Source organism: Oncorhynchus kisutch, unplaced genomic scaffold (genome assembly GCF_002021735.2).
Source record: "Oncorhynchus kisutch isolate 150728-3 unplaced genomic scaffold, Okis_V2 scaffold3733, whole genome shotgun sequence".
In the NCBI taxonomy this organism is placed as follows: domain Eukaryota; kingdom Metazoa; phylum Chordata; class Actinopteri; order Salmoniformes; family Salmonidae; genus Oncorhynchus; species Oncorhynchus kisutch.
In genome coordinates, this window is record NW_022265678.1 from 192 (window position 1) to 63,363 (window position 63,172).

The following is a 63,172-nucleotide window of genomic DNA, read 5'->3' on the forward strand; positions in this document are numbered from 1 at the left end:
TACACTACGTACCTCTAAACCTACTACTACCTTACACTACGTACGCTAACCCTAACACTAACCCTACTACTACCTTACACTACGTACCTCTAAACCTACTACTAACTTACCGTACGTACCTCTAACCCTAACACTAACCCTACTACTACCTTACACTACGTACCTCGACCCTACTACTACCTTACATACGTCCTCTAACCCTACTACTACCTTACACTACGTACCTCTAACCCTACTACTGCCTTACACTACGTACCTCTAATACTCTACTACTACCTTACACTACGTTCCTCGACCCTACTACTACCTTACACTACGTACCTCTAACCCTACTACTACCTTACACTACGTACCTCTAACCCAACAACTAACCCTACTACTACCTTACACTACATACCTCTAACCCTACTATACCTGAACACTACCATACCCCGACCCTACTCTACCTTACACTACGTACCTCTAACCCTACTACTACCAAACACTATGTACCTCTAACCCTACTACTACCTTACACTACGTACCTCTATCCTAAACTAACCCTCACTATACCTTACCACTACGTACCTCTAACCCTAACACTAACCCTAACTACTACCTTACACTACGTACCTCTAACCCTACTACTACCTTACACTACGTACCTCGCACCCTACATACTACCTTACACTACGTACCTCTACCCCTAACACTAACCCTACTACTACCTTACACTACGTACCTCTAAACCTACTACTACTACCTTACACTACGTACCTCTAACCCTAAAACTACCCTACTTACTACCTTACACTACGACCTCTACCCTACTACTACCTACACTACGTTCCTCTAACCCTACTACTACCTTACACTACGTACCTCTAACCCTACTACTGCCTAACACTATCACGTACCTCTAACCCTACTACTACCTTACACTACGTAACTCCTAATCCTAACACTAACCCTACTACTACCTTACACTACGTACCTCTAACCCTAACACTAACCCTACTACTACCTTACACTACGTACCTCTAACCCTACTACTACCTTACACTAAGTACCTCGCCACCTACTACTACTTACACTACGTACCTCTAACCCTAACACTAACCCTACTACTACCTTACACTACGTACCTCTAAACCTACTACTACTACCTTACACTACGTACCTCTAAACCCTAACACTAACCCTACTACTACCTTACACTACGTAACTCTAACCCTACTACTACCTTACACTACGTCCTCTAACCCTAACCCTACGACTACCTTACTACACGACGTACTCTAACCTACTACTGCCTTACACTACGTACCTCTAACCCTACTACTACACTTACACTACGTTCCTCTAACCCTACTACTACCTTACACTACGTACCTTCAACCCTAACACTAACCCAACTACTACCTACACACCCATACCCCGAACCCTACTACGCCTTACACTACGTATCTCTAACAATAATACTACCTTACACTACGTACCTCTAACCCTACTACTACCTTACACTACGGACCTCTAACCCTACTACTACCTTACACTACGTACCTCTAACCCTAACACTAAACCCTACTACTACCTTACACTACGTGACCTCTAACCCTAACACTAACCCTACTACTACCTTACACTACGTACCTCTAACCCTAACACTAAACCCTACTACTACCTTACACTACGTACCTCTAACCCTACTACTACCTTACACTATGTACCTCTAACCTAACACTAACCATACTACTACCTTACACTACATACCTCTAACCCTAACACTAACCCTACTACTACCTTACACTACGTACCTCTAACCCTATTACTACCTTCCACTACGTACCTCTAGCCCTACTACTACCTTACACTACGTACCTCTAACCCTAACACTAACCCTACTACTACCTTACACTACGTACCTCTAAACCTACTACTACCTTACACTACGTACCTCTAACCCTAACACTAACCCTACTACTACCTTTACACTACGTACCTCTAACCCTACTACTACCTTACACTACGTTCTCTAACCCTACTACTACCTTACACTACGTACCTCTAACCCTACTACTGCCTTACACTACGTACCTCTACTAACCTACTACTGCCTTACACTACGTCCCTCTAACCCTACTACTACCTTACACTACGTACCTCTAACCCTACTACTGCCTTACACTACGTACCTCTAACCCCTACTACTACCTTACACTACGTACCTTAACCCTAACACTAACCCTACTACTACCTTACACTACGTACGCTCTAACCCTACTACTACCTACACTATGTACCTCTAACCCTACTAATACCTTACACTACGTACCTCTAACCCTAACACTAACCCTACTACTACCTTACACTACATACCTCTAACCCTAACACTAACCCTACTACTACCTTACACTACGTACCTCTAACCCTAACACTAACCCTACTACTACCTTACACTACGTACCTCTAAACCTACTACTACCTTACACTACGTACCTCTAACCCTAACACTAACCCTACTACTACCTTACACTACGTACCTCTAAACCTACTACTACCTTACACTACGTACCTCTAACCCTAACACTAACCCTACTACTACCTTACACTACGTACCTCTAACCCTACTACTACCTTACACTACGTTCCTCTAACCCTACTACTACCTTACACTACGTACCTCTAAACCTACTACTACCTTACACTACGTACCTCTAACCTAACACTAACCCTACTACTACCTTACACTACGTACCTCTAAACCTACTACTACCTTACACTACGTACCTCTAACCCTAACACTAACCCTACTACTACCTTACACTACGTACCTCTAACCCTACTACTACCTTACACTACGTTCCTCTAACCCTACTACTACCTTACACTACGTACCTCTAACCCTACTACTGCCTTACACTACGTACCTCTAATCCTACTACTACCTTACACTACGTTCCTCTAACCCTACTACTACCTTACACTACGTACCTCTAACCCTACTACTACCTTACACTACGTACCTCTAACCCTAACACTAACCCTACTACTACCTTACACTACATACCTCTAACCCTACTACTACCTTACACTAACATACCCCTAACCCTACTACTACCTTACACTACGTACCTCTAACCCTACTACTACCAAACACTATGTACCTCTAACCCTACTACTACCTTACACTACGTACCTCTAATCCTAACACTAACCCTACTACTACCTTACACTACGTACCTCTAACCCTAACACTAACCCTACTACTACCTTACACTACGTACCTCTAACCCTACTACTACCGTACACTACGTACCTCGCACCCTACTACTACCTTACACTACGTACCTCTAACCCTAACACTAACCCTACTACTACCTTACACTACGTACCTCTAACCTACTACTACTACCTTACACTACGTACCTCTAACCCTAACACTAACCCTACTACTACCTTACACTACGTACCTCTAACCCTACTACTACCTTACACTACGTTCCTCTAACCCTACTACTACCTTACACTACGTACCTCTAACCCTACTACTGCCTTACACTACGTACCTCTAACCCTACTACTACCTTACACTACGTTCCTCTAACCCTACTACTACCTTACACTACGTACCTCTAACCCTAACACTAACCCAACTACTACCTTACACTACATACCCCTAACCCTACTACTACCTTACACTACGTATCTCTAACAATAATACTACCTTACACTACGTACCTCTAACCCTACTACTACCTTACACTACGTACCTTTAACCCTACTACTACCTTACACTACGTACCTCTAACCCTAACACTAAACCCTACTACTACCTTACACTACGTACCTCTAAACCTACTACTACCTTACACTACGTACCTCTAACCCTAACACTAACCCTACTACTACCTTACACTACTTACCTCTAACCCTACTACTACCTTACACTACGTTCCTCTAACCCTACTACTACCTTACACTACGTACCTCTAACCCTACTACTGCCTTACACTACGTACCTCTAAACCCTACTACTACCTTACACTACGTTCCTCTAACCCTACTACTACCTTACACTACGTACCTCTAACCCTACTACTACCTTACACTACGTACCTCTAACCCTACTACTACCTTACACTACGTACCTCTAACCCTAACACTAACTCTACTACTACCTTACACTACATACCTCTAACCCTACTACTACCTTACACTACATACCCCTAACCCTACTACTACCTTACACTACGTATCTCTAACAATAATACTACCTTACACTACGTACCTCTAACCCTACTACTACCTTACACTACGTACCTCTAACCTTACTACTACCTTACACTACGTACCTCTAAACCCTACTACTACCAGACACTATGTACCTCTAACCCTACTACTACCTTACACTACGTACCTCTAACCCTACTACTACCAAACACTATGTACCTCTAACCCTACTACTACCTTACACTACGTACCTCTAACCCTAACACTAACCCTACTACTACCTTACACTACGTACCTCTAACCCTAACACTAACCCTACTACTGTCTTACACTACGTACCTCTAACCCTACTACTACTACCTTACACTACGTACCTCTAACCCTACTACTGCCTTACACTACGTACCTCTAACCCTACTACTGCCTTACACTACGTCCCTCTAACCCTACTACTACCTTACACTACGTACCTCTAACCCCTACTACTGCCTTACACTACGTACCCTCTAACCCTACTACTACCTTACACTACGTACCTCTAACCCTAACACTAACCCTACTACTACCTTACACTACGTACCTCTAACCCTACTACTACCTTACACTATGTACCTCTAACCCTACTAATACCTTACACTACGTACCTCTAACCCTAACACTAACCCTACTACTACCTTACACTACATACCTCTAACCCTAACACTAACCCTACTACTACCTTACACTACGTACCTCTAACCCTAACACTAACCCTACTACTACCTTACACTACGTACCTCTAAACCTACTACTACCTTACACTACGTACCTCTAACCCTAACACTAACCCTACTACTACCTTACACTACGTACCTCTAAACCTACTACTACCTTACACTACGTACCTCTAACCCTAACACTAACCCTACTACTACCTTACACTACGTACCTCTAACCCTACTACTACCTTACACTACGTTCCTCTAACCCTACTACTACCTTACACTACGTACCTCTAAACCTACTACTACCTTACACTACGTACCTCTAACCCTAACACTAACCCTACTACTACCTTACACTACGTACCTCTAAACCTACTACTACCTTACACTACGTACCTCTAACCCTAACACTAACCCTACTACTACCTTACACTACGTACCTCTAACCCTACTACTACCTTACACTACGTTCCTCTAACCCTACTACTACCTTACACTACGTACCTCTAACCCTACTACTGCCTTACACTACGTACCTCTAATCCTACTACTACCTTACACTACGTTCCTCTAACCCTACTACTACCTTACACTACGTACCTCTAACCCTACTACTACCTTACACTACGTACCTCTAACCCTAACACTAACCCTACTACTACCTTACACTACATACCTCTAACCCTACTACTACCTTACACTACATACCCCTAACCCTACTACTACCTTACACTACGTACCTCTAACCCTACTACTACCAAACACTATGTACCTCTAACCCTACTACTACCTTACACTACGTACCTCTAATCCTAACACTAACCCTACTACTACCTTACACTACGTACCTCTAACCCTAACACTAACCCTACTACTACCTTACACTACGTACCTCTAACCCTACTACTACCTTACACTACGTACCTCGCACCCTACTACTACCTTACACTACGTACCTCTAACCCTAACACTAACCCTACTACTACCTTACACTACGTACCTCTAAACCTACTACTACTACCTTACACTACGTACCTCTAACCCTAACACTAACCCTACTACTACCTTACACTACGTACCTCTAACCCTACTACTACCTTACACTACGTTCCTCTAACCCTACTACTACCTTACACTACGTACCTCTAACCCTACTACTGCCTTACACTACGTACCTCTAACCCTACTACTACCTTACACTACGTTCCTCTAACCCTACTACTACCTTACACTACGTACCTCTAACCCTAACACTAACCCAACTACTACCTTACACTACATACCCCTAACCCTACTACTACCTTACACTACGTATCTCTAACAATAATACTACCTTACACTACGTACCTCTAACCCTACTACTACCTTACACTACGTACCTTTAACCCTACTACTACCTTACACTACGTACCTCTAACCCTAACACTAACCCTACTACTACCTTACACTACGTACCTCTAAACCTACTACTACCTTACACTACGTACCTCTAACCCTAACACTAACCCTACTACTACCTTACACTACTTACCTCTAACCCTACTACTACCTTACACTACGTTCCTCTAACCCTACTACTACCTTACACTACGTACCTCTAACCCTACTACTGCCTTACACTACGTACCTCTAACCCTACTACTACCTTACACTACGTTCCTCTAACCCTACTACTACCTTACACTACGTACCTCTAACCCTACTACTACCTTACACTACGTACCTCTAACCCTACTACTACCTTACACTACGTACCTCTAACCCTAACACTAACTCTACTACTACCTTACACTACATACCTCTAACCCTACTACTACCTTACACTACATACCCCTAACCCTACTACTACCTTACACTACGTATCTCTAACAATAATACTACCTTACACTACGTACCTCTAACCCTACTACTACCTTACACTACGTACCTCTAACCTTACTACTACCTTACACTACGTACCTCTAACCCTACTACTACCAGACACTATGTACCTCTAACCCTACTACTACCTTACACTACGTACCTCTAACCCTACTACTACCAAACACTATGTACCTCTAACCCTACTACTACCTTACACTACGTACCTCTAACCCTAACACTAACCCTACTACTACCTTACACTACGTACCTCTAACCCTAACACTAACCCTACTACTGTCTTACACTACGTACCTCTAACCCTACTACTACCTTACACTACGTTCCTCTAACCCTACTACTACCTTACACTACGTACCTCTAACCCTACTACTGCCTTACACTATGTACCTCTAACCCTAACACTAACCCTACTACTACCAAACACTATGTACCTCTAACCCTACTACTACCTTACACTACGTACCTCTAACCCTACTACTACCTTACACTACGTACCTCTAACCCTAACACTAACCCTACTACTACCTTACACTACGTACCTCTAACCCTAACACTAACCCTACTACTACCTTACACTACGTACCTCTAATCCTAACACTAACCCTACTACTACCTTACACTATGTACCTCTAACCCTAACACTAACCCTACTACTGCCTTACAATACATACCTCTAACCCTACTACTACCTTACACTACGTACCTCTAACCCTACTACTGCCTTACACTATGCACCTCTAACCCTAACACTAACCCTACTACTACCTTACACTACGTACCTCTAACCCTACTACTACCTTACACTACGTACCTCTAACCCTAACACTAACCCTACTACTACCTTACACTACGTACCTCTAACCCTAACACTAACCCTACTACTACCTTACACTACGTACCTCTAACCCTAACACTAACCCTACTACTACCTTACACTACGTACCTCTAACCCTACTACTACCTTACACTATGTACCTCTAACCCTAACACTAACCCTACTACTACCTTACACTACATACCTCTAACCCTAACACTAACCCTACTACTACCTTACACTACGTACCTCTAACCCTATTACTACCTTCCACTACGTACCTCTAGCCCTACTACTACCTTACACTACGTACCTCTAACCCTAACTCTAACCCTACTACTACCTTACACTACGTACCTCTAAACCTACTACTACCTTACACTACGTACCTCTAACCCTAACACTAACCCTACTACTACCTTACACTACGTACCTCTAACCCTACTACTACCTTACACTACGTTCCTCTAACCCTACTACTACCTTACACTACGTACCTCTAACCCTACTACTGCCTTACACTACGTACCTCTAACCCTACTACTGCCTTACACTACGTACCTCTAACCCTACTACTACCTTACACTACGTACCTCTAACCCTACTACTGCCTTACACTACGTACCTCTAACCCTACTACTACCTTACACTACGTACCTCTAACCCTAACACTAACCCTACTACTACCTTACACTACGTACCTCTAACCCTACTACTACCTTACACTATGTACCTCTAACCCTACTAATACCTTACACTACGTACCTCTAACCCTAACACTAACCCTACTACTACCTTACACTACATACCTCTAACCCTAACACTAACCCTACTACTACCTTACACTACGTACCTCTAACCCTAACACTAACCCTACTACTACCTTACACTACGTACCTCTAAACCTACTACTACCTTACACTACGTACCTCTAACCCTAACACTAACCCTACTACTACCTTACACTACGTACCTCTAAACCTACTACTACCTTACACTACGTACCTCTAACCCTAACACTAACCCTACTACTACCTTACACTACGTACCTCTAACCCTACTACTACCTTACACTACGTTCCTCTAACCCTACTACTACCTTACACTACGTACCTCTAACCCTACTACTACCTTACACTACGTACCTCTAACCCTACTACTACCTTACACTACGTACCTCTAACCCTAACACTAACCCTACTACTACCTTACACTACATACCTCTAACCCTACTACTACCTTACACTACATACCCCTAACCCTACTACTACCTTACACTACGTACCTCTAACCCTAACACTAACCCTACTACTGTCTTACACTACGTACCTCTAACCCTACTACTACCTTACACTACGTTCCTCTAACCCTACTACTACCTTACACTACGTACCTCTAACCCTACTACTGCCTTACACTATGTACCTCTAACCCTAACACTAACCCTACTACTACCAAACACTATGTACCTCTAACCCTACTACTACCTTACACTACGTACCTCTAACCCTACTACTACCTTACACTACGTACCTCTAACCCTAACACTAACCCTACTACTACCTTACACTACGTACCTCTAACCCTAACACTAACCCTACTACTACCTTACACTACGTACCTCTAATCCTAACACTAACCCTACTACTACCTTACACTATGTACCTCTAACCCTAACACTAACCCTACTACTGCCTTACAATACATACCTCTAACCCTACTACTACCTTACACTACGTACCTCTAACCCTACTACTGCCTTACACTATGCACCTCTAACCCTAACACTAACCCTACTACTACCTTACACTACGTACCTCTAACCCTACTACTACCTTACACTACGTACCTCTAACCCTAACACTAACCCTACTACTACCTTACACTACGTACCTCTAACCCTAACACTAACCCTACTACTACCTTACACTACGTACCTCTAACCCTAACACTAACCCTACTACTACCTTACACTACGTACCTCTAACCCTACTACTACCTTACACTATGTACCCTCTAACCCTAACACTAACCCTACTACTACCTTACACTACATACCTCTAACCCTAACACTAACCCTACTACTACCTTACACTACGTACCTCTAACCCTATTACTACCTTCCACTACGTACCTCTAGCCCTACTACTACCTTACACTACGTACCTCTAACCCTAACACTAACCCTACTACTACCTTACACTACGTACCTCTAAACCTACTACTACCTTACACTACGTACCTCTAATCCTAACACTAACCCTACTACTACCTTACACTATGTACCTCTAACCCTAACACTAACCCTACTACTGCCTTACAATACATACCTCTAACCCTACTACTACCTTACACTACGTACCTCTAACCCTACTACTGCCTTACACTATGCACCTCTAACCCTAACACTAACCCTACTACTACCTTACACTACGTACCTCTAACCCTACTACTACCTTACACTACGTACCTCTAACCCTAACACTAACCCTACTACTACCTTACACTACGTACCTCTAACCCTAACACTAACCCTACTACTACCTTACACTACTTACCTCTAACCCTACTACTACCTTACACTACGTACCTCTAACCCTACTACTACCTTACACTACGTACCTCTAACCCTACTACTACCTTACACTACGTACCTCTAACCCTAACACTAACCCTACTACTACCTTACACTACGTACCTCTAACCCTACTACTACCTTACACTACGTACCTCTAACCCTACTACTACCTTACACTACGTACCTCTAACCCTACTACTACCTTACACTACGTACCTCTAACCCTAACACTAACCCTACTACTACCTTACACTACATACCTCTAACCCTACTACTACCTTACACTACATACCTCTAACCCTAACACTAACCCTACTACTACCTTACACTACATACCTCTAACCCTAACACTAACCCTACTACTACCTTACACTACGTTATTTCTCTTTGTCCTTAGTTATTCTGTGTTTATGTGTCTCCATAGTTACGGTGTCTCTCTGTCTCCGTAGCTACGCGGACATCCTTTTTCTGACCGTACCTTCAGGGAACATGCTGGAGTTTAATCTAACCAATGAGAAGCTGATTCTGTTCTCAGCCAAGGCTCCACAGGTCAAACACATCGTGGACTGCTTCATCACTGAGATCAAGAAGGTGAGAAACACAATACTAAATACTAACACACTACTTCATTACTGACGTCAAGAAGGTAGAACCCCAATACTAAATACTAACACACTACTAGAACCACAATACTAAATACTAACACACTACTACTTTATTACTGACCTCAAGAAGGTAGAAACACAATACTAAATACTAACATACTACTTAATTACTGACGTCAAGAAGGTAGAACCACAATACTAAATACTAACACACTACTAGAAACACAATACTAAATACTAACACACTACTAGAACCACAATACTAAATACTGACACACTACTAGAACCACAATACTAAATACTGACACACTACTAGAAACACAATACTAAATACTGACACACTACTAGAACCACAATACTAAATACTAACACACTACTAGAACCACAATACTAAATACTGACACACTACTAGAACCACAATACTAAATACTGACACACTACTAGAACCACAATACTAAATACTAACACACTACTAGAACCACAATACTAAATACTGACACACTACTAGAACCACAATACTAAATACTGACACACTACTAGAACCACAATACTAAATACTAACACACTACTACTTTATTACTGACGTCAAGAAGGTAGAACCACAATACTAAATACTAACACACTACTAGAAACACAATACTAAATACTAACACACTACTAGAACCACAATACTAAATACTAACACACTACTAGAACCACAATACTAAATACTAACACACTACTACTTTATTACTGACGTCAAGAAGGTAGAACCACAATACTAAATACTAACACACTACTAGAACCACAATACTAAATACTAACATGTTGCCATCTATCCAGGGTTTTACAATGTCTGAATATAAACTTACATTTTGTACCATCTTCCTACAGCTTTAGTTCTGTGAGAAATGCAAAAAAAACATTACATTTGGTCATTTTTGCCAAACTGTGTCTTTTGTTAGTAGCCAAGTTATGGATAAACAGTCGTTACCGAGCAACCAGAGCAAGGATGAACAGCCATAAACATGTAGTTAATCAAAGGACATGGGATGTGGCTCTACCATTTAATATCTCTGATAAGTGGATTTGTTGTTTTGTTATCGGAAATATAAATTACCCCCCCCCTCTCCCCTCCCCCCCCTCTCCCACCTCATCCTCCCCTCCTCCCCCTCTCCCTCCTCCTATTCCGCCCTCCCCCTCTCCCCTCCTCCCCCTCTCCCTCCTCATCCTCCCCTCCTCCCCCTCTCCCTCCTCCTATTCTGCCCACCCCCTCTCCCTCCTCCTCTCCCCTCCTCCCCCTCTCCCTCCTCCTATTCCACCCTCCCCCTCTCCCCTCCTCCTCTTCCAGGACTCTGACTATGTGGTAGCAGAGCGTAACTTTGTGACAGACGAGCGTCCTCTGCTCGCATTCCATAAAGGTGACATCATCAGGCTGCAGGTCACGGAAGGACTGGAAAAGGGTGTGCCCCGCCCCCTCCCCCATACACACTGATGACATCACAGCCCTACACACATACGTCCTCTAACTATAACTCTGTGTGTGTGTGTGTGTGTGTGTGTGTTTGTGTGTGTGTGTGTGTGTGTGTGTGTGTGTGTGTGTGTGTGTGTGTGTGTGTGTGTGTGTGTGTGTGTGTGTGTGTGTGTGTGTGTGTGTGTGTGTGTGTGTGTGTGTGTGTGTGTTACAGGATACAGCTACGGCTCTGTTGTGAGGAAGAAGGTGATGTTTCTGGAGGAGATGAAGAGAGACACGCCAGACTTTGGTGAGAAGACGTCTCTCTCTCCTCTTCCTCCACCTCATCTCGCTCTTCTCTTCTCTTCCTCCACCTCATCTCTCTCTCCTCTTCCTCCACCTCATCTCTCTCTCCTCTTCCTTCACCTCATCTATTTATCCTCTTATCTCTCTCCTCTTCCTCCACCTCATCTCTTTCTCCTCAGCCTTCACCTCATCTCTCTCCTCTTCCTCCACCTCATCTCTTTCTCCTCATCCTTCACCTCATCTCTCTCCTCTTCCTTCACCTCATCTCATCTCTCTCCTCCCTCTTCCTTCACCTCATCTCTCTCCTCTTCCTCCACCTCATCTCTCTCCTCTTCCTTCACCTCATCTCTCTCTCCTCTTCCTTCACCTCATCTCATCTCTCTCCCCTCTTCCTTCACCTCATCTCTCTCTCCTCTTCCTCCACCTCATCTCGCTCTTCTCTTCTCTTCCTCCACCTCATCTCTCTCTCCTCTTCCTCCACCTCATCTCTCTCTCCTCTTCCTTCACCTCATCTATTTATCCTCTTATCTCTCTCCTCTTCCTCCACCTCATCTCTTTCTCCTCATCCTTCACCTCATCTCTCTCCTCTTCCTCCACCTCATCTCTTTCTCCTCATCCTTCACCTCATCTCTCTCCTCTTCCTTCACCTCATCTCATCTCTCTCCCCTCTTCCTTCACCTCATCTCTCTCCTCTTCCTCCACCTCATCTCTCTCCTCTTCCTTCACCTCATCTCTCTCCTCTTCCTTCACCTCATCTCTCTCTCCTCTTCCTTCACCTCATCTCTCTCTCCTCTTCATTCACCTCATCTCTCTCCTCTTTCTTCACCTCATCTCTCTCCTCTTTCTTCACCTCATCTCTCTCCTCTTCCTTCAACTCATCTCTCTCTCCTCTTCCTCCATCTCATATCTCTCTCCTCTTCCTTCATCTCATCTCTCTCCCCTCTTCCTCCACCTCATCTCTCTCCCCTCTTCCTTCACCTCATCTCTCTCTCCTCTTCCTTCACCTCATCTCATCTCTCTCCCCTCTTCCTTCACCTCATCTCTCTCTCCTCTTCATTCACCTCATCTCTCTCCTCTTTCTTCACCTCATCTCTCTCCTCTTTCTTCACCTCATCTCTCTCCTCTTCCTTCAACTCATCTCTCTCTCCTCTTCCTCCATCTCATATCTCTCTCCTCTTCCTTCATCTCATCTCTCTCTCCTCTTCATTCACCTCATCTCTCTCTCCTCTTCCTTCACCTCATCTCTCTCCTCTTCCTTCAACTCATCTCTCTCTCCTCTTCCTTCATCTCATCTCTCTCCCTTCTTCCTTCACCTCATCTCTCTCTCCTCTTCCTTCACCTCATCTCTCTCTCCTCTTCATTCACCTCATCTCTCTCCTCTTTCTTCACCTCATCTCTCTCCTCTTTCTTCACCTCATCTCTCTCCTCTTCCTTCAACTCATCTCTCTCTCCTCTTCCTCCATCTCATATCTCTCTCCTCTTCCTTCATCTCATCTCTCTCCCCTCTTCCTCCACCTCATCTCTCTCCCCTCTTCCTCCACCTCATCTCTCTCCTCTTCCACCACTTCATCTCTCTCCCCTCTTCCTCCACCTCATCTCTCTCCCCTCTTCCTCCACCTCATCTCTCTCCTCTTCCACCACTTCATCTCTCTCCCCTCTTCCTCCACCTCATCTCTCTCCCCTCTTCCTCCACTTCATCTCTCTCCTCTTCCTCCACCTCATCTCTCTCCTCTCCTCTTCCTTCACCTCATCTCTCTCCCCTCTTCCTCCACCTCATCTCTCTCCTCTTCCTCCACCTCATCTCTCTCCCCTCTTCCTCCACCTCATCTCTCTCCCCTCTTCCTCCACCTCATCTCTCCATCTTTCTCTCCTGTGTGTGTTTCCCCTGTCTGTTGTTCTACCAGGTTGGAAGTTTGGAGGGGTGTTTGGTCGTGCAGGGGCGTTCCCGACAGATTGTGTCCGTCCCGTTGCTGCCCCTGACTTCCTGTCCCTCCCGGTCGACCGCAGGGCGGAGCTTAAAGGAGGAGCAGGGCAGGTTGCCGTGACATCAGCTATGGCTGTGGCCGTGGCGTCCAGCGCGGCCGCTCACGAGATAGACCCCACCCTGGAGGTACACACTGATACACACACTGTAGTACACCAGATAGACCCCCCCCTGGAGGTGCACACTGATACACACACTGTAGTACACCAGATAGACCCCACCCTGGAGGTACACACTGATACACACACTGTAGTACAGGAGATAGACCCCACCCTGGAGGTACACACTGATACACACACTGTAGTACACCAGATAGACCCCACCCTGGAGGTACACACTGATACACACACTGTAGTACAGGAGAAAGACCCCACCCTGGAGGTACACACTGATACACACACTGTAGTACACCAGATAGACCCCCCCCCCCTGGAGGTACACACTGATACACACACTGTAGTACACCAGATAGACCCCACCCTGGAGGTACACACTGATACACACACTGTAGTACACCAGATAGACCCCACCCTGGAGGTACACACTGATACACACACTGTAGTACACCAGATAGACCCCCCCCAGGAGGTACACACTGATACACACACTGTCGTACACCAGATAGACCCCACCCTAGTACTACTGTACTACTATACTACTATACTACTGCACTAGTATACTACTGTACTACTATACTACTATACTATTGTACTACTATACTACAATACCACTGTACTGCCATACTACTGTACTGGTAAACTACTGTACTACTGTACTAGTATACTAATGTACTGGTGTACTACTATACTACTATACTACTGCACTACTATGCTACTATACTACTGTACTACTGTACTGGAGTACTAGTATATTACTATACTACTGTACTACTGTACTAGTATACTACTGTACTGGTGTACTAGTATACTACTGTACTACTATACTACTATACTACTATTCTACTGCACTACTATACTACTGTACTACTGTACTGGCGTACTAGTATACTACTGTACTACTGTACTACTATATACTATACTACTATACTACTTCACTATTATGCTACTATACTACTCTACTGGTATACTAGTATACTACTGTACTACTGTACTACTATACTACTATACTACTGCACCACTATGCTACTATACTACTGTACTACTGTACTGGTGTACTAGTATACTACTATACTACTAAACTCCTGTACTACTATACTACTATACTACTGCACTACTATGCTACTATACTACTGTACTGGTGTACTAGTATATTACTATACTGCTGTACTACTGTACTAGTATACTGTACCACTGTACCACTGTACTATACATGTTGCTTGGGTTTAGGAGGGGTTTGATGAGGTCCTAGAGGTCGACGAGAGCGTTCTGTACTACTGTATACATGTTGCTGTGGTTTAGGAGGGGTTTGATGAGGTCGTAGAGGTCGACGAGAGCGTTCTGTACTACTGTATACATGTTGCTGTGGTTTAGGAGGGGTTTGATGAGGTCCTAGAGGTCAACGAGAGCGTTCTGTACTACTGTATACATGTTGCTGTGGTTTAGGAGGGGTTTGATGAGGTCCTAGAGGTCGATGAGAGCGTTCTGTACTACTGTATACATGTTGCTGTGGTTTAGGAGGGTTTGATGAGGTCCTAGAGGTCGACGAGAGCGTTCTGTACTACTGTATACATGTTGCTGTGGTCTAGGAGGGGTTTGATGAGGTCCTAGAGGTCGATGAGAGCGTTCTGTACTACTGTATACATGTTGCTGTGGTTTAGGAGGGGTTTGATGAGGTCCTAGAGGTCGACGAGAGCGTTCTGCACTACTGTACTACTGTATACATGTTGCTGTGGTTTAGGAGGGGTTTGATGAGGTCAGCGAGGTCAACGAGAGCGTTCTGTACTACTGTATACATGTTGCTGTGGTTTAGGAGGGGTTTGATGAGGTCCTAGAGGTCAATGAGAGCGTTCTGTACTACTGTATACATGTTGCTGTGGTTTAGGAGGGGTTTGATGAGGTCCTAGAGGTCGATGAGAGCGTTCTGTACTACTGTATACATGTTGCTGTGGTTTAGGAGGGGTTTGATGAGGTCCTAGAGGTCAACGAGAGCGTTCTGTACTACTGTATACATGTTGCTGTGGTTTAGGAGGGGTTTGATGAGGTCCTAGAGGTCGACGAGAGCGTTCTGTACTACTGTATACATGTTGCTGTGGTTTAGGAGGGGTTTGATGAGGTCCTAGAGGTCGACGAGAGCGTTCTGTACTACTGTACTACTGTATACATGTTGCTGTGGTTTAGGAGGGGTTTGATGAGGTCCTAGAGGTCGATGAGAGCGTTCTGTACTACTGTATACATGTTGCTGTGGTTTAGGAGGGGTTTGATGAGGTCCTAGAGGTCGACGAGAGCGTTCTGTACTACTGTACTACTGTATACATGTTGCTGTGGTTTAGGAGGGGTTTGATGAGGTCCTAGAGGTCGACGAGAGCGTTCTGTACTACTGTATACATGTTGCTGTGGTTTAGGAGGGGTTTGATGAGGTCCTAGAGGTCGACGAGAGCGTTCTGTACTACTGTATACATGTTGCTGTGGTTTAGGAGGGGTTTGATGAGGTCCTAGAGGTCGACGAGAGCGTTCTGTACTACTGTATACATGTTGCTGTGGTTTAGGAGGGGTTTGATGAGGTCCTAGAGGTCGACGAGAGCGTTCTGTACTACTGTACTACTGTATACATGTTGCTGTGGTTTAGGAGGGGTTTGATGAGGTCCTAGAGGTCAACGAGAGCGTTCTGTACTACTGTATACATGTTGCTGTGGTTTAGGAGGGGTTTGATGAGGTCCTAGAGGTCGACGAGAGCATTCTGTACTACTGTACTACTGTATACATGTTGCTGTGGTTTAGGAGGGGTTTGATGAGGTCCTAGAGGTCGATGAGAGCGTTCTGTACTACTGTATACATGTTGCTGTGGTTTAGGAGGGTTTTGATGAGGTCCTAGAGGTCAACGAGAGCGTTCTGTACTACTGTATACATGTTGCTGTGGTTTAGGAGGGGTTTGATGAGGTCCTAGAGGTCGACGAGAGCGTTCTGTACTACTGTATACATGTTGCTGTGGTTTAGGAGGGGTTTGATGAGGTCCTAGAGGTCGATGAGAGCGTTCTGTACTACTGTATACATGTTGCTGTGGTTTAGGAGGGGTTTGATGAGGTCCTAGAGGTCGACGAGAGCGTTCTGTACTACTGTACTACTGTATACATGTTGCTGTGGTTTAGGAGGGGTTTGATGAGGTCCTAGAGGTCAACGAGAGCGTTCTGTACTACTGTATACATGTTGCTGTGTTTTAGGAGGGGTTTGATGAGGTCCTAGAGGTCGACGAGAGCGTTCTGTACTACTGTATACATGTTGCTGTGGTTTAGGAGGGGTTTGATGAGGTCCTTGAGGTCAACGAGAGCGTTCTGTACTACTGTATACATGTTGCTGTGGTTTAGGAGGGGTTTGATGGTGTCCTAGAGGTCGATGAGAGCGTTCTGTACTACTGTATACATGTTGCTGTGGTTTAGGAGGGGTTTGATGGTGTCCTAGAGGTCGATGAGAGCGTTCTGTACTACTGTATACATGTTGCTGTGGTTTAGGAGGGGTTTGATGAGGTCCTAGAGGTCGACGAGAGCGTTCTGTACTACTGTATACATGTTGCTGTGGTTTAGGAGGGGTTTGATGAGGTCCTAGAGATCGACGAGAGCATTCTGTACTACTGTATACATGTTGCTGTGGTTTAGGAGTGGTTTGATGAGGTCCCAGAGGTCGACGAGAGCGTTCTGTACTACTGTATACATGTTGCTGTGGTTTAGGAGGGGTTTGATGAGGTCCTAGAGGTCGATGAGAGCGTTCTGTACTACTGTATACATGTTGCTGTGGTTTAGGAGGGGTTTGATGAGGTCCTAGAGGTCAACGAGAGCGTTCTGTACTACTGTATACATGTTGCTGTGGTTTAGGAGGGGTTTGATGAGGTCCTAGAGGTCGACGAGAGCGTTCTGTACTACTGTATACATGTTGCTGTGGTTTAGGAGGGGTTTGATGAGGTCCTAGAGGTCGACGAGAGCGTTCTGTACTACTGTACTACTGTATACATGTTGCTGTGGTTTAGGAGGGGTTTGATGAGGTCCTAGAGGTCGATGAGAGCGTTCTGTACTACTGTATACATGTTGCTGTGGTTTAGGAGGGGTTTTGATGAGGTCCTAGAGGTCGACGAGAGCGTTCTGTACTACTGTACTACTGTATACATGTTGCTGTGGTTTAGGAGGGGTTTGATGAGGTCCTAGAGGTCGACGAGAGCGTTCTGTACTACTGTATACATGTTGCTGTGGTTTAGGAGGGGTTTGATGAGGTCCTAGAGGTCGACGAGAGCGTTCTGTACTACTGTACTACTGTATACATGTTGCTGTGGTTTAGGAGGGGTTTGATGAGTTCCTAGAGGTCGATGAGAGCGTTCTGTACTACTGTATACATGTTGCTGTGGTTTAGGAGGGGTTTGATGAGGTCCTAGAGGTCGACGAGAGCGTTCTGTACTACTGTACTACTGTATACATGTTGCTGTGGTTTAGGAGGGGTTTGATGAGGTCCTAGAGGTCGACGAGAGCGTTCTGTACTACTGTATACATGTTGCTGTGGTTTAGGAGGGGTTTGATGAGGTCCTAGAGGTCGATGAGAGCGTTCTGTACTACTGTATACATGTTGCTGTGGTTTAGGAGGGGTTTGATGAGGTCCTAGAGGTCAACGAGAGCGTTCTGTACTACTGTATACATGTTGCTGTGGTTTAGGAGGGGTTTGATGAGGTCCTAGAGGTCGACGAGAGCGTTCTGTACTACTCTATACATGTTGCTGTGGTTTAGGAGGGGTTTGATGAGGTCCTAGAGGTCGACGAGAGCGTTCTGTACTACTGTACTACTGTATACATGTTGCTGTGGTTTAGGAGGGGTTTGATGAGGTCCTAGAGGTCGATGAGAGCGTTCTGTACTACTGTATACATGTTGCTGTGGTTTAGGAGGGGTTTGATGAGGTCCTAGAGGTCGACGAGAGCGTTCTGTACTACTGTACTACTGTATACATGTTGCTGTGGTTTAGGAGGGGTTTGATGAGGTCCTAGAGGTCGACGAGAGCGTTCTGTACTACTGTATACATGTTGCTGTGGTTTAGGAGGGGTTTGATGAGGTCCTAGAGGTCGATGAGAGCGTTCTGTACTACTGTATACATGTTGCTGTGGTTTAGGAGGGGTTTGATGAGGTCCTAGAGGTCGACGAGAGCGTTCTGTACTACTGTATACATGTTGCTGTGGTTTAGGAGGGGTTTGATGAGGTCCTAGAGGTCAACGAGAGCGTTCTGTACTACTGTATACATGTTGCTGTGGTTTAGGAGGGGTTTGATGAGGTCCTAGAGGTCGACGAGAGCATTCTGTACTACTGTACTACTGTATACATGTTGCTGTGGTTTAGGAGGGGTTTGATGAGGTCCTAGAGGTCGATGAGAGCGTTCTGTACTACTGTATACATGTTGCTGTGGTTTAGGAGGGTTTTGATGAGGTCCTAGAGGTCAACGAGAGCGTTCTGTACTACTGTATACATGTTGCTGTGGTTTAGGAGGGGTTTGATGAGGTCCTAGAGGTCGACGAGAGCGTTCTGTACTACTGTATACATGTTGCTGTGGTTTAGGAGGGGTTTGATGAGGTCCTAGAGGTCGATGAGAGCGTTCTGTACTACTGTATACATGTTGCTGTGGTTTAGGAGGGGTTTGATGAGGTCCTAGAGGTCAACGAGAGCGTTCTGTACTACTGTATACATGTTGCTGTGTTTTAGGAGGGGTTTGATGAGGTCCTAGAGGTCGACGAGAGCGTTCTGTACTACTGTATACATGTTGCTGTGGTTTAGGAGGGGTTTGATGAGGTCCTTGAGGTCAACGAGAGCGTTCTGTACTACTGTATACATGTTGCTGTGGTTTAGGAGGGGTTTGATGGTGTCCTAGAGGTCGATGAGAGCGTTCTGTACTACTGTATACATGTTGCTGTGGTTTAGGAGGGGTTTGATGGTGTCCTAGAGGTCGATGAGAGCGTTCTGTACTACTGTATACATGTTGCTGTGGTTTAGGAGGGGTTTGATGAGGTCCTAGAGGTCGACGAGAGCGTTCTGTACTACTGTATACATGTTGCTGTGGTTTAGGAGGGGTTTGATGAGGTCCTAGAGATCGACGAGAGCATTCTGTACTACTGTATACATGTTGCTGTGGTTTAGGAGTGGTTTGATGAGGTCCCAAAGGTCGACGAGAGCGTTCTGTACTACTGTATACATGTTGCTGTGGTTTAGGAGGGTTTGATGAGGTCCTAGAGGTCGATGAGAGCGTTCTGTACTACTGTATACATGTTGCTGTGGTTTAGGAGGGGTTTGATGAGGTCCTAGAGGTCAACGAGAGCGTTCTGTACTACTGTATACATGTTGCTGTGGTTTAGGAGGGGTTTGATGAGGTCCTAGAGGTCGACGAGAGCGTTCTGTACTACTGTATACATGTTGCTGTGGTTTAGGAGGGGTTTGATGAGGTCCTAGAGGTCGACGAGAGCGTTCTGTACTACTGTACTACTGTATACATGTTGCTGTGGTTTAGGAGGGGTTTGATGAGGTCCTAGAGGTCGACGAGAGCGTTCTGTACTACTGTACTACTGTATACATGTTGCTGTGGTTTAGGAGGGGTTTGATGAGGTCCTAGAGGTCGACGAGAGCGTTCTGTACTACTGTATACATGTTGCTGTGGTTTAGGAGGGGTTTGATGAGGTCCTTGAGGTCAACGAGAGCGTTCTGTACTACTGTATACATGTTGCTGTGGTTTAGGAGGGGTTTGATGGTGTCCTAGAGGTCGATGAGAGCGTTCTGTACTACTGTATACATGTTGCTGTGGTTTAGGAGGGGTTTGATGGTGTCCTAGAGGTCGATGAGAGCGTTCTGTACTACTGTATACATGTTGCTGTGGTTTAGGAGGGGTTTGATGAGGTCCTAGAGGTCGACGAGAGCGTTCTGTACTACTGTATACATGTTGCTGTGGTTTAGGAGGGGTTTGATGAGGTCCTAGAGATCGACGAGAGCGTTCTGTACTACTGTATACATGTTGCTGTGGTTTAGGAGTGGTTTGATGAGGTCCCAGAGGTCGACGAGAGCGTTCTGTACTACTGTATACATGTTGCTGTGGTTTAGGAGGGGTTTGATGAGGTCCTAGAGGTCGATGAGAGCGTTCTGTACTACTGTATACATGTTGCTGTGGTTTAGGAGGGGTTTGATGAGGTCCTAGAGGTATACGAGAGCGTTATGTACTACTGTATACATGTTGCTGTGGTTTAGGAGGGGTTTGATGAGGTCCTAGAGGTCGATGAGAGCGTTCTGCACTACTGTATACATGTTGCTGTGGTTTAGGAGGGGTTTGATGAGGTCCTAGAGGTCAACAGGAGCGTTCTGTACTACTGTATACATGTTGCTGTGGTTTAGGAGGGGTTTGATGAGGTCCTAGAGGTCGATGAGAGCGTTCTGTACTACTGTATACATGTTGCTGTGGTTTAGGAGGGGTTTGATGAGGTCCTAGAGGTCGATGAGAGCGTTCTGTACTACTGTATACATGTTGCTGTGGTTTAGGAGGGGTTTGATGAGGTCCTAGAGGTCGATGAGAGCATTCTGTACTACTGTACTACTGTATACATGTTGCTGTGGTTTAGGAGGGGTTTGATGAGGTCCTAGAGGTCGATGAGAGCATTCTGTACTACTGTACTACTGTATACATGTTGCTGTGGTTTAGGAGGGGTTTGATGAGGTCCTAGAGGTCAACGAGAGCGTTCTGCACTACTGTATACATGTTGCTGTGGTTTAGGAGGGGTTTGATGAGGTCCTAGAGGTCGACGAGAGCGTTCTGTACTACTGTATACATGTTGCTGTGGTTTAGGAGGGGTTTGATGAGGTCCTAGAGGTCGATGAGAGCATTCTGTACTACTGTACTACTGTATACATGTTGCTGTGGTTTAGGAGGGGTTTGATGAGGTCCTAGAGGTCAACGAGAGCGTTCTGCACTACTGTATACATGTTGCTGTGGTTTAGGAGGGGTTTGATGAGGTCCTAGAGGTCGACGAGAGCGTTCTGTACTACTGTATACATGTTGCTGTGGTTTAGGAGGGGTTTGATGAGGTCCTAGAGGTCAACGAGAGCGTTCTGCACTACTGTATACATGTTGCTGTGGTTTAGGAGGGGTTTGATGAGGTCCTAGAGGTCGACGAGAGCGTTCTGTACTACTGTATACATGTTGCTGTGGTTTAGGAGGGGTTTGATGAGGTCCTAGAGGTCGACGAGAGCGTTCTGTACTACTGTATACATGTTGCTGTGGTTTAGGAGGGGTTTGATGAGGTCCTAGAGGTCGACGAGAGCGTTCTGTACTACTGTACTACTGTATACCTGTTGCTGTGGTTTAGGAGGGGTTTGATGAGGTCCTAGAGGTCGATGAGAGCGTTCTGTACTACTGTATACATGTTGCTGTGGTTTAGGAGGGGTTTGATGAGGTCCTAGAGGTCAACGAGAGCGTTCTGTACTACTGTACTACTGTATACATGTTGCTGTGGTTTAGGAGGGGTTTGATGAGGTCCTAGAGGTCGACGAGAGCGTTCTGTACTACTGTATACATGTTGCTGTGGTTTAGGAGGGGTTTGATGAGGTCCTAGAGGTCGATGAGAGTATTCTGTACTACTGTACTACTGTATACATGTTGCTGTGGTTTAGGAGGGGTTTGATGAGGTCCTAGAGGTCAACGAGAGCGTTCTGTACTACTGTATACATGTTGCTGTGGTTTAGGAGGGGTTTGATGAGGTCCTAGAGGTCGATGAGAGCGTTCTGTACTACTGTATTGTATACATGTTGCTGTGGTTTAGGAGGGGTTTGATGAGGTCCTAGAGGTCGATGAGAGCGTTCTGTACTACTGTATACATGTTGCTGTGGTTTAGGAGGGGTTTGATGAGGTCCTAGAGGTCAACGAGAGCGTTCTGTACTACTGTATACATGTTGCTGTGGTTTAGGAGGGGTTTGATGAGGTCCTAGAGGTCGATGAGAGCGTTCTGTACTACTGTATACATGTTGCTGTGGTTTAGGAGGGGTTTGATGAGGTCCTAGAGGTCGATGAGAGCGTTCTGTACTACTGTATACATGTTGCTGTGGTTTAGGAGGGGTTTGATGAGGTCCTAGAGATCGACGAGAGCGTTCTGCACTACTGTATACATGTTGCTGTGGTTTAGGAGGGATTTGATGAGGTCCTAGAGGTCGACGAGAGCGTTCTGTACTACTGTATACATGTTGCTGTGGTTTAGGAGGGGTTTGATGAGGTCCTAGAGGTCAACGAGAGCGTTCTGTACTACTGTATACATGTTGCTGTGGTTTAGGAGGGGTTTGATGAGGTCCTAGAGGACAACGAGAGCGTTCTGTACTACTGTATACATGTTGCTGTGGTTTAGGAGGGGTTTGATGAGGTCCTAGAGGTCGACGAGAGCGTTCTGTACTACTGTATACATGTTGCTGTGGGTTTAGGAGGGGTTTAATGAGGTCCTAGAGGTCAACGAGAGCGTTCTGTACTACTGTATACATGTTGCTGTGGTTTAGGAGGGGTTTGATGAGGTCCTAGAGGTCGACGAGAGCGTTCTGTACTACTGTACTACTGTATACATGTTGCTGTGGTTTAGGAGGGGTTTGATGAGGTCCTAGAGGTCGATGAGAGCATTCTGTACTACTGTATACATGTTGCTGTGGTTTAGGAGGGGTTTGATGAGGTCCTAGAGGTCGATGAGAGCGTTCTGTACTACTGTATACATGTTGCTGTGGTTTAGGAGGGGTTTGATGAGGTCCTAGAGGTCAACGAGAGCGTTCTGTACTACTGTATACATGTTGCTGTGGTTTAGGAGGGGTTTGATGAGGTCCTAGAGGTCGACGAGATCGTTCTGTACTACTGTATACATGTTGCTGTGGTTTAGGAGGGGTTTGATGAGGTCCTAGAGGTCGACGAGAGCATTCTGTACTACTGTACTACTGTATACATGTTGCTGTGGTTTAGGAGGGGTTTGATGAGGTCCTAGAGGTCGATGAGAGCGTTCTGTACTACTGTATACATGTTGCTGTGGTTTAGGAGGGTTTTGATGAGGTCCTAGAGGTCAACGAGAGCGTTCTGTACTACTGTATACATGTTGCTGTGGTTTAGGAGGGGTTTGATGAGGTCCTAGAGGTCGACGAGAGCGTTCTGTACTACTGTATACATGTTGCTGTGGTTTAGGAGGGGTTTGATGAGGTCCTAGAGGTCGATGAGAGCGTTCTGTACTACTGTATACATGTTGCTGTGGTTTAGGAGGGGTTTGATGAGGTCCTAGAGGTCGACGAGAGCGTTCTGTACTACTGTACTACTGTATACATGTTGCTGTGGTTTAGGAGGGGTTTGATGAGGTCCTAGAGGTCAACGAGAGCGTTCTGTACTACTGTATACATGTTGCTGTGTTTTAGGAGGGGTTTGATGAGGTCCTAGAGGTCGACGAGAGCGTTCTGTACTACTGTATACATGTTGCTGTGGTTTAGGAGGGGTTTGATGAGGTCCTTGAGGTCAACGAGAGCGTTCTGTACTACTGTATACATGTTGCTGTGGTTTAGGAGGGGTTTGATGGTGTCCTAGAGGTCGATGAGAGCGTTCTGTACTACTGTATACATGTTGCTGTGGTTTAGGAGGGGTTTGATGGTGTCCTAGAGGTCGATGAGAGCGTTCTGTACTACTGTATACATGTTGCTGTGGTTTAGGAGGGGTTTGATGAGGTCCTAGAGGTCGACGAGAGCGTTCTGTACTACTGTATACATGTTGCTGTGGTTTAGGAGGGGTTTGATGAGGTCCTAGAGATCGACGAGAGCATTCTGTACTACTGTATACATGTTGCTGTGGTTTAGGAGTGGTTTGATGAGGTCCCAGAGGTCGACGAGAGCGTTCTGTACTACTGTATACATGTTGCTGTGGTTTAGGAGGGGTTTGATGAGGTCCTAGAGGTCGATGAGAGCGTTCTGTACTACTGTATACATGTTGCTGTGGTTTAGGAGGGGTTTGATGAGGTCCTAGAGGTCGACGAGAGCATTGTTCTGTACTACTGTATACATGTTGCTGTGGTTTAGGAGGGGTTTGATGAGGTCCTAGAGGTCGATGAGAGCGTTCTGCACTACTGTATACATGTTGCTGTGGTTTAGGAGGGGTTTGATGAGGTCCTAGAGGTCAACGAGAGCGTTCTGTACTACTGTATACATGTTGCTGTGGTTTAGGAGGGGTTTGATGAGGTCCTAGAGGTCGACTGAGAGCGTTCTGTACTACTGTATACATGTTGCTGTGGTTTAGGAGGGGTTTGATGAGGTCCTAGAGGTCGATGAGAGCGTTCTGTACTACTGTATACATGTTGCTGTGGTTTAGGAGGGGTTTGATGAGGTCCTAGAGGTCGATGAGAGCGATCTGTACTACTGTACTACTGTATACATGTTGCTGTGGTTTAGGAGGGGTTTGATGAGGTCCTAGAGGTCGACGAGAGCGTTCTGTACTACTGTATACATGTTGCTGTGGTTTAGGAGGGGTTTGATGAGGTCCTAGAGGTCAACGAGAGCGTCTGCACTACTGTATACATGTTGCTGTGGTTTAGGAGGGGTTTGATGAGGTCCTAGAGGTCGACGAGAGCGTTCTGTACTACTGTATACATGTTACTGTGGTTTAGGAGGGGTTTGATGAGGTCCTAGAGGTCGACGAGAGCGTTCTGTACTACTGTATACATGTTGCTGTGGTTTAGGAGGGGTTTGATGAGGTCCTAGAGGTCGACGAGAGCGTTCTGTACTACTGTACTACTGTATACCTGTTGCTGTGGTTTAGGAGGGGTTTGATGAGGTCCTAGAGGTCGATGAGAGCGTTCTGTACTACTGTATACATGTTGCTGTGGTTTAGGAGGGGTTTGATGAGGTCCTAGAGGTCAACGAGAGCGTTCTGTACTACTGTACTACTGTATACATGTTGCTGTGGTTTAGGAGGGGTTTGATGAGGTCCTAGAGGTCGACGAGAGCGTTCTGTACTACTGTATACATGTTGCTGTGGTTTAGGAGGGGTTTGATGAGGTCCTAGAGGTCGATGAGAGTATTCTGTACTACTGTACTACTGTATACATGTTGCTGTGGTTTAGGAGGGGTTTGATGAGGTCCTAGAGGTCAACGAGAGCGTTCTGTACTACTGTATACATGTTGCTGTGGTTTAGGAGGGGTTTGATGAGGTCCTAGAGGTCGATGAGAGCGTTCTGTACTACTGTATACATGTTGCTGTGGTTTAGGAGGGGTTTGATGAGGTCCTAGAGGTCGATGAGAGCGTTCTGTACTACTGTATACATGTTGCTGTGGTTTAGGAGGGGTTTGATGAGGTCCTAGAGGTCGATGAGAGCGTTCTGTACTACTGTATACATGTTGCTGTGGTTTAGGAGGGGTTTGATGAGGTCCTAGAGGTCGATGAGAGCGTTCTGTACTACTGTATACATGTTGCTGTGGTTTAGGAGGGGTTTGATGAGGTCCTAGAGATCGACGAGAGCGTTCTGCACTACTGTATACATGTTGCTGTGGTTTAGGAGGGATTTGATGAGGTCCTAGAGGTCGACGAGAGCGTTCTGTACTACTGTATACATGTTGCTGTGGTTTATGAGGGGTTTGATGAGGTCCTAGAGGTCAACGAGAGCGTTCTGTACTACTGTATACATGTTGCTGTGGTTTAGGAGGGGTTTGATGAGGTCCTAGAGGACAACGAGAGCGTTCTGTACTACTGTATACATGTTGCTGTGGTTTAGGAGGGGGTTTGATGAGGTCCTAGAGGTCGACGAGAGCGTTCTGTACTACTGTATACATGTTGCTGTGGTTTAGGAGGGGTTTAATGAGGTCCTAGAGGTCAACGAGAGCGTTCTGTACTACTGTATACATGTTGCTGTGGTTTAGGAGGGGTTTGATGAGGTCCTAGAGGTCGACGAGAGCGTTCTGTACTACTGTACTACTGTATACATGTTGCTGTGGTTTAGGAGGGGTTTGATGAGGTCCTAGAGGTCGATGAGAGCGTTCTGTACTACTGTATACATGTTGCTGTGGTTTAGGAGGGTTTGATGAGGTCCTAGAGGTCGATGAGAGCGTTCTGTACTACTGTATACATGTTGCTGTGGTTTAGGAGGGGTTTGATGAGGTCCTAGAGGTCGACGAGAACGTTCTGCAGGACACGCGGTACGATATGGTGGAGTTCGCAAAGAAATACTTCAGACAACCGACTGCTAAGGGGTAAGCACACATACACCATTCATACACACATACAACACACACCACTCACACACACACACATCAAACACACACACACACATCAAACACACACACCACACACACACACATCAAACACACACACCACTCACACACACATCAAACACACACACACATCAAATACACACACCACACACACACACACATCAAATACACACACCACACACACACACATCAAACACACACACCACTCACACACCTTCCACTGTGTCCCTCAGAAGTGAGTGTTTATCTGTGGTTCCTCCCCACAGGGCCTCTGTGAAGTCCAAGAAGCCCAAAGATACCAGAGATCCCTTTGAAATGGTCAGGTTCTCCAAGGTAACACATTATAACACATTATAACACTTTAAAATACATTATAACACTTTAAAATGCATTATAACACATCAGGTTCTCCAAGGTAACACATTATAACACATTATAACACATTATAACACATTATAACACATCAAGGTCTCCAAGGTAACACATTATAACACATTATAACACATCAAGGTCTCCAAGGTAACACATTATAACACATTACAACAAACACATTTATAACACATCAAGGTCTCCAAGGTAACACATTATAACACATTACAAACACATTATAACACATTATAACACATCAAGGTCTCCAAGGTAACACATTATACACATTATAACACATCAAGGTCTCCAAGGTAACACATTATAACACATTATAATACATTATAACACATCAAGGTCTCCAAGGTAACACATTATAACACATTATAACACATTATAACACTTTAAAATACATTATAACACATTATAACACTTTAAAATACATTGTAACACATTACAACACATTATAATACATTATAACACATCAAGGTCTCCAAGGTAACACATTATAACAATTATACACATCAAGGTCTCCAAGGTAACACATTATAACACATTATAATACATTATAACACATCAAGGTCTCCAAGGTAACACATTATAACATATTATAACACATTATAAACACTTAAAAATACATTATATACTTAAAATACATTATAACACATTATAACACTTTAAAATACATTGTAACACATTATAACACATTATAACACATTATAACACATTATAACACATTATAACACATTATAACACATTATAACACTTTAAAATACATTGTAACACATTATAACACATTATAACACATTATAACACTTTAAAATACATTATAACACTTTAAAATACATTGTAACACTTTAAAATACATTTTAAATCAAATCAAATCAAATTTATTTATATAGCCCTTCGTACATCAGCTGATATCTCAAAGTGCTGTACAGAAACCCAGCCTAAAACCCCAAACAGCAAGCAATGCAGGTGTAGAAGCACGGTGGCTAGGAAAAACTCCCTAGAAAGGCCAATACCTAGGAAGAAACCTAGAGAGGAACCAGGCTATGTGGGGTGGCCAGTCCTCTTCTGGCTGTGCCGGGTGGAGATTATAACAGAACATGGCCAAGATGTTCAAATGTTCATAAATGACCAGCATGGTCGAATAATAATTAGGCAGAACAGTTGAAACTGGAGCAGCAGCACAGTCAGGTGGAAGTTGAAACTGGAGCAGCAGCATGGCCAGGTGGACTGGGGACAGCAAGGAGTCATCATGTCAGGTAGTCCTGGGGCGTGGTCCTAGGGCTCAGGTCCTCCGAGAGAGAGAGAAAAAAGAGAGAATTAGAGAGAGCATATGTGGGGTGGCCAGTCCTATTCTGGCTGTGCCGGGTGGAGATTATAACAGAACATGGCCAAGATGTTCAAATGTTCATAAATGACCAGCATGGTCGAATAATAATAAGGCAGAACAGTTGAAACTGGAGCAGCAGCACAGTCAGGTGGAAGTTGAAACTGGAGCAGCAGCACGGCCAGGTGGACTGGGGACAGCAAGGAGTCATCATGTCAGTAACACATTATAATACATTATAACACATCAAGGTCTCCAAGGTAACACATAACACATTATAACACATTATAACACATTATAATACATTATAACACATCAAGGTCTCCAAGGTAACACATTATAACACATTATAACACATTTTAAACACATCAAGGTCTCCAGGGCAACACATTATAACACATTATAACACATCAATTTCTCCAAGGTAACACATTATAACACATCAAGTTCTCCAAGGTAACACTTTATAACACATTATAACACATTATAACACATTATAACACATCAATTTCTCCAAGGTAACACATTATAACACATCACGGTCTCCAGGGCAACACATTATAACACATTATAACACTTTATAACACTTCAAGTTCTCCAAGGTAACACTTTATAACACATTATAACACATTATAACACATTATAACACATCAATTTCTCCAAGGTAACACATTATAACACATCAAGTTCTCCAAGGTAACACATTATAACACATTATAACACTTTATAACACATTATAATACATCAGGTTCTCCAAGGTAACACATAACACATTATAATACATTATAACACATTATAACACATTATAACACATCAGGTTCTCCAAGGTTACACTTTATAACACATTATAATACATCAGGTTCTCCATGGTAACAGATTATAACACATTATAACACATTATAACACATTATAACACATTATAACATATTATAACACCTACCCTAACTGTTTTATTATACCTCTCATAAGCCTTAAGTAGTTAACTATAGTTCCATTATATCTCTCCACCCCCCCAGTCTCCACTGTCTGAATCTCTGATAGAGTTCCATTATACCCCCCCCCCCAGTCTCCACTGTCTGAATCTCTGACAGAGTTCCATTATACCCACCCCCCCAGTCTCCACTGTCTGAATCTCACATATAGTTCCATTATATCCCCCCCCCCCAGTCTCCACTGTCTGAATCTCTGATAGAGTTCCATTATAACCCCCCCCCCCCAGTCTCCACTGTCTGAATCTCTGATAGAGTTCCATTATACCCACCCCCCCAGTCTCCACTGTCTGAATCTCACATATAGTTCCATTATATCCCCCCCCCAGTCTCCACTGTCTGAATCTCTGATAGAGTTCCATTATACCCCCCCCCCCCAGTCTCCACTGTCTGAATCTCACATATAGTTCCATTATATCCCCCCCCCCCAGTCTCCACTGTCTGAATCTCTGATAGAGTTCCATTATACCCCCCCCCCCAGTCTCCACTGTCTGAATCTCACATATAGTTCCATTATATCCCCCCCCCCAGTCTCCACTGTCTGAATCTCACATATAGTTCCATTATATCCCCCCCCCAGTCTCCACTGTCTGAATCTCACATATAGTTCCATTATATCCCCCCCCCCAGTCTCCACTGTCTGAATCTCTGATAGAGTTCCATTATACCCCCCCCCCCCCAGTCTCCACTGTCTGAATCTCACATATAGTTCCATTATATCTCTCCACCCCCCCAGTCTCCACTGTCTGAATCTCTGATAGATTTCTATTATATCCCCCCCCCCAGTCTCCACTGTCTGAATCTCACATATAGTTCCATTATATATCCCCCCCAGTCTCCACTGTCTGAATCTCACATATAGTTCCATTATATCCCCCCCCCAGTCTCCACTGTCTGAATCTCTGATAGAGTTCCATTATATCCCCCCCCCCCCCCCCCCCCCCAAGTCTCCACTGTCTGAATCTCTGATAGAGTTCCATTATATCTCTCCCCCCCAGTCTCCACTGTCTGAATCTCTGATAGAGTTCCATTATATCCCCCCCCCCCCCCCAGTCTCCACTGTCTGAATCTCACATATAGTTCCATTATATCCCCCCCCCCAGTCTCCACTGTCTGAATCTCTGATAGAGTTCCATTATATCCCCCCCCCAGTCTCCACTGTCTGAATCTCTGATAGAGTTCCATTATATCCCCTCCCAGTCTCCACTGTCTGAATCTCTGATAGAGTTCCATTATATCCCCCCCCCCAGTCTCCACTGTCTGAATCTCACATATAGTTCCATTATATCCCCCCCCCAGTCTCCACTGTCTGAATCTCTGATAGAGTTCCATTATATCCCCCCCCCAGTCTCCACTGTCTGAATCTCACATATAGTTCCATTATATCCCCCCCCCCAGTCTCCACTGTCTGAATCTCACATATAGTTCCATTATATCTCTCCACCCTCCCAGTCTCCACTCTCTGAATCTCACATATAGTTCCATTATATCTCTCCCTCCCCCCAGTCTCCACTGTCTGAATCTCTGATAGAGTTCCATTATATCCCCCCCCCAGTCTCCACTGTCTGAATCTCTGATAGAGTTCCATTATATCCCCCCCCCAGTCTCCACTGTCTGAATCTCACATATAGTTCCATTATACCCCCCCCCCCCCAGTCTCCACTGTCTGAATCTCTGATAGAGTTCCATTATACCCCCCCCCCCCAGTCTCCACTGTCTGAATCTCTGATAGAGTTCCATTATACCCCCCCCCCCCCAGTCTCCACTGTCTGAATCTCACATATAGTTCCATTATATCCCCCCCCCAGTCTCCACTGTCTGAATCTCACATATAGTTCCATTATACCCCCCCCCCCCAGTCTCCACTGTCTGAATCTCACATATAGTTCCATTATATCCCCCCCCCCAGTCTCCACTGTCTGAATCTATGATAGAGTTCCATTATATCTCTCCCCCCCCAGTCTCCACTGTCTGAATCTCACATATAGTTCCATTATATCCCCCCCTCCAGTCTCCACTGTCTGAATCTCACATATAGTTCCATTATATCCCCCCCAGTCTCCACTGTCTGAATCTCACATATAGTTCCATTATATCCCCCCCCCCCAGTCTCCACTGTCTGAATCTCACATATAGTTCCATTATATCCCCCCCCCCTCCCAGTCTCCACTGTCTGAATCTCTGATAGAGTTCCATTATATCCCCCCCCCCAGTCTCCACTGTCTGAATCTCTGATAGAGTTCCATTATATCCCCCCCCCTCCCAGTCTCCACTGTCTGAATCTCACATATAGTTCCATTATATCCCCCCCCCCAAGTCTCCACTGTCTGAATCTCTGATAGAGTTCCATTATATCCCCCCCCCAGTCTCCACTGTCTGAATCTCTGATAGAGTTCCATTATATCCCCCCCCAGTCTCCACTGTCTGAATCTCTGATAGAGTTCCATTATATCCCCTCCCAGTCTCCACTGTCTGAATCTCTGATAGAGTTCCATTATATCCCCCCCCAGTCTCCACTGTCTGAATCTCACATATAGTTCCATTATATCTCCCCCCCCCCAGTCTCCACTGTCTGAATCTCTGATAGAGTTCCATTATACCCCCCCCCCAGTCTCCACTGTCTGAATCTCACATATAGTTCCATTATATCCCTCCACCCTCCCAGTCTCCACTGTCTGAATCTCTGATAGAGTTCCATTATATCCCCCCCCAGTCTCCACTGTCTGAATCTCTGATAGAGTTCACTGATCCTGCTATGAACAGAGTGGCTACAGACATCTTCCTATGTAAGTTATAATCCACACTATGTCATGCTATGTCGTGCTTTGTCATGCTATGTCGTGCTATGTCATTTTATGCCTTTTTCATGTCATTTCATGTCATGTGCCGTTATGTTAAGTCATGGTATGTCATGCCCTACTATGTCCTGCTATGTGATGGTATGTCCTGCTATGTCCTACTACGTCCTGCGATGTCACGGTATGTCCTACTATGTCATGTTCATAGCGGTGATGCGTTTTATGGGAGACCACCCCCTGAAGGGCCTGACAGAACAAGAAGTAGTCAACACCTTCCTGAAGGTAACACCCACACCGTTAACAGTTGGTGGTTTTGTGTTGTGTTTCCGGCGTCTGTGTGATGTGTGCGTTCTCCTTCTCTCTAGCTGATTGGACAGTTTGGTCTGATGAAGGATGAAGCCTACTGTCAAATCCTCAAACAGATTACAGGAAACACCAGCTCTAAACCGTAAGACCCTAACTGTAACCCCTGACCCTACAGTCAACACCTCAAACAGATTACAGGAAACACCAGTTCTAAATTGTAAGACCCTAACTCTAACCCCTGACCTCTGAACTCTGACCCTACTGTCAAATCCTCAAACAGATTACAGGAAACACCAGTTCTAAACTGTAAGACCCTAACTCTAATCACTGACCTTTAACCCCTGGCCTCTAACCCCTGACCTCTAACTCTAATCCTGACCTCTGACTCTGACCTCTAACCTTGAACCTCTAACCTTTAGGGACAGTTGTCAGCGTGGCTGGAGGTTGCTTTACATCCTGACTGCGTTCCATCGCTGCTCTGAGGTCCTGAAGCCCTTCCTGTTGAAGTTCCTACAGAACGCCTCCCTCAGTCAGGGAGTAGTGTTTCAGGGTAGGTCGCTTCCTGTTCCAGGGTAGGTGTCTTCCTGTTCCAGGGTAGGTGTCTTCCTGTTCCAGGGTAGGTGTCTTCCTGTTCCAGGGTAGATGTCTTCCTGTTTCAGGGTAGGTGTCTTCCTGTTCCAGGGTAGGTGTCTTCCTGTTTCAGGGTGGGTGTCTTCCTGTTCCAGGGTAGGTGTCTACCTGTTTCAGGGTAGGTGTCTTCCTGTTTCAGGGTAGGTGTCTTCCTGTTTCAGGGTAGGTGTCTTCCTGTTTCAGGGTAGGTGTCTTCCTGATTCAGGGTAGGTGTCTTCCTGTTCCAGGGTAGGTGTCTTCCTGTTTCAGGGTAGGTACCTTCCTGTTTCAGGGTAGGTGTCTTCCTGTTTCAGAATAGGTATATTGTTAATGTCTATTCTCCAGGTAATGTCTCTGTGTATTGATAGGTATATTGTTCATGTCTATTCTCCAGGTAATGGTGCTGTGTATTGATAGGTATATTGTTAATGTCTATTCTCCAGGTAATGTCTCTGTGTATTGATAGGTATATTGTTAATGTCTATTCTCCAGGTAATGGTGCTGTGTATTGATAGGTATATTGTTAATGTCTATTCTCCAGGTAATGTCTCTGTGTATTGATAGGTATATTGTTAATGTCTATTCTCCAGGTAATGGTGCTGTGTATTGATAGGTATATTGTTAATGTGTATTCTCCAGGTAATGTCTCTGTGTATTGATAGGTATATTGTTAATGTGTATTCTCCAGGTAATGTCTCTGTGTATTGATGGGTATATTGTTAATGTGTATTCTCCAGGTAATGTCTCTGTGTATTGGTGGGTATATTGTTAACGTGTTCTCCATAGGCATATCAAAGGCTTGTGAGCAGAACCTGAGGAAGACCTATCGGTACGGAGGACGCATCATTCCTCCCAGCAGCATGGAACTGAAAGCTACGGTGGTTAGTTCTGACCTCTCACGCCTAACTCCTAACCTTAACCCCTGACCCCTGGTCCTTACCCTTGACCTCTGACCTGTGGTGCTCAGTAATGATCACTAGCATTGGAACATTCCCACCCAAAATTAGTACGAACGTTTCTAAATAACCAGCCAGCTGAATTTACAAATAGTTTGGATAGCGCATTACGTCTAATGTCTAACTCCTGACCTCTAATGTCTAACCCCTGAACTCTGACGTCTAACCCCTGACCTCTGACATCTAACCCCTGACCTCTACTGTCTAACCCTTGACCTCTAATGTCTAACCCCTGACCTCTAATGCCTAACCCCTGACCTCTAATGTCTTACCCCTGACCTTTACTGTTTAACCCCTGACCTCTAATGTCTAACCGCTGATCTCTAATGTCTAAACCCTGATCTCTAGTGTCTAACCCCTGATCTCTACAGTTTAACCCCTGACCTGTAATGTCTAGCCCCTGATGTCTAACCCCTGACCTCTACTGTCTAACCCCTGACCTCTAACGTCTAACCCCTGACCTCTACTGTCTAACCCCTGACCTCTAATGTCTAACCCCTGACCTCTAATGTCTAACCCCTGACCTCTACTGTCTAACCCCTGACCTCTAACATCTAACCCCTAACCTCTAATGTCTAACCCCTGACCTCTACTGTCTAACCCCTGACATCTAATGTCCAACCCCTGACCTCTACTGTCTAACCCCTGACATCTAATGTCTAAGCCCTGACCTCTACTGTCTAAACCCTGACATCTAATGTCTAAGCCCTGACCTCTACTGTCTAAACCCTGACATCTAACCCCTGATGTCTAATGTCTAATCCCTGACCTCTACTGTCTAACCCCTGACCTCTACTGGCTAACCCCTGACCTCTTCTGTCTAACCCCTGACCTCTACTCTCTAACCCCTGATCTCTACTCTCTAACCCCTGACCTCTAATGTCTAACCGCTGAACTCTAATGTCTAACCGCTGACCTCAACTGTCTAACCCCTGACCTCTACTCTCTAACCCCTGACCTCTAACGTCTAACCCCTGACCTCTACTGTCTAACCCCTGACCTCTAACATCTAACCCCTAACCTCTAATGTCTAACCCCTGACAACTGCCGACGTTATCTACCCGAAGGAGTTATCCGGCTGGCTCCTCCGCCGCGACGTTACCTGAACGACAATCTGCGGCCTGCTAACCGTTAGCTGTCTTACCGGCTGCTATCTGAATAGACAATCGGACAATTTATTTATTTTTATTATTATTATGTTTTCTTCTTGGGCCTCTATAACTATATCTATTGTTTTTATTTTGTTGTTGTTGTGTGATTTGGATTAATCCCCTCTACCACACGGAACCCCACTAATCTACTGACGGAACGCAAGAGGTGGCTAACAACAGACCTCCATCCTATGCTAGCTTGCTACCGATGCCCTGGCTAGCTGTCTAAATCACCAACCAACCTCTCCACTCACTGGACCCTTTTGATCACTCGACTAAGCATGCCTCTCCTTAATGTCAATATGTCTTGTCCATTTCTGTTCTGGTTAGTGTTTATTGGCTTATTTCACTGTAGAGCCTCTAGTCCTGCTCACTATACCTTATCCAACCTATTAGTTCCACCACCCACACATGCAATGACATCTCCTGGTTTCAATGATGTTTCTAGAGACAATATCTCTCTCTTCATCACTCAATACCTAGGTTTACCTCCACTGTATTCACATCCTACCATACATTTGTCTGTACATTATACCTTGATGCTATTTTATCGCCCCCAGAAACCTCCTTTTACTCTATGTTCCAGACGTTCTAGGCGACCAATTCGCATAGCTTTTAGCCGTACCCTTATTCTACTCCTCCTATGTTCCTCTGGCGATGTAAAGGTGAATCCAGGCCCTGCAGTGCCTAGCTCCACTCCTATTCCCCAGGCGCTCTCTTTTGACGACTTCTGTAACCGTAATAGCCTTGGTTTCATGCATGTTAACATTAGAAGCCTCCTCCCTAAGTTTGTTCTATTCACTGCTTTAGCACACTCTGCCAACCCGGATGTTCTAGCTGTGTCTGAATCCTGGCTTAGGAAGACCACCAAAAATTCAGAAATTTTAATTCCAAACTACAACATTTTCAGACAAGATAGAACTGCCAAAGGGGGCGGTGTTGCAATCTACTGCAAAGATAGCCTGCAGAGTTCTGTCCTACTATCCAGGTCTGTACCCAAACAATTTGAACTTCTACTTTTAAAAATCCACCTCTCTAAAAACAAGTCTCTCACCGTTGCCACCTGCTATAGACCACCCTCTGCCCCCAGCTGTGCTCTGGACACCATATGTGAACTGATTGCCCCCCATCTATCTTCAGAGTTCGTGCTGCTAGGCGACCTAAACTGGAACATGCTTAACACCCCAGCCATCCTACAATCTAAACTTGATGCCCTCAATCTCACACAAATTATCAATGAACCTACCAGGTACCTCCCCAAAACCTTAAACACGGGCACCCTCATAGATATCATCCTAACCAACTTCCCCTCTAAATACACCTCTGCTGTCTTCAACCAAGATCTCAGCGATCACTGCCTCATTGCCTGCATCCGTAATGGGTCAGCGGTCAAACGACCTCCACTCATCACTGTAAAACGCTCCCTGAAACACTTCTGCGAGCAGGCCTTTCTAATCGACCTGGCCGGGGTATCCTGGAAGGATATTGATCTCATCCCGTCAGTAGAGGATGCCTGGATATTTTTTTTAAATGCCTTCCTAACCATCTTAAATAAACATGCCCCATTCAAGAAATTTAGAACCAGGGACAGATATAGCCCTTGGTTCTCCCCAGACCTGACTGCCCTTAACCAACACAAAAACATCCTATGGCGTTCTGCATTAGCATCGAACAGCCCCCGTGATATGCAGCTGTTCAGGGAAGCTAGAAACCATTATACTCAGGCAGTTAGAAAAGCCAAGGCTAGCTTTTTCAAGCAGAAATTTGCTTCCTGCAACACTAACTCAAAAAAGTTCTGGGACACTGTAAAGTCCATGGAGAATAAGAACACCTCCTCCCAGCTGCCCACTGCACTGAAGATAGGAAACACTGTCACCACTGATAAATCCACCATAATTGAGAATTTCAATAAGCATTTTTCTACGGCTGGCATGCTTTCCACCTGGCTACTCCTACCCCGGACAACAGCACTGCACCCCCAACAGCAACTCGCCCAAGCCTTCCCCATATCTCCTTCTCCCAAATCCATTCAGCTGATGTTCTGAAAGAGCTGCAAAATCTGGACCCCTACAAATCAGCCGGGCTAGACAATCTGGACCCTTTCTTTCTAAAATTATCTGCCGAAATTGTTACCCCTGACCTCTAATGTCTAACCGCTGACCTCTACTGTCTAACCCCTGACCTCTAATGTCTCACCGCTGACCTCTAACAGGCGGGGAGGAGCTCCAAGCGACAACTGTTCCTGTTCCCAGGAGGCATCGAACGGCACCTGAAGATCAAGACGTGCTCTGTGAGTCTACTAGACTGTGTCTGTTCCCTTCTGTCTCTGAGTCTACTAGACTGTGTCTGTTCCCTTCTGTCTCTGTCTACTAGACTGTGTCTGTTCCCTTCTGTCTCTGAGTCTACTAGACTGTGTCTGTTCCCTTCTGTCTCTGAGTCTACTAGACTGTGTCTGTTCCCTTCTGTCTCTGTCTACTAGACTGTGTCTGTTCCCTTCTGTCTCTGAGTCTACTAGACTGTGTCTGTTCCCTTCTGTCTCTGAGTCTACTAGACTGTGTCTGTTCCCTTTTGTCTCTGTCCACTAGACTGTGTCTGTTCCCTTCTGTCTCTGAGTCTACTAGACTGCGTCTGTTCCCTTCTGTCTCTGTCTACTAGACTGTGTATGTTCCCTTCTGTCTCTGAGTCTACTAGACTGTGTCTGTTCCCTTCTGTCTCTGAGTCTACTAGACTGTGTCTGTTCCCTTCTGTCTCTGAGTCTACTAGACTGTGTTGTTCCCTTCTGTCTCTGAGTCTACTAGACTGTGTCTGTTACCTTCTGTCTCTGTCAGTCTACTAGACTGTGTCTGTTCCCTTCTGTCTCTGTGAGTCTACTAGACTGTGTCTGTTCACTTCTGTCTCTGTCAGTCTACTAGACTGTGTCTGTTCCCTTCTGTCTCTGAGTCTACTAGACTGTGTCTGTTCCCTTCTGTCTCTGTCTACTAGACTGTGTATGTTCCCTTCTGTCTCTGAGTCTACTAGACTGTGTCTGTTCCCTTCTGTCTCTGAGTCTACTAGACTGTGTCTGTTCCCTTCTGTCTCTGAGTCTACTAGACTGTGTCTGTTCCCTTCTGTCTCTGTGAGTCTACTAGACTGTGTCTGTTCCCTTCTGTCTCTGAGTCTACTAGACTGTGTCTGTTCCCTTCTGTCTCTGTGAGTCTACTAGACTGTGTCTGTTCCCTTCTGTCTCTGAGTCTACTAGACTGTGTCTGTTCCCTTCTGTCTCTGTCAGTCTACTAGACTGTGTTGGTCCCTTCTGTCTCTGAGTCTACTAGACTGTGTCTGTTCCCTTCTGTCTCTGAGTCTACTAGACTGTGTCTGTTCTCTTCTGTCTCTGTCAGTCTACTAGACTGTGTCTGTTCTCTTCTGTCTCTGTGAGTGTCTGTGTTCTTAGGATGATTTCTGTAATAACTTTCTGTTCTGTATCTCTCTCTCTGTGTATTACAGTGGGTTCTGATCATGTTCTGTTGTGTGTATCTCTGTGTATTACAGTGGGTTCTGATCATGTTCTGTTGTGTGTATCTCTCTGTATTACAGTGGGTTCTGATCATGTTCTGTTGTGTGTATCTCTGTGTATTACAGTGGGTTCTGATCATGTTCTGTTGTGTGTATCTCTGTGTATTACAGTGGGTTCTGATCATGCTCTGTTGTGTGTATCTCTGTGTATTACAGTGGGTTCTGATCATGTTCTGTTGTGTGTATCTCTGTGTATTACAGTGGGTTCTGATCATGTTCTGTTGTGTGTATCTCTGTGTATTACAGTGGGTTCTGATCATGTTCTGTTGTGTGTATCTCTGTGTATTACAGTTGGTTCTGATCATGTTCTGTTGTGTGTATCTCTCTGTATTACAGTGGGTTCTGATCATGTTCTGTTGTGTGTATCTCTCTCTGTGTATTACAGTTGGTTCTGATCATGTTCTGTTGTGTGTATCTCTGTGTATTACAGTGGGTTCTGATCATGTTCTGTTGTGTGTATCTCTGTGTATTACAGTTGGTTCTGATCATGTTCTGTTGTGTGTATCTCTGTGTATTACAGTGGGTTCTGATCATGTTCTGTTGTGTGTATCTCTGTGTATTACAGTGGGTTCTGATCATGTTCTGTTGTGTGTATCTCTGTGTATTACAGTTGGTTCTGATCATGTTCTGTTGTGTGTATCTCTGTGTATTACAGTTGGTTCTGATCATGTTCTGTTGTGTGTATCTCTGTGTATTACAGTTGGTTCTGATCATGTTCTGTTGTGTGTATCTCTGTGTATTACAGTGGGTTCTGATCATGTTCTGTTGTGTGTATCTCTCTCTGTGTATTACAGTGGGTTCTGATCATGTTCTGTTGTGTGTATCTCTGTGTATTACAGTGGGTTCTGATCATGTTCTGTTGTGTGTATCTCTGTGTATTACAGTGGGTTCTGATCATGTTCTGTTGTGTGTATCTCTGTGTATTACAGTGGGTTCTGATCATGTTCTGTTGTGTGTATCTCTGTGTATTACAGTGGGTTCTGATCATGTTCTGTTGTGTGTATCTCTGTGTATTACAGTTGGTTCTGATCATGTTCTGTTGTGTGTATCTCTGTGTATTACAGTGGGTTCTGATCATGTTCTGTTGTGTGTATCTCTCTCTGTGTATTACAGTGGGTTCTGATCATGTTCTGTTGTGTGTATCTCTGTGTATTACAGTGGGTTCTGATCATGTTCTGTTGTGTGTATCTCTGTGTATTACAGTGGGTTCTGATCATGTTCTGTTGTGTGTATCTCTGTGTATTACAGTGGGTTCTGATCATGTTCTGTTGTGTGTATCTCTGTGTATTACAGTGGGTTCTGATCATGTTCTGTTGTGTGTATCTCTGTGTATTACAGTGGGTTCTGATCATGTTCTGTTGTGTGTATCTCTGTGTATTACAGTGGGTTCTGATCATGTTCTGTTGTGTGTATCTCTGTGTATTACAGTGGGTTCTGATCATGTTCTGTTGTGTGTATCTCTGTGTATTACAGTGGGTTCTGATCATGTTCTGTTGTGTGTATCTCTGTGTATTACAGTGGGTTCTGATCATGTTCTGTTGTGTGTATCTCTGTGTATTACAGTTGGTTCTGATCATGTTCTGTTGTGTGTATCTCTGTGTATTACAGTGGGTTCTGATCATGTTCTGTTGTGTGTATCTCTGTGTATTACAGTGGGTTCTGATCATGTTCTGTTGTGTGTATCTCTGTGTATTACAGTGGGTTCTGATCATGTTCTGTTGTGTGTATCTCTCTGTATTACAGTGGGTTCTGATAATTTATCCTCCTGTGCTGCAGGTGGCGCTGGACGTGATAGAGGAGCTGTGTTACGAGATGGGTCTACACAGACTGGAGGCCGTTGACGAGTACGCTGTCTTCCTGGTCACAAAAAGAGGTATACACACACACACACACCACATTGTCAGACTGTCTGTCTGTCTGTCTGCCTGTCTGTCTGCCTGCCTGCACAGGTCAGACTGTCCATACTTTAATATTACAGTTTGTGTATGTGTGTGTGTCTGTCTGTCCGTCTGCAGGTGAGAATGTCCGTCCCCTCAATAAGAGGGAGTACATCCTGGACATTGCTACGGAGGCGGAGCCAATGGACTGTAACTACAGCCTGTGGTTCAGGAGGGTTATCTGGACACAGACGCTCAAATTTGACAACGAGCTCTGTGTCACCATGCATTATAACCAGGTATAATAACCAGCTCTGCCTTACCATGCTTTATAACCAGGTTTAACAACACTATGATGCATTATAACCAGGAATAACAACACTATGATGCATTATAACCAGGTATAACAACACTATGATGCATTGTTACAAGGTATAACAACACGATGATGCATTATAATAAGGTATAACAACACTGTGAAATATAACCAGGTATAACAAGAAGATGATGCATTATAATCAGGTATAACAACACTATGATGCATTATAACCTGGTATAACAACACAATGATGCATTATAATCAGGTATAACAACACTGTGAAATATACTCAGGAATCAGGTATAACAACACGATGATGCATTATAATCAGGTATAACAACACTATGATGCATTGTTACAAGGTATAACAACACTATGATGCATTATAACCAGCTATAACCATGATATGATGCATTATAATCAGGTATAACAACACTATGATGCATTGTTACAAGGTATAACAACACAATGATGCATTATAATAAGGTATAACAACACTGTGAAATATAACCAGGTTTAACAAGAAGATAATGCATTATAATCAGGTATAACAACACAATGATGCATTATAATCAGGTATAACAACACTGTGAAATATACTCAGGAATCAGGTATAACAACACGATGATGCATTATAATCAGGTATAACAACACTATGATGCATTGTTACAAGGTATAACAACACGATGATGCATTATAATAAGGTATAACAACACTGTGAAATATAACCAGGTATAACAAGAAGATGATGCATTATAATCAGGTATAACAACACTATGATGCATTATAACCTGGTATAACAACACAATGATGCATTATAATCAGGTATAACAACACTGTGAAATATAATCAGGTATAACAACACAATGATGCATTGTAACAAGGTATAACAACACTATGACGCATCATAACCAGGTATAACAACACTATGATGCATTATAACCAGCTATAACCATGATATGATGCATTATAACCAGGTATAACAACACAATGATGTATTATAATCAGGCGTAACAAGACTGTGAAATATAATCAGGTACAACAACACTATGATGCATTATAATCAGGCATAACAACACGATGAGAAATTATAATCAGGTATAACAAGAAGATGATGCATTATAATCAGGTATAACAACATGATGATGCATTATAATCAGATATAACAACACTATGATGCATTATTACAAGGTATAACAACACAATGATGCATTATAATAAGGTATAACAACACTGTGAAATATAACCAGGTATAACAAGAAGACGATGCATTATAATCAGGTATAACAACACGATGATGCATTATAATCAGGTATAACAACACTATGATGCATTATAACCTGGTATAACAACACTATGATGCATTATAATCAGGTATAACAACACTATAAAGCATTATAACCAGGTATAACAACACTATGATGCAATATAACCAGGTATAACAACACTATGATGCATTATAACCAGGTATAACAACACTATGAAGCATTATAACCAGGTATAACAACACTGTGATGCATTATAACCAGGTATAACAACACTATGATGCAATTTAACCAGGTATAACAACACTATGAAGCATTATAACCAGGTATAACAACACTATGATGCATTATAACCAGCTATAACAGTCTGCTCTGTATTTACTTTATAACAGGTGCTTCCAGACTACCGTAAGGGCTTGATGAACATCCTGCCCAGAGGTAAAGTCTCTGAACAGCTGTTCCTCCAGATCTCTAAACTATCAGCTCTACAACACAGAGCCAAGGACATGACGTTCATACCCAGCATGTAAGAACACATATTACACTGCATTATGGGGGAGCTGGTTGCTGTGTACAGTGCATTATGGGGGAGGTGGTTGCCGTGTACAGTGCATTATGGGGGAGGTGGTTGCGGTGTACAGTGCATTATGGGGGAGGTGGTTGCGGTGTACAGTGCATTATGGGGGAGGTGGTTGCCGTGTACAGTGCATTATGGGGGAGGTGGTTGCCGTGTACAGTGCATTATGGGGGAGGTGGTTACCGTGTACAGTGCATTATGGGGGAGGTGGTTGCCGTGTACAGTGCATTATGGGGGAGGTGGTTGCCGTGTACAGTGCATTATGGGGGAGGTGGTTGCCGTGTGCAGTGCATTATGGGGGAGGTGGTTGCCGTGTACAGTGCATTCAGAAAGTCTTCAGACCTCTTGACTTTTCCACATTTTGTTACAGTGCATTATGGGTTACAGCCTCATTCTAACACTGATGTTTTTTAACGTCCCCTCATCAATGCCCCATAATGACAGACATTTTTGCAAATGTATTAACATTTTTTAACTGAAATATCACATTTACATAAGTATTCAGACCCTTTACTCAGTACTTTTGTTGAAGCACCTTTGGCAGCGATTACAGCCTAGTGTCTTCTTGGGTATGATGCTGCAAGCTTGGCACACCTGTATTTGGGGAGTTTCTCCCATTCTTCTCTGCAGATCCTCTCAAGCTCTGTCATGTTTAAAGGTGAAGGTTGCTGCACAGCTATTTTCAGGTCTCTCCAGAGAAGTTCCATTGAATTCAAGTCCGGGCTCTGGCTGGGCCACTCAAAGACATTCAGAGACTTGTCCCGAAGCCACTCCTGCGTTGTCTAAGCTGTGTGCTTAGGGACACTGTCCAGTTGGAAAGGGAACCTTCGCCCCAGCCTGAGATCCTGAGCACTCTGGAGCAGGTTTTCATCAAGGATCTCTCTGTACTTTGTTCCGTTCATCTTTCCCTCGATCCTGACTAGTCTCCCAGTCCCTGATGCTGAAAAACATCCCCACAGCATAATGCTTCCACCACCATGTTTCACCGTAGGGATGGTGCCAGGTTTCCTCCAGACGTGACACTTGGCACTCAGGCCAAATAGTTCAATCATGGTTTCATCAGACCAGAGAATCTTGTTTCTCATGGTCTGAGAGTCCCTAATTAATAACAATGTGTTTTTGCTTTTTGTCATTATGGGGTATTGTGATGTCATTATGGGGTATTGTGATGTCATTATGAGGTATTGTGATGTCATAATGGGGTATTGTGATGTCATTATGGGCTATTGTGATGTCATTATGGGGTATTGTGTGTAGATTGATGAGGACAAAATGTAATATAATCCATGTCAGAATAAGGCTGCAACGTAACAAAATGTAATATAATCCATTTCACTGTATACACTGTCTATATAGGGGTTATTATCACTGTATATATAGGGGTTATTATCACTGTATATACAGGGGTTATTATCACTGTATATATAGGGGTTATTATCACTGTATATATAGGTGTTATTATCACTGTATATACAGGGGTTATTATCACTGTATATATAGGGGTTATTATCACTGCATATATAGGGGTTATTATCACTGTATATACAGGGGTTATTATCACTGTACATATAGGGGTTATTATTACTGTATATATAGGGGTTATTATCACTGTATATATATCGGGGTTATTATCACTGTATATATAGGGGTTATTATCACTGTCTATATAGAGGTTATTATCACTGTATATATAGGGGTTATTATCACTGTATATATAGGGGATATTATCACTGTATATATAGGGGTTATTATCACTGTCTATATACGGGTTATTATCACTGTATATATAGGGGTTATTATCACTGTATATATATATCGGGGTTATTATCACTGTATATATAGGGGTTATTATCACTGTCTATATAGAGGTTATTATCGCTGTATATATAGGGGTTATTATCACTGTATATATAGGGGTTATTATCACTGTCTATATAGAGGTTATTATCACTGTATATATAGGGGTTATTATCACTGTGTATATATAGGGGTTATTATCACTGTATATATAGGGGTTATTATCACTGTATATATAGGGGTTATTATCACTGTATGTATAGGGGTTATTATCACTGTATGTATAGGGGTTATTATCACTGTATATATAGGGGTTATTATCACTGTATATATATAGGGGTTATTATCACTGTATATATAGGGGTTATTATCACTGTATATATAGGGGTTATTATCACTGTATGTATAGGGGTTATTATCACTGTACATAGGGGATATTATCACTGTATATATAGGGGTTATTATCACTGTATATATAGGGGTTATTATCACTATATGTATAGGGGTTATTATCACTGTATATATAGGGGTTATTATCACTGTATATACAGGGGTTATTATCACTGTATATAGGGGTTATTATCACTGTATATACAGGGGTTATCATCCCTGTATATATTGGGGTTATTATCACTGTACATAGGGGATATTATCACTGTATATATAGGGGTTATTATCACTGTATATACAGGGGTTATTATCACTGTATATATAGGGGTTATTATCACTGTATATACAGGGGTTATTATCACTGTATATATAGGGGTTATTATCACTGTATATATATCCTGGTTATTATCACTGTATATATAGGGTTATTATCACTGTATATATAGGGGTTATTATCACTGTCTATATAGGGGTTATTACCACTGTATATATAGGGGTTATTATCACTGTATATATAGGGGTTATTATCACCATATGTATAGGGGTTATTATCACTGTATATATATGGGGGTTATTATCACTGTATATATAGGGGTTATTATCACTGTATGTATATGGGTTATTATCACTGTATATATAGGGGTTATTATCACTGCATATATATATATATATATATATATATAGGGGCTATTATCACTGTATATATATGGGGGTTATTATCGCTGTATATATAGGGGTTATTATCACTGTATATATAGGGGTTATTATCACTGTATATATATATATAGGGGTTATTATCACTGTATATATATATATAGGGGTTATTATCACTGTATATATATATATATAGGGGTTATTATCGCTGTATATATATAGGGGTTATTATCACTATATGTATAGGGGTTATTATCACTGTATATTATGGGTTATTATCACTGTATATATAGGGGTTATTATCACTGTATATATATAGGGGTTATTATCACTATATGTATAGGGGTTATTATCACTGTGTATATAGGGGTTATTATCACTGTATATATAGGGGTTATTATCACTGTATATATAGGGGTTATTATCACTGTATATATAGGGGTTATTATCACTGTATATATATAGGGGTTATTATCACTGTATATATATATATATAGGGGTTATTATCACTGTATATATAGGGGTTATTATCACTGTATATATATATATATATATATATATATATATATATATAGGGGTTATTATCACTGTATATATAGGGGTTATTATCACTGTATATATAGGGGTTATTATCACTGTATATATAGGGGTTATTATCCCTGTATATATATATAGGGGTTATTATCACTGTATATATATAGGGGTTATTATCACTGTATATATAGGGGTTATTATCACCATATGTATAGGAGTTATTATCACTGTATACAGCAACACCTCTCCCATAAGTGAATACACCTTTTCTCCATCATCTCTCCATCATCTCTCCATCATCTCTCCATCATCTCTATGTAATCTCTCCATCATCTCTATGTAATCTCTCCATCATCTCTATGTAATCTCTCTGTAATTTCTATGTAATCTGTATGTTATCTCTCCATCATCTCTATGTAATCTCTCCATCTCTCCATCATCTCTATGTAATCTCTCCCTCATCTCTCCATCATCTCTCCATCATCTCTATGTAATCTCTCCATCATCTCTATGTAATCTCTCTGTAATTTCTATGTCATCTCTATGTAATCTCTCCATCATCTCTATGTAATCTCTCCATCTGTATGTAATCTCTCCATCATCTCTATGTAATCTCTCTGTAATATCTATGTAATCTCTCTGTAATTTCTATGTAATCTGTATGTAATCTCTCCATCATCTCTATGTAATCTCTCCATCATCTCTATGTAATCTCTCCATCTGTATGTAATCTCTCCATCATCTCTATGTAATCTCTCTGTAATATCTATGTAATCTCTCTGTAATTTCTATGTAATCTCTATGTAATCTCTCCATCATCTCTATGTCATCTCTATGTAATCTCTCCATCTCTATGTAATCTCTCCATCATCTCTATGTAATCTCTCTGTAATCTCGCCATCATCTCTATGTAATCTCTCCACCATCTCTATGTAATCTCTCCATCATCTCTATGTCATCTCTATGTAATCTCTCCATCATCTCTATGTAATCTCTCCACCATCTCTATGTAATCTCTCCATCATCTCTATGTAATCTCTCTGTAATTTCTATGTCATCTGTATGTAATCTCTCCATCATCTCTATGTAATCTCTCCATCATCTCTATGTAATCTCTCCATCATCTCTATGTAATCTCTCCATCATCTCTATGTAATCTCTCTGTAATTTCTATGTCATCTGTATGTAATCTCTCCATCATCTCTATGTAATCTCTATGTAATATCTATGTAATCTCTCCATCATCTCTATGTCATCTCTATGTAATATCTCTATCATCTCTATGTAATCTCTATGTAATCTCTCCATCATCTCTCCATCATCTCTCCATCATCTCTCTGTAATCTCTCCATCATCTCTATGTAATCTCACTAATCTCTCTGTAATCTCTACGTCATCTCTCCATCATCTCTATGTAATCTCTATGTAATCTCTCCATCATCTCTATGTAATCTCTGTCATCTCTATGTAATCTCTCTGTAATCTCTACGTCATCTCTATGTAATCTCTACATCCTCTCTATGTAATCCCTCTGTAATCTCTCTGTAATGTCTACGTAATCTCTATGTCATCTATCTGTAATCTCTCCATCATCTCTCTGTAATCTCTCTGTAATCTCTCCATCATCTCTATGTAATCTCTCTAATCTCTGTAATCTCTACATCATCTCTCCATCATCTCTATGTAATCTCTATGTAATCTCTACGTAATCTCTATGTAATCTCTCCATCATCTCTATGTAATATCTATGTAATCTCTAAGTAATCTCTCTGTAATCTCTCCATCATCTCTATGTAATCTCTCTGTAATCTCTACATAATCTCTCCATCATCTCTCTGTAATCTCTCTGTAATCTCTCCATCATCTCTCTGTAATCTCTATGTAATCTCTGTGTCATCTCTATGTAATCTTTTCATCATCTCTATGTAATCTCTATGTCATCTCTATGTCATATCTCCATCATCCCTATGTAATCTCTATGTAATCTCTGTGTCATCCCTATGTAATCTCTATGTCATCTCTATGTCATATCTCCATCATCCCTATGTAATCTCTATGTAATCTCTGTGTCATCTCTATGTAATCTTTTCATCATCCCTATGTAATCTCTATGTAATCTCTGTGTCATCTCTATGTAATCTCTATGTAATCTCTATGTAATCTCTATGTAATCTCTGTGTCATCTCTGTGTCATCTCTATGTAATCTTTTCATCATCCCTATGTAATCTCTATGTCATCTCTGTGTCATCCCTATGTAATCTATATGTAATCTCTATGTAATCTCTATGTAATCTCTATGTCATCTCTATGTAATCTCTATGTAATCTCTATGTCATCTCTATGTCATCTCTATGTAATCTCTATGTAATCTCTATGTAATCTCTATGTCATCTCTATGTCATCTCTATGTCATCTCTATGTAATCTCTATGTAATCTCTATGTCATCTCTATGTAATCTCTATGTAATCTCTATGTAATCTTTTCATCATCCCTATGTAATCTCTATGTCATCTCTATGTCATCTCTATGTCATCTCTATGTAATCTCTATGTAATCTCTATGTCATCTCTATGTAATCTCTATGTAATCCCTATGTCATCTCTATGTAATCTCTATGTAATCTCTATGTAATCTCTATGTAATCTCTATGTCATCTCTATGTAATCTCTATGTCATCTCTATGTCATCTCTATGTAATCTCTATGTAATCTCTATGTCATCTCTATGTAATCTCTATGTAATCTCTATGTCATCTCTATGTAATCTCTATGTCATCTCTATGTAATCTCTATGTAATCTCTATGTCATCTCTATGTAATCTCTATGTAATCTCTATGTCATCTCTATGTAATCTCTATGTCATCTCTATGTCATCTCTATGTCATCTCTATGTCATCTCTCCATCATGTCAATGAATGTAAAAAAAAAAAAAAAACTAGAACTGAGAAACATTAAATATATTTTATCCTTTATCCTTTCTCTCGCCAGCCATGAGTTGTCGGAGTACGTCCCCCCCCTTCTGTTTGGGAAGCAGCCCCCCCAGGCATGGGTCACCATGGTAACGCAGCACATGCAGCAGGTCCAGACCCTCAACCCGCACCAGGCCAAAGCTCAGTTTCTGGGTACGACACAGACACACACCTAACACACACACTAATACACATACTATACATATACAAAAGTATGTGGACACTCCTTAGTGGATTCGGCTATTTCAGCCACACCCATTGCTGACAGGTGTATCAAATCGAGCACACAGCCATGCAATCTCCATAGACAAACATTTGCAGTAGAATAGCCTTTACTGAAGAGCTCAGTGACTTTCAACGTAGCTCTGTCTTAGGATGCCACCTTTCCAACAAGTCAGTCCGTCACATTTCTGTCCTGCTTAGGCTGCCCTCGGTCAACTGTAAGTGCTGTTATTGTGAAGTGGACATTTTTAGGAGCGACAGCGGCTCAAACAGCGAAGTGGTAGGAACGGGACCGCAGAGTGATAGGCCACACAAGATCACAGAACGGGACCGCAGAGTGGTAGGCCACACAAGATCACAGAACCTGGACCGCAGAGTGATAGGCCACACAAGCTCACAGAACGGGACCGCAGAGTGGTAGGCCACACAACCTCACAGAACGGGACCGCAGAGTGATAGGCCACACAAGCTCACAGAACAGGACCGCAGAGTGGTAGGACACACAACCTCACAGAACGGGACCACCGAGTGGTAGGACACACAACCTCACAGAACGGGACCGCCGTGTGCTGAAGCATATAGTGTAAAGTATAGTAAACATAATCTGGCCTCGGTTGCAACACATCACTACCGAGTTCCAAACTCATCATGCTCAATGCCAAGCGTCGGCTGGAGTAAAGCTCACCGCCATTGGGCTGTGGAGCAATGGAAACGCGTTCTATGGAGTGATAATTAACACTTCACCGTCTGGCAGTCCGATGGACGAATCTGGGTTTGGCGGATGCCAGGAGAACGCTACCTGCCCCAATGCACAGTGCCAACGGTAAAGTTTGGTGGAGGAGGAAAGATGATCTGAGGTTGTTTTTCATGGTTCGGGCCCCTTAGTTCCAGTGAATGGAAATCTTAACGCTACAGCGTACAATGACATTCTAGACGATTCTATGCTTCCAACTTTGTGGCAACAGTTTGGGGAAGGTCCTCTCCTGTCTCAGCATGACAATGCCCCCATGTACAAAGCGAGATCCATACAGAAATCGTTTGATCAGTGTGGGATGAATTAGTACGCCTACTGTGAGCCAGTGCCCAATAAGTGCCCAACTTGACTAATGCTCTTGTGGCTGAATGGAAACAAGTCCCCCCAGCAATGTTCCAACATCTAGTGGAAAGCCTTCCCAGAAGAGTGGAGGCTGTTATAGCAGCAATGTTCCAACATCTAGTGGAAAGCCTTCCCAGAAGAGTGGAGGCTGTTATAGCAGCAATGTTCCTACATCTAGTGGAAAGCCTTCCCAGAAGAGTGGAGGCTGTTATAGCAGCAATGTTCCAACCTCTAGGTTGCTGTTATAGCAACCTGCTGAGGGGAGGACGTCTCATAATCATGCCATTCCACCTCCAGACATTACCACGAGCCCGTCCTCTCCAATTAAGGTGCCACCAACCTCCTGTGACATACCCACCAGGATATGCTGTGTGTGTGTGTCTGACTGTGCCCCCCCTCCCCCAGGTCTGGTCAGTGCGTTCCCCATGTTTGGCTCCTCCTTCTTCTACGTCCAGTCTAGCAGCAGTGGCTCCATCTACGCTCCCTGTATCCTGGCTGTCAATCAAAATGGACTGCACTTTCTCAACAAGGACACTCACGTAAGGCCCGCCCACACCGCTCACTAAGTCCCGCCCACACCTCTCACTAAGTCCCGCCCACACCGCTCACTAAGTCCTGCCCACACCGCTCACTAAGTCCCGCCCACACCGCTCACTAAGTCCCACCCACACCGCTCACTAAGTCCCACCCACACCGCTCACTAAGTCCCGCCCACACCGCTCACTAAGTCCCGCCCACACCGCTCACTAAGTCCTGCCCACGCTGCTCACTAAGTCCCACCCACACCGCTCACTAAGTCCTGCCCACACCGCTCACTAAGTCCCGCCCACACCGCTCACTAAGTCCCGCCCACACCGCTCACTAAGTCCTGCCCACGCCGCTCATTAAGTCCCGCCCACACCGCTCACTAAGTCCCGCCCACACCGCTCACTAAGTCCCGCCCACACCGCTCACTAAGTCCTGCCCACGCTGCTCATTAAGTCCCACCCACATTGCCCTTGTGTTCCACCCCACACATGCGGTGATCTCACCTGGCTTAAATGGTGCCTCTGGAGACATAACCTCTCTCATCGTCACTCAACGGATAGGTTTACCTCCACTGTACTCACATCCTACCATACCCTTGTCTGTACAATATGCCTTGAATCTATTCTTCCCTGCCCAGAAATCTGCTCCTTTTACTCTCTGTTCTGAACGCACTAGACGACCAGTTCTTATATCCTTTAACCATACCCTCATCCTACTCCTGCTCTGTTCCTCTGGTGATGTGGAGGTTAACTCAGGCCCTGCGTGTCCCCAGGTGCTCTCATTTGTTGACTTCTGTAACCGTAAAAGCCTTGGTTTCATGCATGTTAACATTAGAAGCCTCCTCCCTAAATTTGTTTTACTCACTGCTTTAGCACATACTGCTAACCCTGATGTCCTAGCCGTGTCTGAATCCTGGCTTAGGAACCAAAAATCCTGAAATGTCCATCCATAATTATGTTTTTCGACAAGATAAAACTGCCAAGGGGGGTGGAGTTGCAATCTACTGCAGAGATATGTCCTACTATCCAGGTCTGTGCCCAAAACAATTCGAAATCCACCTTTCCAAAAAGAAGCCTCTCACCGTTGCCACTTGTTATTCAGCCCCCAGCTGTGCCCTGGACACGTGAACTGATCACCCCCATTTATGTTCAGAGTTCGTTGTGTCTGTTAGGTGACCTAAACTGGGACATGCTTAACACCCCGGTCGTCCTACAATCTAAGATAGATGAATCCTGGCTTTGGAAGGCCACCAAAGAATTCTGAGATTTCCAACTACAACATTTTCCGTCAAGATAGAACTGCCAAAGGAGGAGGAGTTGCAATCTACTGCAGAGATACAAAGTTCTGTCATACTTTCCAGGCCTATGCCCAGACAGTTCTAACTTCTAATTTTAAAAATTAATCTCTCCAGAAATAAGTCTGTCACTGTTGACACCTGTAATAGATCCCCCTCAGCCCCCAGCTGTGCCCTAGACATTGATTGCCCCCCATTTATGTTCAGAGTTCGTTGTGTCAGGTAGGTGACCTAAACTGGCACAAATGATCAAGGAACCTACCAGGTACAACTCTAAATCAGTAACCATGGGCACCCTCTTAGATATCATCCTGACAAACTTGCCCTCTGCTGTCTTCAACCAGGATCTCAGTGATCACCGCCTCATTGCCTGCATGTGTAATGGGTCCGCTGTCAAATGACCACCCCTCATCACTGTCAAACGCTCCCTGAAACACTTCAGCGAGCAGGCCTTTCTAATCGACCAGGCCTGGGTATCCTGGAAGGATTTTGACCTCATCCCATCAGAAGAAGATGCCAGAAGAAAATGTAGAACTAAGAACTGATATAGCCCTTGGTTCACCTCAGACTTGACTGCCCTTGACCAGCACAAAAACATCCTATGGCGTTCTGCATTAGCATCGAACAGCCTCCGTGATATGCAGCTTTTCAGGGATGCTAGAAACCAATATACACAGGCAGTTAGAAAAGCCAAGCCTATCTTTTTCAAGCAGAAATTTGCTTCCTGCAACACTAACTCAAAAAGGTTCTGGGACACTGTAAAGTCCATGGAGAATAAGAGCACCTCATCCCAACTGCCCACTGCACTGAAGATAGGAAACACTGTAACCACTGATAAATCCACTATAATTGAGAATTTCAATAAGCATTTCAATAAGCAAAATCTGGATCTGGATCGTCTGAGATCCCCAAAGATTGGAAAGCTGCCGTGGTCATCCCCCTTTTCAAAGGGGGAGACACTCTAGACCCAAACTGTTATAGACCTATATCCATCCTGCCCTTCTAAAATCTTCGAAAGCCAAGTTAACTAATCCCACCGTACCTTCTCCACTATGCAATCTGGTTTCCGAGCTGGTCATGGGTGCACCTCACCCACACTCAAGGTCATAAACGATATCATAAGCGCCATCGATAAAAGACAGTACTGTGCAGCCGTCTTCATCGACCTGGCCAAAGCTTTTGACTCTGTCAATCACCGCATTCTTATCGGCTCAATAGCCGTGGTTTCTCAAATGACTGACTCGCCTGGTTCACCAACTACTTCTCAGATAGAGTTCAGTGTGTCAAATCGGAGTGCATGTTGTCCAGACTTCTGGCAGTCTCTATGGAGATGCCACATGGTTCAATTCTCGGGCTGACTCTTTTCTCTGTATATATCAATGATGTCGCTCTTGCTGCTGGTGATTCTCTGATCCACCTCTACGCAGACAACACCATTCTGTAGACATCTGGCCCTTCTTTGGACACTGTGCTAACAAACCTCCAAATGAGCTTCAACCCCATACAACTCTCCTTCAGTGGCCTCCAACTGCTTTTAAATGCTAGTAAAATTAAATGCATGCTCTTCTACAGATTGCTGCCCACACCCTCCCGCCCGACTAGCATCACTATGCTGGACGGTTCTGACTTAGAATATGTGGACAACTACAAATACCTAGGTGTCTGGCTGGACTGTAAACTCTCCTTCCAGACTCATATTAAACATCACCAATCCAAAATTAAATCTAGATTTGGCTTCCTATTTCGCAACAAAGCCTCCTTCACTCATGCTGCCAAACATACCCTCGTAAAACTGACTATCCTACCGATCCTTGACTACTATGTCATTTACAAAATAGCCTCCAACACTCTACTCAGCAAACTGGATGCAAACTGGATGCAGTCTATCACAGTGCCATCCAAACCCACTGACTCTAGGTCATCTATAGGTCTTTGCTAGGTAAAGCTCCACCTTATCGCAGCTCATTTGTCACCATAGCAACACCTACCCGTACGCGCTCCAGCAGGTATATTTCATTGGTCACCCCCAAAGTCAGCACTCTCTTTGGTCGCTTTTCCTTCCAGTTCTCTGCTGCCAATGACTGGAACGAATTGCAAAAATCACTGAAGCTGGAGACTCATATCTCCCTCACTAACTTTAAGCATCAGCTGTCAGAGCAGCTTACCGATCACTGTACCTGAACACAGCCAATCTGTAAATAGCAGACCCAACTACCTCATCCCAATATTATTACTTACCCTCTTGCTCTTTTGCACCCCAGTATCTCTACTTGCACATCATCATCTGCACATCTATCACTCCAGTGTTAATACTAAATTGTAATTATTTCACGTCTATGGCCTATTTATTGCCTTACCTCCCTACTCTTCTACATTTGCACACAGTCTACTGTAGATTTTTCTATAATGTTATTGACTGTACGTTTGTTTCAGTGTAACTCTGTGTTGTTGTTTGTGTCGCACTGCTTTGCTTTATTCTTGGCCTGGTTGCAGTTTTAAATGAGAACTTGTTATCAACTGCCCTAACTGGTTCAATAAACGTGAAATAAAATGTAAAAATAAAAAAAAGATCTTGGTCCCGCCCACTCTGCTCACTAAGTCCCGCCCACTCTGCTCACTAAGTCCCGCCCACTCTGCTCACTAAGTCCCGCCCACTCTGCTCACTAAGTCCCGCCAACTCTGCTCACTAAGTCCCGCCCACTCTGCTCACTAAGTCCCGCCCACTCTGCTCACTAAGTCCCGCCAACTCTGCTCACTAAGTCCCGCCCACTCTGCTCACTAAGTCCCGCCCACTCTGCTCACTAAGTCCCGCCAACTCTGCTCACTAAGTCCCGCCAACTCTGCTCACTAAGTCCCGCCAACTCTGCTCACTAAGTCCAGACAACTCTGCTCACTAAGTCCCGCCAACTCTGCTCACTAAGTCCCGTCCCAGTAGTAATTGTATGGTTGGTCCCTGGGGTGAAGGATCTGCAGACAGTGGTCCCCCTGGTGCAGGTAATAGTAGTAATTGTATGTTTGGTCCCTGTGGTGCAGGAGCTGCAGACAGTGGTCCCCCTGGTGGAGGTGCAGTCTACCCGCACCCAGAGACCCTCGGCCGGGACCAGCTACCCCTACGTAGACCTCACTCTGGGAGATCTGACCACTCACAGAGTCACGCAGATACAGCTCAAACAGGTATACACACACACAGACACAGACACAGACACACAGACACAGACACAGACACACAGACACAGACACAGACACACACACACACACACACACACACACACACACACACACACACACACACACACACACACACACACACACAGTAACAATTTCATGTTTTGTGTGTGTGTGTGTGTGTGTGTGTTTGTGTGTGTGTGTGTGTTTAGGGATTGGAGCTGTGTCGGGTCATTGCCATGCACGTGGAGAACATGCTGTCAGTCAGAGAGAAGAGATTCACCCTGCCACCCAGCGAGGTCACTGTGTTATAAGACACTGTCTGTCTCTCAGGGAGAAGAGACTCACCCTGCCACCCAGGGAGGTCACTGTGTTATAAGACACTGTCTGTCTCTCAGGGAGAAGAGACTCACCCTGCCACCCAGCGAGGTCACTGTGTTATAAGACACTGTCTGTCTCTCAGGGAGAAGAGACTCACTCTGCCACCCAGCGAGGTCACTGTGTTATAAGACACTGTCTGTCTCTCAGGGAGAAGAGACTCACCCTGCCACCCAGCGAGGTCACTGTGTTATAAGACACTGTCTGTCTCTCAGGGAGAAGAGACTCACCCTGCCACCCAGCGAGGTCACTGTGTTATAAGACACTGTCTGTCTCTCAGGGAGAAAAGAATCACCCTGCCACCCAGAGAGGTCACTGTGTTATAAGACACGGTCTGTCTGTCTGTCTCTCAGGGAGAAGAGACTCACCCTGCCACCCAGCGAGGTCACTGTGTTATAAGACACTGTCTGTCTCTCAGGGAGAAGAGACTCACCCTGCCACCCAGGGAGGTCACTGTGTTATATGACACTGTCTGTCTGTCTGTCTCTCAGGGAGAAGAGACTCACCCTGCCACCCAGAGAGATCACTGTGATATAAGACACTGTCTGTCTGTCTGTCTCTCAGGGAGAAGAGACTCACCCTGCCACCCAGCGAGGTCACTGTGTTATAAGACACTGTCTGTCTGTCTGTCTCTCAGGGAGAAGAGACTCACCCTGCCACCCAGAGAGGTCACTGTGTTATAAGACACTGTCTGTCTCTCAGGGAGAAGAGACTCACCCTGCCACCCAGGGAGGTCACTGTGTTATAAGACACTGTCTGTCTGTCTCTCAGGGAGAAGAGATTCACCCTGCCACCCAGAGAGGTCACTGTGTTATAAGACACTGTCTGTCTGTCTGTCTCTCAGGGAGAAGAGACTCACCCTGCCACCCAGAGAGGTCACTGTGTTATAAGACACTGTCTGTCTGTCTGTCTCTCAGGGAGAAGAGACTCACCCTGCCACCCAGCGAGGTCACTGTGTTATAAGACACTGTCTGTCTCTCAGGGAGAAGAGACTCACCCTGCCACCCAGAGAGGTCACTGTGATATAAGACACTGTCTGTCTCTCAGGGAGAAGAGACTCACCCTGCCACCCAGCGAGGTCACTGTGTTATAAGACACTGTCTGTCTGTCTGTCTCTCAGGGAGAAGAGACTCACCCTGCCACCCAGGGAGGTCACTGTAAAACCATAAAACAAGTGACATGTTTACAACCTTAACGTCAGTGTTTAAAACATTAAAACCTGTGTAAAACATTTAGATTTGCCAAAAAGAGTCGTTTTTTAACAGGAAACTACATAAAGTCTATCTAGAGGTCATGCTATATATAGTGTATCTAGAGGTCATGCTATATATAGTGTAGAGGTCATGCTATATATAGTGTAGAGGTCATGCTATATATAGTGTAGAGGTCATGCTATATATAGTGCAGAGGTCATGCTATATATAGTGTAGAGGTCATGCTATATATAGTGTAGAGGTCATGCTATATATAGTGCAGAGGTCATGCTATATATAGTGTAGAGGTCATGCTATATATAGTGTATCTAGAGGTCATGCTATATATAGTGCAGAGGTCATGCTATATATAGTGTAGAGGTCATGCTATATATAGTGTAGAGGTCATGCTATATATAGTGCAGAGGTCATGCTATATATAGTGTAGAGGTCATGCTATATATAGTGTATCTAGAGGTCATGCTATATATAGTCTATCTAGAGGTCATGCTATATATAGTGCAGAGGTCATGCTATATATAGTGTAGAGGTCATGCTATATATAGTGTAGAGGTCATGCTATATATAGTGTAGAGGTCATGCTATATATAGTGTAGAGGTCATGCTATATATAGTGTAGAGGTCATGCTATATATAGTGTAGAGGTCATGCTATATATAGTGTAGAGGTCATGCTATATATAGTGTAGAGGTCATTCTATATATAGTGTAGAGATCATGCTATATATAGTCTATCTAGAGGTCATGCTATATATAGTGCAGAGGTCATGCTATATATAGTGTAGAGGTCATGCTATATATAGTGTAGAGGTCATGCTATATATAGTGCAGAGGTCATGCTATATATAGTGTAGAGGTCATGCTATATATAGTGTAGAGGTCATGCTATATATAGTGTAGAGGTCATGCTATATATAGTGTAGAGGTCATGCTATATATAGTGTAGAGGTCATGCTATATATAGTGTAGAGGTCATGCTATATATAGTCTATCTAGAGGTCATGCTATATATAGTGTAGAGGTCATGCTATATATAGTGCAGAGGTCATGCTATATATAGTGTAGAGGTCATGCTATATATAGTGTAGAGGTCATGCTATATATAGTGTAGAGGTCATGCTAAATATAGTGTAGAGGTCGTGCTATATATAGTGTAGAGGTCATGCTATATATAGTCTATCTAGAGGTCATGCTATATATAGTGTAGAGGTCATGCTATATATAGTGCAGAGGTCATGCTATATATAGTCTATCTAGAGGTCATGCTATATATAGTGTAGAGGTCATGCTATATATAGTGTAGAGGTCATGCTATATATAGTGCAGAGGTCATGCTATATATAGTCTATCTAGAGGTCATGCTATATATAGTGCAGAGGTCATGCTATATATAGTGTAGAGGTCATGCTATATATAGTGTAGAGGTCATGCTATATATAGTGCAGAGGTCATGCTATATATAGTGTAGAGGTCATGCTATATATAGTGTAGAGGTCATGCTATATATAGTGTAGAGGTCATGCTATATATAGTCTATCTAGAGGTCATGCTATATATAGTGTAGAGGTCATGCTATATATAGTGTAGAGGTCATGCTATATATAGTGTATCTAGAGGTCATGCTATATATAGTGTAGAGGTCATGCTATATATAGTGTATCTAGAGGTCATGCTATATATAGTGTAGAGGTCATGCTATATATAGTGCAGAGGTCATGCTATATATAGTGCAGAGGTCATGCTATATATAGTGTAGAGGTCATGCTATATATAGTGTAGAGGTCATGCTATATATAGTGTAGAGGTCATTCTATATATAGTGTAGAGGTCATGCTATATATAGTCTATCTAGAGGTCATGCTATATATAGTGCAGAGGTCATGCTATATATAGTGTAGAGGTCATGCTATATATAGTGTAGAGGTCATGCTATATATAGTGCAGAGGTCATGCTATATATAGTGTAGAGGTCATGCTATATATAGTGTAGAGGTCATGCTATATATAGTGTAGAGGTCATGCTATATATAGTGTAGAGGTCATGCTATATATAGTGTAGAGGTCATGCTATATATAGTGTAGAGGTCATGCTATATATAGTCTATCTAGAGGTCATGCTATATATAGTGTAGAGGTCATGCTATATATAGTGCAGAGGTCATGCTATATATAGTGTAGAGGTCATGCTATATATAGTGTAGAGGTCATGCTATATATAGTGTAGAGGTCATGCTAAATATAGTGTAGAGGTCGTGCTATATATAGTGTAGAGGTCATGCTATATATAGTCTATCTAGAGGTCATGCTATATATAGTGTAGAGGTCATGCTATATATAGTGCAGAGGTCATGCTATATATAGTCTATCTAGAGGTCATGCTATATATAGTGTAGAGGTCATGCTATATATAGTGTAGAGGTCATGCTATATATAGTGCAGAGGTCATGCTATATATAGTCTATCTAGAGGTCATGCTATATATAGTGCAGAGGTCATGCTATATATAGTGTAGAGGTCATGCTATATATAGTGTAGAGGTCATGCTATATATAGTGCAGAGGTCATGCTATATATAGTGTAGAGGTCATGCTATATATAGTGTAGAGGTCATGCTATATATAGTGTAGAGGTCATGCTATATATAGTCTATCTAGAGGTCATGCTATATATAGTGTAGAGGTCATGCTATATATAGTGTAGAGGTCATGCTATATATAGTGTATCTAGAGGTCATGCTATATATAGTGTAGAGGTCATGCTATATATAGTGTATCTAGAGGTCATGCTATATATAGTGTAGAGGTCATGCTATATATAGTGCAGAGGTCATGCTATATATAGTGCAGAGGTCATGCTATATATAGTGTAGAGGTCATGCTATATATAGTGTAGAGGTCATGCTATATAGTGTAGAGGTCATGCTATATATAGTGTAGAGGTCATGCTATATATAGTCTATCTAGAGGTCATGCTATATATAGTGTAGAGGTCATGCTATATATAGTGTAGAGGTCATGCTATATATAGTGTAGAGGTCATGCTATATATAGTGCAGAGGTCATGCTATATATAGTGCAGAGGTCATGCTATATATAGTGTAGAGGTCATGCTATATATAGTGTAGAGGTCATGCTATATATAGTGTAGAGGTCATGCTATATATAGTGTAGAGGTCATGCTATATATAGTGTAGAGGTCATGCTATATAGGTAGGGTCATGCTATATAGTGTATCTAGAGGTCATGCTATATATAGTGTAGAGGTCATGCTATATATAGTGTAGAGGTCGTGCTATATATAGTGTAGAGGTCATGCTATATATAGTCTATCTAGAGGTCATGCTATATATAGTGTAGAGGTCATGCTATATATAGTGCAGAGGTCATGCTATATATAGTCTATCTAGAGGTCATGCTATATATAGTGCAGAGGTCATGCTATATATAGTGTAGAGGTCATGCTATATATAGTGTAGAGGTCATGCTATATATAGTGTAGAGGTCATGCTATATATAGTGTAGAGGTCATGCTATATATAGTGTATCTAGAGGTCATGCTATATATAGTGTAGAGGTCATGCTATATATAGTGTAGAGGTCATGCTATATATAGTCTATCTAGAGGTCATGCTATATATAGTGCAGAGGTCATGCTATATATAGTGTAGAGGTCATGCTATATATAGTGTAGAGGTCATGCTATATATAGTGTAGAGGTCATGCTATATATAGTGTAGAGGTCATGCTATATATAGTGTAGAGGTCATGCTATATATAGTGTAGAGGTCATGCTATATATAGTGTAGAGGTCATGCTATATATAGTGTAGAGGTCATGCTATATATAGTCTATCTAGAGGTCATGCTATATATAGTGCAGAGGTCATGCTATATATAGTGCAGAGGTCATGCTATATATAGTGTAGAGGTCATGCTATATATAGTGTAGAGGTCATGCTATATATAGTGCAGAGGTCATGCTATATATAGTCTATCTAGAGGTCATGCTATATATAGTGTAGAGGTCATGCTATATATAGTGTAGAGGTCATGCTATATATAGTGCAGAGGTCATGCTATATATAGTGCAGAGGTCATGCTATATATAGTGTAGAGGTCATGCTATATATAGTGTAGAGGTCATGCTATATATAGTGCAGAGGTCATGCTATATATAGTGCAGAGGTCATGCTATATAGTGCAGAGGTCATGCTATATAGTGTAGAGGTCATGCTATATATAGTGTAGAGGTCATGCTATATATAGTGTATCTAGAGGTCATGCTATATATAGTGTAGAGGTCATGCTATATATAGTGTAGAGGTCATGCTATATATAGTGTAGAGGTCATGCTATATATAGTGTAGAGGTCATGCTATATATAGTGCAGAGGTCATGCTATATATAGTGCAGAGGTCATGCTATATATAGTGTATCTAGAGGTCATGCTAAATATAGTGTAGAGGTCATGCTATATATAGTGTATCTAGAGGTCATGCTATATATAGTGCAGAGGTCAAGCTATATATAGTCTATCTAGAGGTCATGCTAAATATAGTGTAGAGGTCATGCTATATATAGTCTATCTAGAGGTCATGCTATATATAGTGCAGAGGTCATGCTATATATAGTGCAGAGGTCATGCTATATATAGTGTAGAGGTCATGCTATATATAGTGCAGAGGTCATGCTATATATAGTGCAGAGGTCATGCTATATATAGTGTAGAGGTCATGCTATATATAGTCTATCTAGAGGTCATGCTATATATAGTGTAGAGGTCAAGCTATATATAGTGTATCTAGAGGTCATGCTAAATATAGTGTAGAGGTCATGCTATATATAGTGTATCTAGAGGTCATGCTAAATATAGTGTAGAGGTCATGCTATATATAGTGCAGAGGTCATGCTATATATAGTGTAGAGGTCATGCT

At 43.4% G+C, this 63,172-nt stretch overlaps 1 protein-coding gene across 1 annotated transcript; it reads left to right on the forward strand.

Moving 5' to 3' along the window:
* Positions 1–10,647: 10,647 nt before the first annotated feature.
* Positions 10,648–58,262, forward strand: LOC109885841 (unconventional myosin-XV-like). The gene is made up of 19 exons (XM_031820907.1): positions 10,648–10,783; positions 12,128–12,239; positions 12,465–12,539; positions 14,440–14,645; positions 27,770–27,876; positions 28,164–28,230; positions 33,302–33,374; positions 33,595–33,668; positions 33,752–33,834; positions 34,112–34,242; positions 35,088–35,182; positions 38,621–38,698; positions 41,737–41,833; positions 41,976–42,136; positions 43,814–43,947; positions 50,364–50,497; positions 52,068–52,201; positions 56,518–56,658; positions 56,862–58,262. The coding sequence occupies exons 1-19, from the start codon at positions 10,682–10,684 to the stop codon at positions 56,961–56,963; spliced, it is 2,106 nt and encodes a 701-aa protein (XP_031676767.1). The 5' UTR covers positions 10,648–10,681; the 3' UTR covers positions 56,964–58,262.
* Positions 58,263–63,172: the final 4,910 nt, after the last annotated feature.

Excerpts from the sequence above, each read along its gene's own strand:
- LOC109885841 (XM_031820907.1), top strand. The coding sequence starts at position 10,682 with ATGCTGGAGTTTAATCTAACCAATGAGAAGCTGATTCTGTTCTCAGCC. Across the intron at positions 10,784-12,127 it reads TCATCACTGAGATCAAGAAG|GACTCTGACTATGTGGTAGC; the intron begins GTGAGAAACACA and ends CTCCTCTTCCAG. Across the intron at positions 38,699-41,736 it reads TGAAGATCAAGACGTGCTCT|GTGGCGCTGGACGTGATAGA; the intron begins GTGAGTCTACTA and ends CCTGTGCTGCAG.